Source organism: Plectropomus leopardus, chromosome 17, assembly GCF_026936395.1.
Source record: "Plectropomus leopardus strain MGB_pleo_1.0 chromosome 17, ASM2693639v1, whole genome shotgun sequence".
In the NCBI taxonomy this organism is placed as follows: Eukaryota; Metazoa; Chordata; class Actinopteri; order Perciformes; family Serranidae; genus Plectropomus; species Plectropomus leopardus.
Genome location: NC_142192.1, coordinates 21,110,891 through 21,164,486, shown reverse-complemented (window position 1 = coordinate 21,164,486; position 53,596 = coordinate 21,110,891). Strand labels below are relative to the sequence as shown.

The following is a 53,596-nucleotide window of genomic DNA, read 5'->3' as shown; positions in this document are numbered from 1 at the left end:
AATGGTGAATTTCTTCTAGGTAATCAATTGCGTAGCCAATAATAACACGTAATCATAATTTATTAGTTGATTATATTTTGTATTACCAACCTAAATCTGCAGAGTAACTTAAGTTATCAAATAAATGTCTTAATAGATGTTTCCCTTTGAAATGTGGTGTTGCACAAGAATAAAGTAGCAGAAACGGAAATACTCGAGTAAAAGATCATACTGTGAGTAGAAAACTTAAGTTTTCTGTCCCTTTAAGAGGAGGCGGAAATGTATGAAGCCCGAGGGAAGCGTTGCCTGTTAGGTGTCATCCCCCGTGAGTATAAATCTAAACTATATTTTAATAAATTCGAAATTCACCGCTATCACACATACTATTGCTTGCGTTTTGTATCGTTTTTATGTTTTCATTGCCAAAAAGTGTTTCACCTCGACTAATTTCGTGTTAAAACAGGAAGCTATGTTTATGTGACTGGAGGATATTAGAAAAGACCTGGCAACATAAGCTGTCATATTCCGGCGCGGGAAACTCGTAAACAACACACGCAGCGGAAGAAAGCCCTTTAAGGCTGTTTTCAAAAAGTTACGCACGAGCTACAAACGTGTGTTTTCGTCAGTTTTAGTAGCTATAATTGTATAACAGAAGAAGCTAAAGTAACTCGCGGTTATTAAAAAACAGGCCTTTCGCTACTAAATTCTGAAAAGTGTCAGCGATAATGTGGCGTTTATAGCGTTAGCTAGCTATCAAGTAGCTGTTAGCTGACAGGTTCTGCTCCAAATTATGTGCGAAATAGATTTAAGTTCGTGAAATTTGTCCGCTTAGGAGTGTCGACCCTGTAAATGAAACCATGGATCGATATAACGAGGTGAAACTGCAGCTGAAGAGCTGGGAGCAAGGGTTTGTCACAGAGCACAACAGGAAACCAAACAAGGTAATTTAAACGTTGGTCGAGAGTTAGCAGGCAGCGACATAATGGAAACCCCTTGCTTTGATTTATAATAGCAAGATGTTTTGTATGCATGTCGTTTGTTTATTGTTTTTTGTGCATTCATTGTGTGTCTGTTTGTCCACAGGACATTCAACTGCAAAGACAGTGTTGTTGTTGTTGTCATTTCGTTTCCCTTTCTGCTTAATTCAACAACAACACTTAAAGTGGTGTAATAATTCAACTGCTGAAATACTGATATTTCGAAATTTAATTACATTTTAATAAGTTCTCTGTTACAGGATATAAATCCTCCACACCAGACTCACAAACTAAAAAAAACAAACTATACAACAAAACAATAAAACAATATACATACAATAATTACAAAAATAATCACAAATCAGCTTTAAAAATGTAAAAAAAAATTACTTGACCAGAATTTATCCAATCTATTTTTATAAGAGTTAAAGTAGTTTAATGAATTAAATATAATTGACTGTCAATATACTCAATTATCATCACCAATACTCAACATATAATGCACATGCTGTACATATTTCTTATTCTTATTTCTAATGATGCATTTATTGTGTTGTACATTGTAGCATAATACACATTTTATATTTCTTAAGCTTTACATGTTAGTTCTATACATTGTACTGTAGCACAATGCACATATTTTAATTTTTTTCCCACATTCTACACACGAAACACATAGATATTTATATTCTTATTATCTTAAGAACTTAATTAGTGTTAAACATTTTAGAATAATGCACATACTTCATTTTTATATTTTCCTTACTTCTTATTTCCATACCATTATTTCTACTCAGTCATAATTGTCTATACTTTATATCTGTAAAGACACACAGTATCCCCCATGGATGGATAAAGTATTGCTGATCAGATTTCACAAAAGTTGACCATTATAATGATCATTCATTTCCAGGAGGACATTGATCAAGCTCCAGAGGAGACTAGGAGTGAGTATGATTCATAACTTTCCACACAGATAAACAGAAGTATCTCTTTGGCTCTTATATTGAGCCCATCTTCATCTTAATTAATCTGTTTGCAGACAGCAGCACATATACACACATATCGAATTCTGTGTCTATATTCCAGAGCTGTATAAAGAGTACCGCAATCTGAAACAAGTAAAAGAAAACAGCAGCAGTGATGCAGCCAGCGGACATGCTGATCAGTCCAAATCTACCACCGAGGTCAACACAGCCCAGAAGGTACTCAACAAAACGTGTTTGTAAGACGTAAGAGTATTTTCTATTTCTTTCTATTGTCTTGTCCATGACTGACTGCCTGTCGTTGATCTACGTAGGAGTCGGACTGTTGGGGTGCACATCTGAACCGCAGCTCACAGCCTGCTCCTCCTCCCAGACTGACAGCTGAGGAGAGAGACAGTCTGAAGGCCTCTGCTCAGTACTATGGCCTAAAGCTTAAAAACAACCTGACTACACTCAGTAAGGTGAGACAAACTACATTACGGTAAAGAGAGAACTGTAAACCTCCTCATTGTGCTAGGATAAAGCAACAAGTCGGTCACCATTACAATGATTTCTTTTGGTTGGTTATTCCAGGAGAGACCTGTCTCACTGAAGAAATCAGGTCTTCCCGGTCGGATGCCTCTGAATTCTTTGAGAGGTGGACAAAGTGGACAGACAAACAGCCCTGTTGCTGCTGCTGCTGCTGCTGCTGCAGAGATCGCTGCCACCGACCGAGAGTCCAGCTCTTTCACACCAAGGTAATTAAATGAAAGAAAGTAATGTTAGCTGTATATTATCAGTGCATTATTTAATGATATATAGACAACTGCATTTTTATTACATTTTGACATCAGTATATTTAATGATGTCCAAGTTTACGTCTTCAGATATCTTGTTTTGCCTGTTTTGATCCTAGTAGTGGAGAGCTGACATCAGATAAAGCGTTTGTATTTTTACTTCCAAAAATGCCAAAACAACATTTAATCAACTACCAAACAGTTCAAGATGTTTTGTTGATTGGTTAATCAAATAATTTTTCAAGCCCCTCTTGTAATATTAAGTACACAAAGATTTTTCTCTGTTTTAGATTTTGTAGAAACCATTTTCATAAATTTCATTTCCTAAACTGGGATACTGTCATAGTATTGTAGTATTGTTTTGCTTTTTATTGGTATTTGCACAATATGCAGTTATTCAATTTTAAACAGCCAGATCTGTGATGAAACAAATGCAACCTCTAGCAATCTGGGAAATGAAGTACTCAATATTACGCATCTTTCAATCTTTTTATAACGATTAAACTGCATTCAAAGTAACGAGCCCTGCCATGTTACCCATATTTAATTGCATTTTCTGCTTTTTATCAACACTCTCAGTTGCCTTGCTGCTGCCATCATAACTTTCTAAGCCAGGTAGCCAATTAAACACCAGTATTGACCAGTAATGGCCCACAAATGTTTTATCTGAACTTTTCCCGTAATTGTGTCCTTCTTCACAGAAGATCTAAGACTGGTCTTGGGTCTGTGGCTGCAAAGACGCTCCAACCAGTGGAGCCCGAAGAGCCGTTTGCACCATTTAAACCTGTCAGAGAGTCTTGCGAAGAACCTCCAAATGCTGCCAGTAGTTGTAGTAATGCAAGTATTATTAGTAGTAAGAGTAGTTTGAGTAATGTAATTACGTCACAAGATCAAAATCTAGCTCCCTCACCAGCCAGATCTTCTGCCTTGTTGTCATCACTGTCTTCTCCGGATAGAGAGGGAGCTTCAATAGGAGAAGTAGGAGCCACGGTAAAGTTAAATGAAAGTAAAGGAGGCAAAAAAGAGCATGTCGAAACTCTAGGGACTCCACATAAGAGTATTAATGATGATGCAGGTGTTGGGACTCCGCTGAGCTTGAGAGGAAGTCCTCAGGTTCTCGGAGGTTTCAGAGGAGGAATGGGAGGTAGAGGCGTCGGAGGAAGGCCGTCTCCTGCCAGCAGACTGAGTTTTGTTGACAGGAAGTGGCTGGAGAGGTGTCAGGTGTTTGGAGAGATGGAGGTTGAGGTGAAGCCTGGATCAGGCAACCAGGAGATAACACTGGAGAAAAGAGGAGATGGAGAGCGGGGAATAGATGCAGAAATAGATGCAAAGGGAGAGAGAAGAGACGCAGTGGACTTTGGAAGAGATGAAGCTTTTAGGAGCATTACTAAAGACAAAGAAGATGGTTCACCGAAACCTGCTCTACAACATAATGAAAAAAGCAGAGGAGGAGGAGGAGGAGGAGAGGCGAAAAGGAAGGGAGGTGAGGAGACGGAAACAGGATGGACGCCCCCTTTAAGTCCAGAGGACGAAAATGAGAGTAGTCACAAATCCAAAGGTACAAAGAAGAGAGGGAGGAAAAGGCAGAGAGAGGGAGAGAGCATGGAGGGAGAGACGACAGACGAGGGAGGAGCGAAGAAGAGGCGCAGGAACGCCACAAAGAAAGAGGAGAGCTCTGATGTAAACCTTAGACCAGCTCAAGAAGGAGGGAAGAAAAGGAGAGCCAAGAAAAAGGAGGATGGAGAGGCAGAAGAGGAGAAAGAAACCAAAGCACCAAAGAAGGTAAGTCAGTTAGTTTGGATTCAGTACCAGCCCACCCCCTCGATCATTAAAAAGTTTTTGAAGGCATTGAATTAATCAATCTCAAAATTAGGTTTTAGTTTGTCTTAAAATGTCTGAAATTATTTTTTCCTAAGTCTTAATAGTGCTAAGACATAAAAGGTACAATGTTATTTTTTTTTAATTGCATTGTTAAATCTAAAAAAAAAAAAGTGGTAAAATAAAAGGAAAAATTCACAGAATGCTACTTAGATTGCTGTTACCCAAAAGTCATGTTTTATATTAAAGTAAGTATTTGGGCAAACATTCTCTTTAACCCTAAGTAATAGGTCTTTTTTTTCAAGTTTTCCCCTCAATTTTAGCTATAGTGAACTCAGTTGTAAATTTCATTCTGAGTGGTGTTAAAAAAGTCTGAAAAAGTCCTTACTTACAGTAAGCTGTAGGAACAGGGCGTCCATTTTTGTGTGCAGTTAAGTTAAATAACGTATAATGTCTGTCAAGGTTTCTCAGGAGAACTTGTTAGGAGAAATAGAGGAGGAATACGGAGCGAGGAGAATGTACCACACGCAGCCAGCCAGAGCCAAGTAAGACCAAACACGTCCTGCTGCAAAATGACTTTTAAACACCTTCAGTTTTATTTTGTGTACAAATAATTCTTTATTTATACAGAAGTGTGAAGAGTGCAGAGGGTAACTTTGTGAAGATAAATCTGAAGAAGAAATCTCACGTCAAAGGATACGCACTCAGAGGTGCCGGGCTACGCAAGCAGGTACGTTTTGTGTATATGTGTGTTTGTGAATGTGCGTCTTCAGAGAAGTTGTCAAAGCATTAAAGGAGCTCTGGACAAATGTTCATGGTTAAGAAGCTAAATTTTAATACATTTGCTGTGTTATTCTTTGCCAGATCTCATAACTGGATAGGAAGGATAAGCAGTCATGGAAAATGAATGAATGCATTTCTTCAGTATTCTTTTAAAAGATGGATATGTTTGTGTGCTTTTGTCAAGAAAATCTAAACCGTGCATACAGTTTGACACGACTTATGATAAAACAAAATGTGTGCAGACAGGGTTCCTGCAGATCCTTAAAAAGTTTTACAAAACACTGAAATATAAATCTTAGGAATCTCAGAAATCTTAAAATAAGACCTTAATTGGTGTTGAAATGCCCTAAATCAATCTTTTGAAATTCTTAAAAATGCAAAGACACAGGAAGTAGGATTGAATTATTGTTCTTTTTGTCGATGTTAATATCTCAGAGTAGTTGGTAACATCTATTTAAAAAAAAATAAAATATACTAAATGCCTCTTTCAATAACTTAAACTTAAAATTGTCCCTAACCCAAAGATTTGATGTTGTTTCTTGTTTTTCTTTTTCTTTTTTTTTTAAATTGTATGTTTATTTGGAATGAACAAACAAGTACAGCATTACATTGTTTAGAAAAACTGAAGCAAGTGGCATTCCAGTTTTTTTGTTTTAGACCAGAATAAAAAGAGACATCCATCGTCCAGGCATCAAAGTTTTGTTTTTCTTTTTCAGTCTCTTAAATTTTGGTTATTACAAAATTGGTTTTGAATTGTAGCATCAAAAAGTCTCAAATTTGACCTTCCTGAAGCTGTAGAAAAAATTCAGAAAATACACTTGTTTGTTGCATAATTCTTTGCCAGATCTCATGAATCACTCTCGTGTATTGCTAACTGAAAATAAGACCAAACCTTCCTTCAGTACTGTTGGGAAGAATGGTGTATTTGTGCACCTTTGTTGCAGAAATCTAAACCATGCATCCACTTTCACAAGTTATTAAACTGCCAAATTATACTAGGTCTTAAAATATGTGTGCTTGACTGTCATAAATCTACTCTGTGTGTTTTTTAGATGTACATGCAGAAGTTCCTGCTGAAAGGCGAACGTTTCGGTGGAGGTGGAGGATTTTTTGGCAGAGGAAGGAGGGGTGGATTCAGGGGGGGGTTCAACCGGCAGGGTGACACCTGCTACAAGTGTGGAGGGACGGGACACTGGGCCATCGACTGCAAGGGACGAGGTAATACAAAGTGACGCATGCACACAAATGACTGTTTAATTTCCCCTTTTGATTTTCCCCAAACATGAATAAATGTCAGTGAGACAACACGTTTCTCTAAAAATATATTTGTTCATTACTGAGGATTCAACTCATCTGCGATCGGTTATTTATGTCCTCAGTTAATGTAATCTTTTAACACACAACATTAACAGAGCAGAACAAATGAAAAACTGTATAACTAACCTGAACAGTGGATGCAATAACCCAGTCTTCATGTGGGTTATCATGCACGAGACCATACGAGGTGCCAGTGTGTATTTGGCCCATGTACTGATCTCTCTGATTTACTACTATTACTGCTGAGTGCTGCTTGTTCTTGTCTGTCAGTCTGTGTTTGGTCTGGGTAGATTTGAAAATTGAATTTCCTTTTTGAGATAAATAAAGTTGTCTGAAGTCTGAATAACTGCAGGAAGATTGTGAGTAAAAAAAATTTGAGTAGATTATTTCCTGTGAATATTGAATCAGAGATGAGTTTTCCTGATATTTTTAGCAACTTTTTATACAGTTCTCTGTCCATTTTATGTAATTTTGTAATAATTATACACACTTAATAAGCTTCTTTTTTTTGACAGATTCAACCTTTTCTCCTCCCTCACTCTTGGTCCTTGTTCTGTTAGCTCTTGAGTTGTTTAAACTGCATACTTTTCTCGTGCAGGACAAGGCTGTTTAGCAGGGAGTGACGGCTCTGAATATGTAGCTTGAGGTCGTGTCTTCACTGTGCCATTATCCTATATTTTTTTACATTTATACCTCGTATAATAATATTAACATTAGAAATAACACTTTCATTTAGTTTATGTCACAGAAATGAATGAAATGCTGAGATATAGGCTCCAGTACTTATTTAAAAAAAATGTTCTTACATCATGTAAACTCAGAAAGGCCTTGCGACCTCTAGTGGGCATTAAGACTCTCAGGTTGGAAACCAGTGTACTAAGCCGTACTTTAAACGTTATCGGATCATTCAGTTTTCATAGCCGGCTGACCAGTTGTAGTATGAGCCAAATTCAGTCAGTTCAAAAGCTGCTTGCTTGAACACATCATGGGCAAACTAGTGATGCTTTATTCAGCTGTTTTCCACGAGACTGCAAATATATTAACTTTGAATTGCTGTTTTTGATAAACAACTCTGTTTTTTAGCCCCTCCCCCTCCTGTTTCTGAGGAGACGCCTGCTGAGGAGGAGCCGTTTGAGCTGCCCACCTTGGAGGAGGTTGCCAGGGCAACAGGGACTCTGCGTACTGAGCCATTGGGTAGGCCTGTTGAACTTAGAGTCTGGTGACATGCCATGTGTTTCACAACCTGGGTGCTGCTCTGTGCGAACTTTTAAGGGTACTTACGCAGGTTGTGCTAGCACAGCCGGCTTACCAGAAATCCCACGTTCGGAGCTGATCTTCTACCAGGCATCGTTTTCTGACTGTTTATTAAAATATTGTCCATGTACAATATGCAAAGCTCTGGGTAGTCTTGCACTGAAATGATTAACTTCTTCTCCATATTTATCACAAACTGATATTTATGGAAGAATGGAAAGATATCTGTCGTCCGTGATCGGTTGTTCATGCGGTGTGTGTCATCATCATTTCTTTTTTATTTTAAGCCTTGGAAAACATATTGAGGATGAACCCTCATTTGTAATGGTGCCGAGGTGCATACGATATTCAATTTAAAGCAAGTAGTAATACAAAAGAACAAAAGGGTTTTACAAACTTGAGAACAATGACAGTTACAGTCAGATCACAAATTAAACCTTGGATTTCTCCCAGTGTTATCAGAGAGGTCAGCTTAAAATTTAGCTGAAGCATATTCCAAGTGTTTGACTTAAAATTAACAGTTTAAGTGTCAAGACAATATGTCTTGTTTTTTCATGTTAAAGATAAGTTCAGAGGCCATATGGAGCACTGGAAGATTCACTTCTACAATCATAAACTATACATTTCTTTATTAAAGATATAAACAAATGCTTTGGTGACCTTAGTGTCATCTTAGTACCGTCCCCCCCCCCACCTTAAGATTCAGAGTCAATTTTGCTGCAGTCACCAGTGCAACTTAACATCAGATTCAATTTTAGAAAGAATAAAATTTAGCATATACCAGCTGGAGCATTGCAGGTTTTTTGGGGTTTGTGTATTGTGAGTGTTTGAATTTGGATGTGTTTGTGTATTCCAGTGGCATCTCCAAGCATCACAGAAGAGCAGCCGTCCCAAGAAACAGAGGTGGACAGTAACCGTAAAGACGAGGTGTTGCTGAATGTGATTCGTCCCGATTATGAGCGTCCTGCTCCGCCGCCACCAGTGGAGCCACTTTATCAGCTTAAAGATGATGGGAAAGTCCCAGGTAAACTGTCACTGCGTTCATGTTTTTAAGAACAACAAGATGAAAAATAGACATCCTGTACATTTGCTCAGTTTACATTTATTTTGTGGTGATTTTCATCTGTGTAGAAACACCTGCTGAGGTGTACGCAGCTCTCAGAGAACTCGGCTATCAGTCATTTAGACCAGGACAAGAGGAAGCCATCATGAGGATCCTGTCAGGTATAAACTATACACACATGTAAGACCAAACCACAAATACACATATAAACACATCTGCAATATATGTCTGTTTGTGTCACTTTTCCCTTCAGGTCTCTCTACCCTCGTAGTGTTGTCGACAGGGATGGGTAAATCGTTGTGCTATCAGCTCCCCGCCTACCTGTACGCTAAGCGATCAGAAAGCATCACTTTGGTCATTTCACCTCTCGTCTCACTGATGGATGACCAGGTATTAACCCTCGCTCTCACACACAAACCAAAAGACTACTCACGCAGAAATCAGTCAACAGATTTTCATCACTAAATGTAAATAGACAGAATTATGTTTGTACTACCGAATACCAGCTCATGTTAAATCAGTCACGGACAAATTAAAATATCTGAGAGGGCATCTGAGTGAGAGAATAAGTTAAGAGTAGGGGTGGACAGATTATTGGCCCGGCTGATCATTGGGGCCGATATTTGGCATTATGCTGATTATCTGTATCAGCGTTTCATTTTAATGATGGACGATAAAATCAATTAATTAAAAAGTGCAAAGAAAGTGTCAACATGGGAGGAACTTTAACTTTGTAAAGCCTCAGGGAGCTATTTTTATTTCTTCATTTTTTTCTTTACAAAAAAAATTGTTGGTAACTTACTGTATATGCTGTTGAACATTTCTGATTAAACATTTGCTAAAGGCATTTAAACAAAGTTTTGTGTTGGAGTTTGTAATATTACAAATTCTAAATATTGACAGAAAGATTTTCATTTTTATTGTACATATATGTTGGATCCAAATATTGGTTATTGGTCTCATTAAGTACTAATAAAAAAAATTCTACAACTGAAATGACCCATGTGTTAATATAGAGAAAGTAAAGTATGGAAAAAGTAGGATTGGGTACCGGTGCCAGGCGCAGCTACTGGTATCGTTTCAAACATAAATGGTGCTGAGCCGGAGCACAGAATAAACATCTTACTTTGAACAGTTATGCAGTTAATGCTTTCTGTTTTCACTGTCTTTTGTGTGTGTTTGTGTGTGTGTGCAGCTGTCTGGCCTGCCTGCTAATCTTAAGGCAGCCTGTATCCACTCCAACATGACGATGAAACAAAGAGAGGCTGCAATAGAAAAGGTAACAAACACAACATCAGACTTTAGAGTTGGAGAAAACAAAATAGTCATAGTTTCAAACCCTAACATCTTCCTGTGTGTGTATGTATGTGTATGTGTGTATGTGTAGAGTAAAACACCCCAACAAATTAACATTTTTTTCATTTTTCTGTAAACTGTTCAGAGGTATTTTTTTAAGTTCAGTAACACAGTTTAAACCAAAGACAAATCTTGAATGCGTACAGATATTTGTTCAGTAGTATTTTCAGCCAGTGTGCTCTCCTTCCTCTTTTTCCAGGTGAAGTCAGGCCAGGTGTGTGTGCTGCTCCTCTCTCCGGAGGCTCTGGTTGGTGGAGGTGGTTCAGGTTCAGGGTGTCTGCCCTCTGCTCAGGAGCTCCCTCCTGTGGCCTTCGCCTGCATCGACGAAGCTCACTGTGTCTCGGAGTGGTCGCACAACTTCAGGCCCTGCTACCTGAGACTCTGTAAGGTGGGTTTATGATAGTCTGTGTTTGAATTCCAGGACTGCAGTTTCTGTCTGTCCTAGACATTTTAAATCAACATTAGATGAGAATACACAGAGTTTTATTGTGATAAATATATAACATTATGATATTAATACTTAAATTATAGGTTATATGGTCAGCAAACGTATGGTTCAGATACTTTAAGAAGACATGAACAACACAATTTCAGCATATTCAAAACTGCCATGCTCACAGTATGTGAGTGTTTCTTAAAGTTTCAAATTGAGTGCAATGAGAGACAAGAGTAAAGGATTGCAGTTTACAAAAATCTCACCGCAAATATTGATTGGATTTCTCATTTTAGGCCTTGTTCAGACTCCTAGCCCAATATTTCTTTTTTTTTGGCATATCCAAATCGGACCTTTAAAAAAACCCCAAAGACACATGAAATGCAATTTTGCAAATTGCAACCTAGGTTTCACCTCCATTTCTTATGCGTCAGCAACGGACAATGGTGTCAGCAGCTTTGCTATGTAGTTACAAATGTCTAAGTTATCAATAGGCCTCAGTATCTACCCATGCAGATAGATCTGTGATCTGATCGCTGCCAAATAACAGTACGCACTCCAAGATCTGATTTGAGAAACAAATCTGAATTGCCTGCAGGATGAACGTATCACCAGTAGTCTCTAAGATGAGACTTAAAAGCCTGAAAACAATATTAGAGATTCAGAGAGAAATATTTTTCATAAATTAGCATAATATGCACTCCCTACTTGTGTTCTGAACAGTGTTGTTTCCCCTGATGACTGCTACAATCTTGAGTGCCAGTGCGTCTGTCAGCAGCAAGTCAAACACTCAAACATCCATGTATGCACAGTTGCTGCAACAGTCACAAAAACGATATGATGTATGTGTGTTTTTAGGTACTAAGGGAGCGTTTGGGAGTGCAGTGCTTGCTGGGACTCACTGCTACAGCCACACTATCCACTGCTATGGACATTGCACGACATCTAGACATCACTGACCAAGAGGGGATTGCAGTCCGATCTGCAGCAGTGCCCCCAAACCTGTATCTGTCCGTTTCCATGGATAGAGAGAAGGATCAGGTGTGATGAGCAGCTTGTTTCTCTGTGTGTCTGAGCAATGCAAGGCAGAGCTGACAGTATTTGTCAGTAAAGGTTTTTGTCTATAAAGTTTGAAAATTTCTCTTAATATTTCTCTCTGTCTTCACTGTCTTTATGTTTTTAGGCTTTAGTCTCCTTGTTGAAAGGCGATCGTTTTGGTTGCCTGGACTCCATCATCGTCTACTGCACCAGACGAGAGGAGACAACTCGTGTGGCGGCGCTGCTCAGGACCTGCCTTCAGGGTGTGCTGGTGAAAGAAAACAAGCAAACCAACAGCAGCAGTCAGACACTTCACAACCCTATAGGACAGAAAAAGAAAGAACTGGGTAAGAGTGGAAAAAAATCATATTTTTAATTAATTAAAAACTCTAAAAACTTCTCTCTCTTTGACTCAATGTGTCTGTCTACTGTTTCCATGCTTTCCTGTGTTTCTACATTTAGCAAGGAAGAAGATACGCAAACCGCTGAAATGGCAGGCGGAGTCGTACCACGCCGGTTTGTCAGCTTCAGAGCGCCGTCGTGTCCAGAACAACTTCATGTGCGGGGAGCTCAGAATCGTGGTGGCCACTGTGGCGTTTGGCATGGGCCTCGATAAATCTGATGTCCGCGGTATCATCCACTACAACATGCCAAAGGTGGGAAGTGGTCTGATTTATCTAAAGCAAAAAGTCCTCAAACTTCATCCCAACTCATTTTGCGACTAAGAAATGTTTGTGTAATTTTTACCGCAAGGTCCATTCTGCAACACTTTATTTTTCATGCTCTAGTAGATGTTTAGATTTCCATTTATTTATGTTGAATTTTCTTTAATGCTTATTTTCTACCCCATAAAATTTAAATATATACACGAAAGCTGCTTAGTTAAATAGATAACATCTGGTCTTAAACCCAGATATTGCACCAAAAACAACTATAACAAGAAAATGTCTGTGCTAACACTAGAGCTGAAGTCTTATTTATCTAGTTTTTTTGTTTTACTGTTTTTCCAGAGCTTCGAGAGCTACGTTCAGGAGATTGGGAGGGCAGGGAGAGACGGAGAACCAGCACACTGTCACCTCTTTCTGGACCCTGAGGTAAGATGGAAACTGTCTGTCTATTCTAGGAAAGTAAGTCGGGTATTTGTCTGTAATTTGACAGCCTAAAATACTGCATTCAGTTATTTTGCAGTTTCAATAATGTAAAGCAGGCACGGTAAAACATCATGTCAAATGGTAAAACCAAATGAATTGGATTTTTTAAAGTATTTTTTTGGCACAAGTATTTATGTTGGCTGTATTTAACATGGTTTTAATAAATCTATCTTACTTACAGTGTATCATCATTTTTCCCCTGTGGTAGAAATGTAATAAGATGTAATAATACACAGATTACAGACAGGAAGTCACATCTGTAACTGTTCACATGTTCTCGACTCCCCCGTTTCTTTCGTCCTGTTTGGCTTTCTGGTGGTCTTCTTGGTGCCGTCACCTACGTTACACAGTATATTTTCAGTATAAATCTAATTGATGTATGTGTGTGTGTGTGTGTGCCTATAGGGTGGGGACCTTCATGAGCTCCGTCGTCATATCTATGCAGACACAGTGGACTACTACACAGTAAAGAAACTGGTCCAGAAAGTTTTCCCACCATGCAAATGTAAACAGATACACCAGAAACAACATGAACTTGTAAAGGTAACTCTACCTGTGTGTTTGTGTTTGTTTGTGTGTGTGGGTGTGTGGTTTAAATGCAGTTTCAGTTAATACCTTTGAGATTATGCTACTAATACAAAAACACTAAAACTTGTAAAGGACATTGAAGATTCGGAGCTGCTGGAAATGATGGATGTGTGTGATCAGGAGAGCAGCCTGAATGCTCCCACTCAGCAGGATATCGTCCACACAGACACAACAGTAACGCCAACTGCACAGGTGATTTATATATTTTTACTCTTTCTTCTTTAGTCTTTCTCCCAACGAAAGACAAAAATCTTAAGTTTATAAACAATGTGTGGTTGTTAAGTTTATTTTAATGAAGTCATCTGTATGGCAAACCACAATTTTGGACAAAATTATGATGTGACTTTGTTTTCACTGCAAGGAATCGTCACATCCCGCTGGAGCTGAACAATTCCTCCGAGACGACAGAGCTGAAGGAAAGGAAACGGAGGAAGAGGAGGAGAAAGAGGAGCAGATGGTTGAACGTGAGGGTCTCGACGCTTCAGCGAAGCACAAAGACGTGGAAGTGAAAGCAGCTGGTGACTGGCCAAGGGACCAGGAGGAAGAGAGCTGTGATTGGCCCAGAGAGCGAGTGTGTCACACGCACGAGAGAGCGATTCCCATCCAGGAAACTGTCGAGGCGCTGGACATCACAGAGGAAGGTAGGTGGAAACACACACAAGGTGTTTATGTTTGTGCATTTAATCACAACAAAGATAGATGTGTTGATAGACAGTTATGTATGTGGGAGGACAGATGGACATGCAGAGTTTTACAGTACATTCAAAATACAGTAAAATTTGGTGGCTATGATGCTACAAATACACTATAAAAAACAGTGGTAAGAGAAACACTTGGAAAAACCCCACTCAGTTGTTGAAATGTGTCTTTCTTTCTTTGCGTGTCTGTTTCAGGTGTAGAAACGCTGCTCTGCTATCTGGAGCTGCATCCCCAGCGGTTTGTCGAACTTCTTCACCCGACGCTGTCTGTGTGTAAAGTCAGCTGCTATAACGGACCAAGACAGCTCCAGAAAATCACTAAAATGTAAGAACTTCCTGTATTCTTAGGATACACTGATGGTTATATAAAGACACAGATATGTTCTGCACATTTGATCACACTTTACTTATTTTTCTGTATTTTACTTTGTTGCACAGTTGCCCTCCAGTTGCCGTGGTGCTGGCCAGGAAGCGGATGGCGGGCGAGCGGGTGGAGACATGCGATCAGCTGGAGTTTGATGTCGTTGAGGTTGCGGACACTATGGGATGGCAGCTGCCTCTTGTGAAGAGAGGACTCAGACAGCTGCAGTGGAGCACTGGTATGTGTATGCACCAGTGACGTATTAAAAATCACACACAGCTTAAAGCAGCTTGAACTCTTCTGCAGATGTCTCTTGAAAATAAATATTTTTTTTTTGTTAAATGTGGGGTCTACAACTTTTTGTCATCCTTTTCTCCTTCTTGCCTTAACGTTTCTTCAATAGCAAATTGAAGCACTCAACAATGAATTTAAAATATTTGTGTTTCAGTTGGAGGACGTAGCGGCGTCCATGTTGAGTTTTCCTCCATATCTTTCTACTTCCGTTCCTTTGGCGACCTCAGCGATGAGGAGATGGACAGAGTTTGTCAGTTCCTCCATAATCGAGTGCAGAACCAAGAAAGAACGCAGCTTTACCAGCTGACCGCCTGCTTCAAGGCCTTCAAAAGGTAAACACACACACACGCACACACACACACGCACATACGCCGTAAAACCTTTTTTGAATTTTTCTTTTTTACCCTCAGGTAAATGTATCATGAGAACCAACAAATGTTTTTTTTTTCGACAGGCTTGAAACGTTTTTCAGACTGCTGAATAGGGCCTGCCTATAAGTCAAAAAATATGATCTTTATACTTTTCTCCATATTGATTAATGTCAATATTATCGTTATATACAGTATGTAATTTAATAATGCTACCAATTTAAAGAAAATCCTTGGAATAACTTCTTTAAAATTTTTCTTTTAATGTATCATTCTGTCTTGATCCTGCTTATTGTTATTATTAATATGAATATGCTCTGTTTACTGCCTATATTTTATTTTTTAAGCACTTTATAAATGCTGTTTTTAAAGGTACTATATAAATAAAATAATAATAATAAAATAATAATAATAATAGTAGTTATTGTTATTTTTTATAAAATTGTGTAATTCACCACCTCTGTATGCCAATGTAAAATCCTCCACATCGTCAAAACCCTAAACTTTTTTTAAAAATCCAGCACAGAAAATAGAGTCCTGTAAAATGTCAGTTTCAAGATGTCAAAAGAATGAGTTTTATAAAATTAATTAATAATAAAATTAATAATTTTGCTCATGTCTGTCTGCTCCTTGTACACCTGCGTGTGGATGTTGTCCTCGGTCTGTCTGCTTTACACTGTGTCTGTACATTATGTTGCAGTGTTGCTTTCCAGAGTGCACTCTCATGTCTCGACGACCTGGATGAGAGTCGCAGTCTGCAGCTAAAAGACCTTCTCTCTGAGTACTTCGACAAGAGGCGAGACCGAGGCCACACACTTGCACCACTAGACATCGAAGAGCTCGACAAATATAAGGTAAAATACATGGTGTGGCCATCAGGGGATATCAGTTGAATTTGTGTCTGGATTTTGGAGTTTACTTGTGTGTTTGTTTGCAGTTTTTAGACTGGGAGAATCAGATCAGAGCGGACATCAGAAGTTTTCTCTGCAACCGAAGTGATGAGAAGTTTTCTGGGAGAGCTGTTGCTAGAATTTTGCATGGGATAGGTGAGCGCTCACAAACCATAAATCTAATAACCTCCTTTAAAAAAAACAACTCACACAATCACAGATGCCACTATGAAGGTTTAACTTAGGTTACTGCTGAGTGCAGTTTATTCCCACACAGCATATAAACCATGTAGCTTTATTCTAATAAAACAGGTTCACTTGAATAATTCAGTGCCTCGAGTACAACTCACTTACCTGCTGAAAATGACTAAAGGACTCTTCACCTCTAGAGGGAGTTATAAGATCAATGGATACATTGTGAGCTTGATTGTGTTAATCTCATTATGGCTGGGCACTAATTTTAGGATATTACAAAAAAAATCCAAACCAATTTTGAAAATTGTATTTTCTCAGTTTGCATACATTTGACAACATTACAAAGTTAACTTCCAGTGTACGGACAATATATTATGTTATTTTTATTCCATCTAATTTGTGTTTTTTTTTAATATTCTTCTATCATTTTTGCAGTTTTTTCTCTTGCTTCTGACTCCTGAGCAGCTGTAATGTTTGAAATTCCCTCTTGTGGGATTAATAAAGTCTTATCTTTTAGTCATGCCAGGGAGACTTTATTCTCTCTTGCAGGCAGATTTCTCTCTAATTTGATATTACACCACCACCTCCAAAAAAAACCCCAAAACACCTGCTCTCTTTTATCCCTTCTCTATTCATAATGTTAAAATATTATCTCACAAGCTTACTCCGGATTTGTTTATTTATTGTTGTTTATAATTTTCAAAGGTCTTCTCTCTAATTACTATTTATTTGTCTCTCATTGGCTATCGCATGTGCATCTGGAGTTTTGCAAATTAAAAAGTTTGAAGCTACCCTCGTGGCCCCAGTGAGTCTGACAGAAGTTTGCGAGGGTCCTAATTTAATCTGGGTTTGAACAGAATGTCTAATGTCTAATAAATGGTACCAACTAAAGGCCCAGACCAGTTTTCCTCTTCTGGAAATGAGTCCAGAACCTCTAATATGTTGGGGTTTTTTTTCTAAATTCATAAGAATGACAGTTAACTGTGGCTCTGATAACTGTGGTTATCAGCTATGGATCAAAATGTGCTTGTTTTAAAAAGTGACACCTAATCTGTGTTTCAGGCAGTCCTTGTTATCCTGCTCAAACCTACGGCAAGGACAGGCGCTACTGGAGAAAGTACATCCAGTTTGACTTTAACCAGCTCATCAAAGTGGCCACTCAGGAGATCATTCGCTTCAAGTGAACGACCAAATGTGGACACTTTTTCTACAATGCAAAGCTTTGCATACATATACAAGGTATACATCTACGTTTTTCTGTTTAGGCTGTAATTAAAAATAAAATCTTTATATTTTTCTAGCCCGGTCTTGTATTTAAAATACCTCAGGAATATCTCCTCAGAAAAAAAATCTCTTCTGTCACATAGATGTAAAGCTCTTATCTTGCTTTAGTGGGTTTGGTGAGTACATGGAGTCAAACCTCAGGGAAAATAAAAATCCCGACCTAGAAATGAACTTATATGAGGAAGTAAAAACAGAAGAGTACTGCAATAACAAAGCTATACTCTTGTTACTGAAATGTACCATCCCACTACAGCAATGTCTATGATTATTTAAGAAACTTGAAACACTTGTATATCAGAATGCAAACTGTTTCAGCAGACATGTGAACCTTGTAAATTAGGACAACAGGGTTGTCGACTGAGGGAGTATGTATTGGTTTAGCGCAAAACAACACAGATATTAATATACAAGTAAAAACAGAAAGTCCACTGTGTTGGCTCGATGGGAAAGACTGCTTCACTTTAACTGGATCAAGAGAGAACATGTGGAAAAAAAAAAGCTGGGAAATGGGATAAGAAAACACAAAAGTCCACATGGTGTTTTAATTATTATTTTTATCAACAGTGTTTCCACCTTCCTCCCAAAACAATCAAGACTTTCAATAGATTATGCACTTAATTTTTTTAGGAACAAATTGTGTAGTCACAAAAACATTTTGAATGTATAAAAGCAAACAGATGGAGGTTTTGGAACCCGCAACTTCAATCTTCAATTAATCCCTTTTATTAAAAATGACTCAACCACAAGGAACTTTTTTTTTAAATAGTTAATAAAAAAACAAACAAATGAGCTTTTATATAAACAAGTATCTGGTGTACATTATCTCCGAATAACTAAAAACAGCAATAAAAGTATGGCTTGTTCTGAAAAAAAAAGGATTCGAAATAATCATTTTAAAAATGTAAACGAGTCAAAAATGAATGTTTTGTTTATCGCAGTGTATAATTTCTGATCTTTGGTTAAAGCTTTTCAAAAGCCTGCGTTCCGGTTGGAATTTACGACTGAACTCCGGAATTCCAGCTTCTCTTTACCAACTATCTCTAAAGCTGCTAAAAACTTGAAATTTCCAACTTCCTGGAGAAAATGGAGCGCATCATTTAACAACACTGGCATCATGTCGTATCTCTTTCATCAAGGACGAATAGTCTTATTAGCTACCAGTTGTTTTGGGAAAAAAAAAGAAGAAAAAAAGGTTGAGTTTTGAAGGTATGATGTTGGAGTTTACCTTTATTTCTTGGACTGGTACACTCAGGTGTGACACCTGGGGTGGGGCATCTCCCCAGAGCTGCTCTACCTGATATGAACAGCCAGTTTAATGGTTGACCCGTGAGAACGAGGTGACCCAGCTGCAGTGATTAACATCTGACATAACTGTTAATTGGTCCCAACAAACGCATGCTCAGCTTTGTTCTTAAAGTATTTTATAACTTTTAACCTTTAGCGATGGTCATGTGATGCCCTGTTAATGTGTGTGTGTGTGTGTGTGTAGGGTGGTTGGACTCTCACAAACTATCTCAGGTACAGATCTCACCTCCCCGCAACAGTTATCGGTGGTTAAGGGACCATGTGGAGATCTAGTGATAAATGAGTTACGAGAATAACGTTACCATTAGCAGAAGTCAGGGGTAAAAACAGAAATTTGTAGTCTATTGATGTAAAACAGCTTTTTTTTTCTTGCCTGCAATTTGAAAGTAGCCGTAATTTTAAGTGATAAAGTAAATCTAAATGGTTAGCTCCATAGTGCAAAATGATTTCATCACTCTACCACGAAAAGATTGATCCCTCAACCTGCTGAGTCTGTCTTTTCAGTCAGCCTTGAAATATGCGTGTTAACCAACTGGTGCCTTAAGCAAAGGTGACAAACAGACCTTTGACACGGGACACTTATTATTTAGTTATTCTTGTTTCATAGAATATATAAATTAATTTATTTGCTTTTATTGGTGTTGTTCTGTATTTAACACTGCTGTAATGGATGCCACCCTCAGTTTACCTATATCGTGAGTTAGTGTGTGTGTGTGTGTGCATCAGCACATCAGCAAGTGCAATGTTGTTTGTTGTAAAGCTTATTTTATCCTTTTGTTTCATTTTTGTTCTTTACGCTTAACTCATAATTTTTATAAACTTAATAATTCCTATATACTGTTGTTAAGTGAAGAACAGAGCTTTAAATCCTCCAAAAAGGCTACGATGACAATGACACTTTAGTTCACTTTGTAAGAGTTTAAACAATAAGTGTATTGTGTGGCATTGGAGTGCAGAGGGACAGGTATGTAAAAATGGGTTTGGTAAAGTGGTGATGCATATCTTTCCAATCAGCTTATCACAACAGAGATCTGGACCTGTCATAGTAAAAAAAACATAGGTGCTGTATGATTTACAATGACTCTGCTTTATTCAAATGCCAAGTCATGACACTGAACCAACACAAACATTTAACTGGAACTAGAAGGCCTGAAAACTTTGGGTTTTACTCACTTACCTTTATCAATAATTTATAAAACATGTCAACATACCTTCTTGTGTGATGCAAAAGGAAAAACTTGATTATAATTTTAAAAAAACTTTTAACTTTTACATTTTAACAAGTGGTAGAGTCCACATCCTTGCTATGCAGCTCTGTGAGCCTGAACTCATGAACAGCATTTATCTGAGCTGAATACTAAAACATTGTAATTTAGCATGTTAGTATCCTAAAGTTTACCACTCTGCAGTAAATGCAAACCATAGCTGAGGAAGAGGATGAGGAATGCCATTACTTTCTATTTGGTTGTAAAAGGGAAAACACTGAGTAAAATAAAACTTTGACTTGCTGGTGGAGTTTCAGGAAAATATCACATTATTGACAATGAGCTCAAATTCAACAAGACCTGAAGACATCTAAAACTAGAATATGACCCGTTTAACTAGTCACATGATATTGTCTTGCTCCCCTCCCTCCACACTGTTACTCCAATGGCCATTCAAACATTTGTAACTCCAAAGTCTACTAATCATCATGTCACAAAAAAATACTCACTTTGATGCAGCTTTCTGTCACTGCCACATAAAATTCTTTATGCAGTAGTAAAACTACCCACCCAGATATCAAGAGCTACAGCATATAACTCAACTGTCTCTCTTTCCATTACCTGTCTTCATTTTCTCTCTGTGTAATCTGCAGGTGTCCACCAACGCCAAAAATGTATTATGCAATACAGCATATGAGAAGCTCAAAGGTCCAGTTTTAGAGCTGATTACTGAGTGTTTTATTGAGAGTGAGTTAAATAACTCCAGATGCTTGTAAAACCTCTGACGACGTGCTGTAGGTTCAAAATTATAGATGGTTTTTGTTGACTTCAGGGAAATCCATTTTCCCTCTGTCAGCAGCTTCATGATGTAAACTTTAATTTGTTTTTTAATTACAGCACATGCTTAAAGGCTCAGTATACAACCTAAATGTTGTCATTGAATAGGTCATTTTGTCTGAGAGAAAGTTAGGCACTGGTTTAGTGGTAAAATGCAACGAAAAACATTTACTCAAGCTCAGTTTTACATTATTTACACTTACATTATCATTATATTTCAATTTAATATTACTTTATACTTCTACTCCACTTAATGGGAATATTGTAGTTTTTACCACCCCGATTTCCTATAAATTGGGATGCTGTGTAAAATGTAAATAAAACCAGAATGCACAGATTTGCAAATCCTTTTGACCTATATTCAGTTAAATACAATGCAAGACATTTAATGTTTAAACTGATAAATGTTATCGTTGTTTTTTTGTTTTTTGCCAATACTCACTCATTCTGAATGGGATGCCTGTGTCACATTTCAAAAAAAGTTGAGATAGGAGCAACAAAAGACTGGGAGGCCTATGGAAAGTTTAAAAAAACCCACCTGTTTTTAACATTGCACAGGCAAACAGGTTAATTGGTACATATGTCTACGTTATGCAATGTATTCCTCAGAGGGTTCTCTGCCTTTGCGAAAGAGCTCGTGTACTCTGTAAATCGAGATTAGACAAGAAAGATAAAGTCTTGTTTACACCTCCCAACTCATTCATACAAAACTTACAAATTTAGCAGCTATCATAAATGTGATAATGAAAGTATCTCTGATCAAACACAAACAGATAAATCCACTGCTTAAAAGTCACTCTTAGCTTCTGCTCTCTCTTAAATTTAGTGATAGATCTTATATAAATCATTACATAACGGGGTTTAAGAGTCTTTATTTCCCAAACAAGGCAGAGTACATTTGTTGTGTACAATACTGTATATTCCAACATTTCTGAACATGTTTATGACATTTACTTTCATTAAAACTGGTGTGGTGCGGGATTAATAGTTCTTGACAAATTCTATATATTTGTATATGTTTCTCATAAACATACTATTGAATACTTGTGAATACAAATTCAAGTCACTTTTAGTGTCATTTTCATGCTTATTAGTGCTGAAGAACAAGAAAATAAAAAAAATCTGAATTGCCAGAAACCATGACTTATCTCGGCAATAAAAGTGTGAAAAAATATAAATGAATAACTCCTTCCCAAACTTTTATTGATACATTCTTTTTATTTAAAAAAACACACTGGTATGTACACTGAGTTTGTAGCCAAATAGGTTCTGAGCTAAATCTGATATACAGACGCCCTGTAGTAAATCCTACCTTTTAGAAAAATAAATGATATTGACTTTTTGTTGAGAGTGTAGAAACGTGTTATTTTCAGCTCTCCTGGTGACAGTTTGGTGTGTTAGTGAATTGGAAATCTAATATTTTGCCCATCAATGTACCTAATAAGATGGTAACCTCCTGTCTTGATTAAAACATATGGGAAAGTTCTTAGGGAGGCCACTGCAATTTTTCACATAAATGTTAGTGAACAACATTCGAAATATAGTCAAATAACCACATTTGAGGTTGAGGTTTTGGAGTTTAAGGCATCTGGGCATTCAACAAATTTTAATCCCTTTTCAAGCATGTGTCACCTTTTATATGAATGTCCAATCAGTGTAGATGGTAATAAAATAAGCAATAAATTCCTCAGTGTGTGCTATATTGATCAAGAAAGCAGAGTTTGCAGTTGCAAAATCGGTTGTTCTTCCTACATCCATCACCATCATTTGAGGGGACAGTGATGCCAGTTTCCTCTCTCTGCTAAATTTGTGCTAAATTTAGGCTCTTGTGTCTGTTTGGCAAGTCTTGGTGCTTTTTGTGGTTGGCTTTGAATGGTGGCGTGTGGCTGAGCGTCATTCAGTGGTATGTGGAAATCAGTTCACCAGTCTGTAAACTCCTGTTGAAATCTAGTTAGCTAAGTGTTAGCTGGCCAGCTCGAGGTTTCAAATGTAAACATCAGTGAACATCGAGGAAAGACCTAGAAGAATGGCCACCAGCTGAACCAGCATAGAGTTAGCTATTGTATGGCTGTTTTTAAAATAAACTGGATGATCTATGTGCTACATCAGTTTCCAACAGGATATCAGGAACTGTAATATCCTTTTATTCACCGAAACTTGGCTAAATCCTGCAAAACGCCATTTAACCAGGAGGCTCTTTTTCTATTTGCCGATTCGAGTGAGATGAGGACTCTGGCAAGAGAAGGTTAGGAGACGTGTGCTTTATGGTGAATAAAGACTGGTGTGACGGTGGTAAGCTGAGGTGCTGTCCTGTTCCTGCTGTGCATCACTGCTACACGCCGTTCAGAGGCGGCTGCAGAGTAGTGCTGCTCATATTCAGAAAGAGTGACCATGTGACCGTTGTGCTGGGGTTGGGATATGTGCACAGTTAAATCATTCTACAACCCGAAACCATGGATAATGCGAACCACCCGCAAATGAGGACAATTACTTAGCAACAGCCAATAATGTAAGACGATGCAAAAAAGGACAAAATCATAATACACAAGTTAAAGGAGCTGATATAATCACTTGAATTGTACCTTGTGTGATTCCATGTGACAAATAAATGATTGATTGGTTGATTGATAAATTACCCTCTGATACCAACAGATACTGAATAATCTTGCTGCTATGCGCTGAATATCAGCATGGGCAGGTTATGTTGGATACTATCACTGATGCCAGGACAGCCCTGAGAAAGCCATGTGTGCGTAAATAGTGAAAGTGAAAACATAACAGAAAATTTTAACTTCAAGCCTTCTTACTCCAGGGGTCTCATCATGGCTGTTTATGAGTAAAGTCCATAAACACCCAGTCATGTTACTAAGAATGTTATTCAAAGATTTTGCAATCTGCATAGGCTATACCAACCAACTGGAGAGTGTCTTAAATGTCCATGTTTTAAAAGCTGATTCTCTCTTCATAAAGTGACAGCAACAACAGAATACCCCACCCACTTAGAAGGCCGGCGTTTTGCAGCAGAAACATCAGCCAGGGTCTCTTGTTGCTGATGTGGACCATAGTGGGGAGCTGGAAGGAGAGAGGAGAGATGAGAATTACTATTTGATGCCAGCTGCATCATGATCTGTCTTGTAAATGGGTCTGTGAAGACAAATACTCACCATATCTGCCAGCCCCACATACAGGAAGAGTCCTGCAGTAACAGCAGCTATCCACTGTTTAGTGGCGAGGTCAGTGGCTACAGATAGAGCGATGTACAGGCCGATGAACGAGGTCATGGCACTGCCAACGTTTAAGAGCAGCGCCTTGCGGACAGACACACCGCTGTAGAGCAAAACGGCAAAATCACCTGGAGAGAAACGAGAGCAACAGGGTAATGTTAAGAAATCTTTAGTGAAAAATGATCAAAGCACTGCCTGCCTGTGTGTATGTGTGTGTGTGTGTGTGTGTGTGTGTGTGTGTGACTCAATTGTCAGAATAACTGTTGGCATTATACTTTCCTGCAAACCACAGATGTTGCATTTGTACTTTCCATATCTAGTGGGTATGTTGAAACTTTACCTTTCTTTACGTTTCAGTTTTATTTGGAAAACACTAGTTAATGTTTGGTTAGGTTAAAGCACGGAAGCCACTTGATTATGTTAGAACAACGTCCCAGTTACTGAAATTCAACCATTGTTTTCTAATCTTCGCTCTTCTGTTTGGTAAGAGAAAATTGTTCGAGTGGTCGAGAGTACTCTTTCCAAGATAAAAAAAAACATCTTGCTTTCACAGTCCACACATTGTCCTCCAGTGCAAGGACAAATAACTTTTACCTTTGAGGAACACTTAAAGAATGCATGGATGTCATATAATGAGATTTAAATTATATTTTGAATGATCAAATATCACGGCTAAAGAAATATACTATAGTTGCGTCACTGATTGAAATTACTGTCATTTCAGTTACTGTGTGTCCCCCTGCTGACCTGTGCTGGAATGTAACGACATACATTTACTCAAAACTGTACCAAAATCTGTTGTTACTTTTATGTTACTTGAGTACACGCACACGTGTGTGTGTGTATATTTTGGCAACTATTATGCAAAAAACATTTTGTGGTTCGTTCCAGCTCCCATAATTATGTCTGAGGACTGGATGCTTTTCCTTTTAAATATCTTAATTTATTACATTTATATCTATTTATATCGATTGTACATACATGCATAGAGCAACATTTTTATTGCATAAATTTTACAGTGTGGTATTAATACTGTTACTTATGTTACGTAAAGGATGTGAATACATCTTCACCACTGCTGCTGACATGGTAAATGTTTTGTCATTGCTGGGTTTCTGGTTTTCCTGCAAACCAGCACTGACACTCTGGAGAATCGCATTTAACAAAAGGCCTATGTCAATTTCTGCTTCTGACCAAAAATCCTGGCTTTTCTTTTGGCCATGCACCTCCACCACAGCCTTGCAAACCACTGACATGATAGTTTATTTACAATATATCCTCAACAACACACACAGAACTGACCGTAAACAGGCAAGAGGTTGTTTGTCTCAAATTGCAGTAAAAACCTCAGCTGCAGAGTATATTCCAAATGTGCTGTATACATGCCCAAAGATTGTTCCTAAAACCTCAATTATATCAATATATCCCAAATGTCTAAATTGGAAAATGCTTCATTTAGCAAAGGCCTTATTTTGAATATCTACAGACTGCAAAAGATTTACCCATATTAGATTTGGAATATAATAACAAACTCAGTGAGTATTTTTAGTCATGAACTCGAGGAACTGTGGTGTTTGCCAACATATACTTTAGTGGCATACAGAAGCCTGGTTGACAGCATTTGATCATCATCACACGATAGCATGTTACCGCAACTTCCAAAGAGCAAAAACAAGCTTTCGGAGATTGTTGACATTGCTATGAAGATGACTGGCAGGTCAGAGAAATAACTATGCAATATATTTGAAAAGACTATGGAGGAGGGCCAAAATATTATTGCAGGTACATCATATCCATTACACTCAGAGTTTGAGCTGCCACTGTCTGGCCTTCAGTTAACTTATTGCTGCTACCTGCTTATGTGCACCACAGTATCTCGTATACTGTATATCTGTACATTTTTAATGGTCTGTCTGTCTGATTGTCTGTCTTGAACACTGCTGCTGTCTGCCGCTTGGCCGCCCTCTCACCTAGGTGTTACACCCTCCACCATACGTCCCTGTACAAATGTTGATTTGTATTACCTCATTCCCAACGTAATTAGCAGGTGCACATGGGATTTTTAAACACAGTTAAAACTGCTAAATGGCTGTATTCCCACTGCTGCTGAAATCCCCGCTTGAGAGCGGGTCGGCCTTTTTGCCAGCTGTTGTGTTTGTGTGTTGTTTGTTTGTCTGTGCGACGTCATAAATTAATTAGGCTTATGAAACGTACAAATGTAACATATCTGTAGATGCATGTAAAATGCCAACATTTAATTCTTGTGGCTGGGCCGGTGTGTGCGTGTTCTGTACCCAGTTCATGTGGTAGTTCATGGCAGAGCACAGCTAGCGATGTGGCCAGACCAGATTTCCAAGACAGGGAGAAAGCTGCGCCAATTGCTAATCCATCTGCAAAGTTGTGAATCCCATCACCGATAGTTATCATATAAGGCAGCAGACGCTGTTCTGTGGAAGCAAACAAAGTCATAGTTAGTGGTGGAGTAGCCGCAGTGCTTCGCAGTATTATCACATGCTTTATGCTTTTATTTGTCTTGTAAATAACTTTGCTCACCTCTGGTGCGCTCTTTCGGCTCTGAAAGAGATTTCTCATTGTCTTCATAGCCAACCTGAAATGTACATTAGGTGACAATTCCTGTTATTTACATAAAATGTGTGTTATAAACGGCTATACCATTTCAAGGTTTTGTGTAGTAATGGCTGGAATAGCTGAGGGTTTCTCACGTGCACTGAGGCAGCTTATAGCCAATTTAACACGAGATAGCACCCATTGACATGTTTTTTTGGTCTTTTTTTACTGAGATTTAGTGGATTTCCATGTGACTTCATTATTTCTCAGTGTAAAAATTAACACATTTTGGTAAACAGGTCTGACACTTTTTAATTATTTGTCCTATATGACAGGTAAACTCCCTAATGAGTGCACATCCACTCTATGAAGCAAAAGCATGTGCCTGCATTTTTATTTTTGTTCCATTTCCAAGTGTTAAAAAGAGACATAACCCACAAAGTGGTCATTTGTATATCAGTTACTCACCTCATGTTATGTTGAATTCATAACAAAATTTTGTTTTTCTTGCATACAGCAATGGTCAAAACTATATCAAAATATCAGTTTACAAACCCCCAAAGAACTTGTGCACTATGACTCAAACACATTTATTTATTCATCATTTGCTCAGTACTTCTCAAACACATGCATTTTCACTAAACTGTACTATTCAAAACACTTTGTAAACAGATATTCTGCTGTTCTTAAACAAGGTCTCATTTTAGTCCAATGCATCAATTATTTTCGGAGTGAGTAGTTGATATACAATGGTCAATTAATGGAGGAAGTATTTCTGCGATGTGTGTTTGTCTCTCACCAGGTCTGCTCCAAATACTGACTGCGACCTCTCTTTTTTTTCTCTCTCCTGTTGATACATCTCTAAAACCCTCCCGTGGTCACAGTGGTGAGGCTCTGATTCTTCCTAAAGAGAGAGAAACAAGCTTGAAGGTTGAGGTCAAAAGAGGGGTTTGAGGTAGAAAAAGAACGTGGTGGTATATCAGGCAGGTATAAAATTATGACAGTCATGTAGAGGCAGCCAGTACAAATAATTTCTAATTTCCTAATGAAGTGTGAAATATATATGTAAACCACAAAAGTGGCAACAACACACACTTTGTTACAGGAGGCAGGGATTCAAATCTCGGTCAGGGTGAAAATACCCAGTTAGGGCAAGGCCCTTAATGATACTTGTATCAGGTGTTAGGGAATCAGGGCCATCTGATGGCATTTGGGCTACTGGAACAAGACATAGGTGGAATACTGAGAAAAATGTGGAAGATATGCAGAGGAAAGTGGGATCGAAACCCATCATCCACACAAACTAAGAAACAACTGCTAGCTCTGCTTAAACATCTGCAATTGCAAGCTGCACAACTAGAGATTAAAAAGATGCAACAATGATGCTATAGCAAGGGGGAGCCAGAATGATAGGTCAGAATGGGGGCATACAGTCATCACCCTCACAATCAGAGATTGGGTTCCAAGCCCCAAAAACAGAAACACTTGAAGTGAAACGAGATAGAAGATCATATGCAAACTGGAAACATGGAACTCCTGTGGTCGGCTGAAGGACAAAAAACAAACTGATACCATTACAGAGACCAACAAGCTGATACACAGTACAGCGACAGTGAAGGACAGTTGTCATATTTATACTTGTATCAGGTTTATCAGTATTAGCATAGTATACTTTTTTCTCTTACCCCATGATGATGTTGATGATGGTGATGATTATCCTTATATGCAATCAGAGAGAAGATTGTTTCCATCAGATAAAAGTAGTAGATCCCCCCAACCATGACCAAAATCTTGTAAATGTAGTCTGGGGTTTCTTCATGCCGATGCTCATGTGAGTGCTTGTGGCTGTGGGTGTCGTCTGAGTGCACATGCAAACCTAGAAACTGCAAACATACCACAAGAAGAAGTCAAAATGAGAATGTGCTGCTAAATGAATTAAATCACTATGATTGTTAATGCCACGGGACCAGATGCAAGTACTACAACTGCATGTACATACAAAAGCGGAAATGTGTACGCAATATTTTCATGTGATTTATAAAGCATGCATACACCTGATTCTGTTTTATAATTCTTTAGCCTCATTTCCAAACCCACAGATCACCATAAATAGATGCTGGAACGCCCCTAAACATACATTGCATATTAATACTTATGCGCTCTTTACCACTTATTATAGCTGTCAATGAAAAATACGTCAAAGACCAGTTTCACTAACTGTGTTGCACTGGAGAGGTTTTCCCAGCAGTGCCAGAGCAGCTATTATTACGCAGGATTGTGGGTATTCAATTCATCACATTTCTGCAAACATCATAAAAATCTCGATCATTATTAAATGTCAGAAGGACATTCAATGATTGACTTATAACACCCATGTTGAAACAGACTTAACAAAGTGCCTCATGGGATAACAAACAATTATTAACAAGGAGATTATTGTAAATAAAAATGATAATGAAATATATCACTCAAATTATTTAAAATGAACTCTACAAATGTGCCTTTGAATAACATCTTACAGAGCGCCATGCAGTAACACAACAACTATACTTGGCAAACATCCAAAAACAATGATCTGTCTCTTAACTTGTACTTAATCATGTCCTCATCATTTAAACCTCAACTACCTCAGCTTAAACCGCATGAATGCCTGGTCTGAAGAACGTGGGTGTGCACATTTTCAAAACACAGTCTTTGTTTATAAGTACCAGTTTTTATGTGGGAAAGGGCATATGCATGTTTTTTGTGCGTACACACTGTGATGCATCTGGCCCCAAATGTCCTGAAACTTGGATAGTCTTTGAGTGTTTAAGTGTCAAGAATTACTTGATACAGATTTTAAAGTGCTAAAATCACTCACAGTGGGTATCAGGTGCAGTAAGGCATCTCCAGTCAGTGAACCTACAGCCAGACTGATGCAAAATTGGATGCTCAACTGGAACACACTGGTGCAGGAGGTACACAGCAGCACCACAATGCCAAACAGGGATGTCAGTGTTATCAAAACATTGGCAATGGTTGCGTAGATGTATCCTACAAGAGAAAGAGGGAATAGAAAAAGGGGGTGAAGGTCCTATATCAGCATGTCGAGAACACATGGACATCTGGACGACTTCTGCTTCTGAGATATGATACTGTATAACAGCCAGAAAAGTGTTTTTGCTGAACGTTAAAATGTTACAGTGAAGTTGACCTTTGATTTTTTCTTTTCATAAAAAATGCCATGGCTATTTGGTTTTATTCTATGACATTTGTGTGAAATTTTGTTGTCCATTAATTCTTGAGTAACAGCCTAAAACCTGTAGTGTGAGGCCACAGTGATCTTAACCTTAACAGTGTGGTCAAAAACACCAAACCCAACGTAAACATAAAACATACACAAAACATATCCTGTCAGACCCTTAAGGAAAAAAAATGTTGCCATTTAGACCCATTAGAAACTAATCCCCATAACAATCAGTATATGGAAACTATGATTTTGTTTCTTTTTTTATTAAAAACAAATAGTGGCATTGTGTCAAAAAAAATGTATTTAAAGGTTTAAATTCATGAATGAATATTTAGTAGTTATGAACTAAAATTGGTTTAAAGAAAGTGGAAATAATAAAAAAAAGACTCATACTAATGTTTTGATGGTAGTTTTGGTGCAGACAAGTGTTAACTTGAGGAGGTTTGGGTGAGGTAAAACTTTATTTGAGATTTGAGAAGTTTCTGTCAAGTGTTTATTATGTGTTTTTTTTTCTTTGCTGTCCTGTTAAGCATCTTGTGTGGAGCTATGTCTTAATTCTTGAGTTATGGCCACAGTGATCTTAACCTTTGACAACCAAATTCTCATTAGTTCATTGTTGAGTCCAAGTGGATGGTGGGAGTTGGATGGATAACTTGAAAACATAGCTGTGGCAGGTGCACAGGCATAGAGATTTCATGGTTGCACACTTACAACCTGAAGATACTTTTAAGTGCAGCATTGCCTGTGCTTTTTCAATAAAGTAAGAAAACTCTATTGTCCGTTATGTTACGTAATGTGTAAGTGCAACTTGGATGTTATGTGGAGGCAACAGTGAGGCGGCAATTCCAGTTTCCAGTGATCTTGCTAGCCTGGTTAACTACCTGGGTTTCTGTCTTTCAGAACATGCACACTTACTCTCAGTCATAGTGAGTCCATCTGGTGTCCGTGGTTCTGTGGTGTCTGCACACGCTCCGCTCAGGACCTGCTGGATGAGCGCAGGGCTGAGCCGAGCCAGGGCGGTCTGACCCAGGCTTGTGGAGGCAGAGCTGTTGTCTGCAAGACCATAGATGAGGACCAGTTCTTCAGCCGAGAAACACAACTGGGAGAAGGTAAAGTGAAAGATTTAAGCACAAATTGGTGCTCTGTTAAGACTGGGGTGCAGTTGTACAGTTTTTTAGTAAAGTTAAATGAAATCAAGGAGTTTGCTCATTTAACATGCAGCACAATCAATCGGAAAACACGTGTCAGCTTTTTTGTTTCTTTGACTCATCTGAATACTGGTGTTAAATATCTTTTTTTTCTGTGTATTGGTATATACAGTATACCTGATCCCAGGTGGTGTTTCCTTCATGCCCCTCATGATGTTCATGGCTATTTCTCTTTCTCTGTCTTAAACCATTGTGATCGTGATCAGCATGTTCGTCTTCATGGTGTTCGTCTTCATGGTGCTCGTGTTCATGTTTGTGGTCAGGTCCAAGGTTCAGATGCCTCATGAGAGCCTCCAAATCTACAAAACAATAACCTACATTTAAGCAAAGCAACTCCAGGAATAAACGAGTTTTCTAGTAGCAAGAGTTGATGGATGATTAACTTTTTCTTAGTTACTGGAAATAAATAACGACCAGGTGTGCTGATAAAAAGTAATTCATTAAACAACCTAACAATCAAGCCAACTTGTTAAACAAAAAAAAAACAGGGTTTACAGGGTTTGGGTTTTTATGCTTGTATCCTCATCCATGTTTTTCTGTGTTTCTGAAGGTCACTTACCCCCGACAGTGAAGTTCTCCGACCCCAGATGGTCCATGATGTTGTCCAGGAAAAAGCTCTCCTCAGGCAGGGGCCGGTGAATGAAACAGTGACCTTGCAAGGCGTGATACAGGACGCGGCCCAAAACTGCACCCACTTCCTGTCTCTGGTGTAGCGATGATGTGCTGACCTCCTCCATGATGTCATTGGCTGATACGCAGCTCTGGTTACCATGGTGATAAGGAAGAGGAAGGACAAATGGAAAAATATGGATTTCATTTTTTGGAGAACTTCACTCACTGACTCAACAAAGAGCTTTAAAGGGCTTTAAAGGTATGTTATGTAACTTTTATCTTGGACTTAACACAAACTCTCATGGCCACACAATTTTTTAAAAGTTTTTTGTGTTGATTAATCAATCATTGCAGCCCCAACTCAATTAGGTTTTTGATTGAAAGGCTTGCCAGATAATACAACTACAACTATGCATTATTTTAGAGACATCTTTTTTTGTAGAATATTTTTTACTAGGTTTGGAAAGGTGGTTTAACTAAGTGAAGTACACCTGGAAGTAAACGGTAAAATGAGTCAAACTTGAACAGATACTGTAGGTTAATGACTGAAATATATGAACAAACTTTTTAATCCCGATTCACAAAATGCACAATTGAGCCAGTTTGTGCACTGTTGTGTTGTTTTTCGAGTAATTTTGCATTGATAACTATGACTAAAGAAAGTTTTAAATTTAGATTGAAGGTTACATTATGTGTGTTACATTACCGCAGTAGGCTACCAAAGATTTCAAGAGGGCACTTTTCATCGTGATGACGGTTGCCACAGTGCTATGGACGAGTACAGGGCAAAGCCTAATAGGTGTTCTGCTGGCATCACCCAGTGTGATAAGATATGACGAGAGTAAACTGCTACATCATGGTAAAACACACCCTGGAAGGAAAAACACTACGGTTCTATGTCAGAACAACGAGATTATAACCTGGATCTCAGCATAGAGCACTGTTTCATAATCTAAATCATTTGTTGCCAAACTTTTTTGCTTGTGACATTTGACACTGTAGCCAGCCAAACAAAATCTTCAGGCCACACTTCGCCATGGATCTGTTACAAGAAATTTCCTTCCTAAAACACTTAAACCCTTATGCATCCTTAGAGACATTTTTTTTCTCCCCCAAAAAATGGCTGCGTTAACTCATAGCCTACACTTTAGAACCTCATTCCCCATTGTTTTTTTGTTGTTGTTTTTTTATTGCTAGTTATGATCAGAACTGTTTGGTTAAAAGAAAGTGGGAAATAATACAGAAAGGCTAATATTAATGTTTTGATGGTATTTTTTTTTTGGCGCAGAGACTTTTGTCCTCTAAAGGATGCATGAGTGTTAATTCGAGAAAGTTTGGGTGAATCTTCAGTATTTGAAAAGAAAAAAGAAAAGATTTGGGAAGTTTTTGTGAAGTGTTTATGTTTCTTCTATGCTGTCCTGTTAAGCATCTAGTGTGGAGCCATAGATCGTCCATAGATGAACAAATACTAAATATAATTTGCTGTAGTCTTACCTCTCTGTCTGAGGGCTCGTAGTGATCTTGAAACTCATGAAGCAGCACCTTTAACTCATGAACTTCTATGTACTCGTGGTCATGTTCATGGTCCTGGTGCAGCCCCTGATGTGTGATTTGATGTAGGAAATGTTCGGCCTCCTCTCTCCATGTCCCCTGCCTCACTGCGGTGCAGACCAGGCCTGGAGATGAGATGTACAGGACGCATCCGGCAGCGAGAGCAGTGAACTGAGACACACTGATGTTTACATTTTTTCTGCCTTCTTCAGTTTCATCCTCTGCATGACCGGAGGGATTGCTGATCAGTTGGTGAACGGCCTCTGTTAGATCACACTGCGTGCATAGAAAAATACATGATATCACTTTATTGTTAGATGCAATCAAACGTTAGATTCATTTAGAAAAAAAATATGCACATTGCATGAGCATCACTTGAGGAGTTTTAATCCACGCCACTAGATGCCTTTAAATTGCCCTAAATCCTCCCCAGTTTCTTTAAATGCCCTGTTGAATTTCCTTGTCGGCCTGTTTTATGTTCAATCTGTCTATTTTCATGTGAAGCACTCAGTCCATTTAATTCCCTAAGTTTATTACTGTCAGTATTAGTTACAGGGGATATTTTGATAGTTAAAGAACTTTCACTTAATTTTACTGATCATACCTTTATACTTTTACTGAAGGAACATTGTCAATGCGGGACTTTTAATGTAACAGAGTATTAGCGGTATTAGTACTTTTACTGCAGTAAAGGATCTTAAAACTTACTTATTAGATTTTATACTTTAAACAATGAAGTTGTGCTGTTAGCTTGACACAGCTGTGAAAGGAAATTGATTATTTATAACTTTTGTTACACACACACACACACACATTTTATAATACAGAAGAGTAGAATTTAGTTTGTGATGTAAAAAAAATGAAACAGAGGCATACAAGAATCGAGAACCTAAAACAGAACATGTGCATATAGACCCAAAACTATCTGTGTATCTGGCTAAATACCAGTTTTAGAGGTGTGTGGAAAAAAACACCAACACTTCTAACAATTTATATTACAAACATATTTTTATCTACTTCATTTGATACCAGTTCTCTTCCGCCAAAAAGTAGCCTCAGTGTGCTCTAATTTAATCTATTGTATTTTTGTCCATTTTGTTCGGTTGTCTGACACCACAGACTTATCAGCCATGCACTGCATTCATGCAGATTTCAGCTGACATGTAGGAAGTTCAGGGACTTCACTCTCAGTCACACTGATAAAGCGGTTCTGTCCAAGTTGCCTGAGAACACCGCCCTTCATAAAATCAGAGGTTGAACTGGTCGAGCTAAAACAGTTACTCTGGTGGAGTAATCGTTTTTGTTAGTCGTGTAAAAATAGCAAACACCTCTAGTCATTTTAAGACATACTGCAATAGGACTGGCTGTCTTTTAATGTTAAAAAAAAAATCTTATGAACTCCATTTAAGTACTAAAACACAGTAGTGCCCTTTTCAATGTCTTTATACGTTTCTATATTTAGGGTCCCAAAAAATTTACCCTGATGATCGACTGACTTTATAATCATATGGTAAAGCATGTTTTATTGGCAAAAAATTTATTTAAATTTATTTATTCAATTTATTCAAAAAACACTAACGGGTTAAGTCCACATATAGGTACAATGGTCAGACTAACTTTACAATAAAACCAACATGAATTAACAAACAAACTTAATAATAATAATAATAATAATAAGAAGAAGAATAATAAGAATAATAATATCGCATCTCTTGCCCAATGTCAATAAGGATAAAATTACCAGATTATACAATGACAAAATCCGCTAAACATTTAAGGAAAATCCTTCACTGAGAAACGTCATAATGCCGGTGCGCAACAGCAGGTGCGCTCTGCTCCCAGAAAATCAGAAACAGTTAATTACCTATGACAAACACAACAACTGCAAAAACTACAAAATACATGTATGATATAATAAATAAATTGTGACAAACGCTAGATTTAAAGAATTTGATCGGAGCCCACAAAAATTCACCTGAACAGTGTGACCGGGCGCCAGCAGGTACAGGTGATAACATTTGGACCTCGACCTCTATCTGCCGCACCTGCAGTCATCCATCTGACTCTCTAAGCGGCTGCAAAGCCTAATAAAACTTACCGTTTCACACGACACTTCATCGCACTGCACACGGTTCTCCAGTGTATTAAAGACGGAGCTGAGAGCCTCCCCGGTTAGATGCTGCTGTCCAGGAGACACTGCCCTGACCACCGCCCGGTACGCTTGCTCCACACCGGGAGACCCCGCAACAGAACCGAACAAACCCCAACTGGCAAGAATCAGCAGGGCGGAGAAAAACATCTTAAAACTATTAAAAAACTTACTATTATAAGGAAAAAAAATGTTTAAAATGTTAAAATAGGCAGACCGAGGCTGATACAGTGACACCGTATTTCTACAGAGACATTGAGCTGTAGAGCTCAGCTGTCAGGTGTTATCAGTGTAAGACTCACTGTACTTCACTGAACCTGCATTGTGATTGGCTGACACGTGGCTCGTGCTGTCATACATACCTGTCTATTAAACTCTTAGTCACGGGGAAGGCCTCAGTAACACCCCTTCATGTAGGCTAAAAGATCAGATTTAAAAATGTTCATATTCTGGCCAAAAAACAAATGAATGGCGTAAATATGCGAATAAAAACACAGAGAAGTGAGCAGGTCCTATATGCAGTGGTGGGATGTAATTATGTGCTGTTGTCCAAGTATTGTATCCTAATACTCCACTACTTCTCAAAGGTAAATATTGTACAGCTTTAGTTACTTTTAAAATGACCGTTTTTCATCCCCTTCCTGTCAGGTGAAACGCATGTATCTCCAGATGTGTTGATGTTGAATGTTTGTGGTAAACGTAAGGATTAAGTGTTCCTTCGTGTGCTGAGAAAATCCTCATACTCTTTAAAAACCCTCTTGGATCAGCTGGAAAATGCATCATCACAAAGCTGAAAATAGAGATTTATATAAAAGCATATTAAAGAGAGTGACCACAAAGCTCTAACACTCTTAAAACAGAGGAGATCATCTTTGGACCCACAAAAGACACCTTTACAATCAACACATGAAGCAAACATCATCATTCAAATCCCAGGGGGTTACATGTAGACAATGCATTGTCCTGCACTGCACCACATAGATTTCAACTGCAATGAGATTCAACAGAGGATTTAGATTTTTAAGGAGACGCTGGTCATTTGGAGCCAGTAAGGAAATCCTCAGTCTGTTCATCTGCTCCACCATACAAAGTGTCCTGCAGTATGAAGGCCCAGTCTGGTTCAGTGGCCTCTCAGCTCTCAGTTCAACTGAAAAACAGGATAATACGGCTTCTGGGGACCCAGTTGTTTCACAGTTATCTTGGGTGTGACATCATTTCCAGCTCTGATCTGCAATGTGCTAGGTCACTTCATTATGTGCTGGGTAATTGCCATGGACAAATTACAAGTTTATAGAGTTCATAGATGAAGAGTGATAGTAAACCACAAAAAACACTGACACACAGTCTATGAATGTGGTCTAACAACTTTATTGCAGTGTCAGGAACAGAATTTTTTTTCCTTTTCTTTGAGGTCAACTTTTAATTGAATTCTACAATTCTACAATTTCATTTAGCAGACGCTTTTATCCAAAGCGACGTACAACACAAGCAAGAATTTAGACTTAAGGAAAAAACCCTTAGTAAGTGCAAAAAGTGCTTCAGGTGTGATTGGTCACAGGTATTGCCCCCCCCCACTTTTTTTTTTTTTTTTTGGAAACCAAAGTAATAACCAGTAGTGATCTCAGCATCTGAGATTCAGCAATCTCAGTATCACTACTTACGATGACAATCAACATACAACATCACACAACTTTGTCAGTGCTAGATAATCATTAAGTGCTGGGTTTTGGACCATCTGACTTAATCTACCCCAAAGGGCAAAGAGGAGAAGAGTCAGGTTAAGTGCCTAGGTGTTCTCGGAACAACTGAGTTTTCAATTGTCTCTTAAAAGTAGAAAGGGACTCAGCAGAACGCACAGAGTTTGGAAGTTTGTTCCACCATTTGGGAACAACAGAAGAGAAGAGTCTGGCTAGAGATTTAGAGCCGTGCTGGGCTGGAAGCACCAGGCGTCTTTCGCATGCAGAGCGTAGTGGGCGAGAAGGAGAGTAGACCTGGATCAGGGATTCCAGGTAGGCTGGAGCAGTTTAAGCCAAGAGAAGTGCTTTGAATTTGATTCTGGCTGCCACTGGAAGCCAGTGAAGAGAAATTAGCAGCGGGGTGACATGTGCTCTTGTGGGCTGGTTGAAGACCAGACGTGCTGCTGCATTCTGGATCATCTGAAGAGGTTTGAATGAGCATGCAGGGAGGCCTGCCAGAAGAGAGTTGCAGTAGTCAATGTGTGAGATCACAAGAGCCTGAACCAGAAGCTGTGTGGCCTGTTGGGTCAGGAAGGGTCTGATCTTCCTGATGTTGTAGAGGGCATAACAACAAGACTGAGAAACTGAGGCCACATGAACCTTAAAGGTCAGCTGGTCATCAATCATGACACCCAGGTTTCTGGCTGAGTTTGTGGGCACAAGTAGGCTCGAGTCTAGTTGGACACTGATCCGAGGCTGAACAGATGGACAAGCTGTAAAGACCATGAGTTCGGTTTTAGACAGATTTAGCTGAAGGTGGCGTTCCTTCATCCATGTGGAGATATCAGCCAGACACGCTGATATCCGAGCTGAGACCGTTCTGTCATCAGGTGGAAAGGAGAGGAAGAGCTGAGTGTCATCAGCATAGCAGTGGTAGGAGAAACCATGGGAGCGGATCACTGCACCAAGTGAGGTGGTGTACAGAGAGAAGAGTAGGGGACCAAGCACCGACCCCTGAGGAACCCCTGTCAATAGGCCATGTGACCTAGACACCTCTCCTCGCCATGACACTCTGAAGGATCTGCCTGTGAGGTAGGACTTGAACCACAATAGGACAGAACCTGAGATGCCGAGCTCAGAGAGTGTGGAGAGGAGGATTTGATGGTTCACCGTGTCAAAGGCAGCAGACAGGTCCAGCAGCAGTAGGACAGAGGATTGACCAGCAGCTCGAGCCAGTCTCAGTGACTCAGTGACTGACAGGAGTGCAGTCTCAGTGGAATGGTCACACCTGAAGCCAGACTGAAAGGAGTCAAGTAGGTTGTTGTTCCGCAAGTGTTCAGAGACCTGGTTAAATACTGCGCGCTCCAGTATTTTCGACAGAAATGGTAGAAGTGAGACTGGCCTGTAGTTTTCAACCTGGGCGGGGTTGAGATTAGGCTTTTTGAGCAGTGGGGTGACACGGTCTTGCTTAAAAGTAGCTGGAAAATTGCCAGTTTTTAGGGAGGAATTGACAATGTGTGTGACTGTAGGTTTGATAGTGGGCAGGATGGTCTGCAGGATGCGGGTGGGTATTGGATTGAGAGGACATATTGTAGGTTTTGAGCTCAGAAGAAGTCTGGAGACCTCATCCTCGGTCAGAGGAGCAAAAGAGCAGAGTGAAGCGGCAGTAGTGGGTTTGAGCTGACTGGGCTGGTCAGGCTCAGAGAACTGGTTGCTGATTGCAGCCACCTTTTCAGTGAAAAAGGAGGCAGGCAAACATGTCTGGAGTCAGTGTAGAGTAAGGCTGAGCAGCTGGAGGAGAAAGCAAGGAGTTAAACTCCATAAACAGTTTTCTGGAATCAGTAGGAGCACAGATCTTGTTCTGATAGAAGGCTTTCTTAGTGGACTGCAAGGAAGAGGTAAAGGAAGCAAGTTTCTGTTTGTATGAGGACAAAGCAGTGGGTTCTTGGGATTTACGCCACTTTCTTTCTGCTGCCCTGAGTCCAGTTCTTTGTTCTCTCAGAACTTCAGAGAGCCATGGACTTGGTTGTTTTTTCTTGGCTGGTTTGGACACCAGGGGGCAGAGTTTGTCCAGAGAGGATGCCAGAGAGGAACAGAGTGTTTCTGTAGCCTCATTAACAGAAAGTGAGGAGAAGTGTGAGTGGTCAGGCATGGCAGAGCTCACCTCATCAGACAGCTGTGCTGCTGTGAGGGACTTATGGTTTCTGCGGAGGGAAATTGTCTGAGTGGGTGTCTGCAATTGTGGAAAGGCAGCTGCAAATTTTACCAAGAAATGGTCTGACAGGTGTAGAGGGGTAACTGTCACATCTGCTATGGAGCAGTTACGAGTCAGCACCAAGTCAAGGACTTTACCAGCGTTGTGGGTGGTAATTTGTCACATGAAAATTGTTACACACAATGTACCACAGATATGTATTCTTGCACATGTACAGTACATTATAAATGTGTGCAAGAAAATGTGGGTTTGAAGGAGAACTAATGAGTTATGATCAGAACTAAAATTGGTTAAAAGAAAGTGGGAAATAATACAAAAAGGCTAATATTAATGATTTGATGGTAGTTTTTTTGGCGCAGACACTTTTGTCCTCTAAAGGATGCACGAGTGTTAACTTGAGTAAGTTTGGGTGAATCTTCAGTATTTGAAAAGAAAAAAGAGAAGATTTGAGAAGTATTTGTGAAGTGTTTATGTTTCTTCTATGCTGTCCTGTTAAGCATCTAGTGTGGAGCCATAGATCGTCCATAGATGAACAAATACTAAATATAGTAATTCTTTCCTGGTCTACTAACCAATACTTTGCTGTAGTCTTACCTCTCTGTCTGAGGGCTCGTAGTGATCTTGAAACTCATGAAGCAGCACCTTTAACTCATGAACTTCTATGTACTCGTGGTCATGTTCATGGTCCTGGTGCAGCCCCTGATGTGTGATTTGATGTAGGAAATGTTCGGCCTCCTCTCTCCATGTCCCCTGCCTCACTGCGGTGCAGACCAGGCCTGGAGATGAGATGTACAGGACGCATCCGGCAGCGAGAGCAGTAAACTGAGACACACTGATGTTTACATTTTTTCTGCCTTCTTCAGTTTCATCCTCTGCATGACCGGAGGGATTGCTGATCAGTTGATGAACCGCCTCTGTTAGATCACACTGCGTGCATAGAAAAACAGATGATATCACTTTATTGTTAGATGCAACCAAACGTTAGATTAATTTAGAAAAAAAATATGCACGTTGCATGAACATCACTTGAGGAGTTTTAATCCACGCCACTGGATGCCTTTAAATTGCCCTAAATCCTACACAGTTTCTTTAAATGTCCTGTTGAATTGCCTTGTCGGCCTGTTTTATGTTCAATCTGTCTATTTTCATGTGAAGCACTCAGTCCATGTAATTCCCTTTTTAATTTCCCAAGTTTATTACTGTCAATATTAGTCACAGGGGACATTTTGATAGTTTAAGTACTTTTACTTTATTTCGCTGATCATACCTTTATACTTTTACTGAAGGAACATTGTCAATGCCATACAAAGTGTCCTGCAGTATGGAGGCCCAGTCTGGTTCAGCGGCCTTTCAGCTCTCAGTTCAACTGAAAAACAGGATAATGTGGCTCCTGGGGACCCCGTTGTTTTACTGGAACACAGTTAACTTGGGTGTGACTTCATTTCCATCTCTGATCTGCAATGTGCTAGGTAACTTCATAATGTGCTGGGTACGTGCCATGGAAAAATGACAAGTTAATGGACTTCATAGATGAAGAGTGATAGCAAACCACAAAAAACACTGACACACAGTCTATGAATGTGGTCTAACAACTTTATTGCAGTGTCCGGAACAGAATGTTTGTTCCTTATTTTTTTAGGATCTAAGATGAGATAAGGTGTACGGGATGCACCCGGCAGCGGGAGCAGTGAACTGAGACACACTGATGTTAGCATGTTAATACACAAGCTCACCTGGTGTAATGACTGATTGGGCAGAGGTATTGTTGAAAAAACAATGTGGACTATTGAGGAGTTGGGAAGTCGAGGATTATTTTGTCACAGGGTATTGGGGTTTGTGTATGTATGTGTGGTCTTGTCCTGGTGGTGGCGCTGTCCGTTTGTGGGGATTTTCCTGTGTTTTCGTAGGGTTTGTAATTTGACATAAGATAATCTTTAAATAAACACTTTCATGCCAAAAGTATGTTGATAGCTTTGTCCAAATGAACCAAGCTACCATCATCCTCTTAAGTGTGAGTCTAAAGACGGATAAAGAGATGAGTCATGATAACTTGACATTTCACACCAAGGTGGATATGGTGGATATGGCAGTTACTCTGCGTATTTAGATGTAAGATGATGACTTCCTGGAGGATCTGTCGCAAACAGTTCTCGGTAACAGCTTTTCCTTATTTCACTTGAAACAATTTCTGGGAAATAAAGAATGATGTAGTTAAAAAATGTCAAGGTGTGGTATATCATCAAAAATGTAAAAATATACTAAAACATAAAAAAATGCCAGTAATGTAATAGTATAGCATGCTATAAAATGTCATGGTATAGTACACAATAGAAAAAAGACAGAGTATAGTATGCCTTAAAAATGTAATTTTATAGTATGTCATAAAAATGAAATGGTTTAGTATACCATAAAAAATGTCATGTTGGAAACAATGCCACGGTATAATATCCCATAGAAAATAGTGTTGTTTAGTATGTTGTAAAAGATGTCATGGTAAATTACACCATGAAAAATGTTGTAGTAAAGTACACCATAATAAATGCCATAAATGTAATTGTACTGTGTTATAAAAGTCAAAGAATGGTATATCAGGAAATGTCATAGTATTGTATGTTACAAAAAAGTCCCATATTTTAATATATCATGAAAAATGCCATATAGTATCCCCAAAAAAAAGTCCTAGATGTAATTGAATGCCATGACATGTATTTGTATAATATGTCATTGGATGTCATAGTATGGTATGTCATAATATATTTCATAATATAGTATGTTATAAAAAATGCCATGATACAATACATTAAAAACATTAGTTTTTAGAATCAATTTATTGCTGAATTTCAATATTTAGTCAGGACTAAATGCATTTTTTTAATCACATGTTTACAATTTCATAATTATTTTGAGGTGTTACTCTTGAACATCTTAGCTTTGCCGTTTTATGTCTTATTATTCTCTGGAATGTACCTTCCTCCTTGACATCAGTCTGATTACCTGCACTTGTAGGTTTGCTTAGCTTGCAGGTGGTAGCAAATTTAAACTGCAAAAAAACCAAAAAAAAAACAGCATGATTTATGCCTAAAACTGCATGCTACTGGCATAATGTGGGCATGTATGTAAAGGAGAGACTCGTGAGTACCACAAAACTCACTTTCATTTAGATATCTTGAAGTAAGAGATCAAAGGAATGGCCATGCCATTTTTCCTTGCCAAAATATAGCTTAACTTTGGAGTATGTGAAGTTATCTGCAGTGATGGCCTCCATTCTCATTAACATAACAGAAAATAAGTTAATTCATGTTGGAGTTAATTTGCTAAAAATACATACTGACAGTGTGAACACAGCTAACTACTTACTTGTTTATATTTACAGAATTATTATTTACAAATTTACGAATTCAGATATTTACATTTGCATGTTTACAATCAGCTGAATCTGCCTCCCTGAATCTCTTGCGTTTACCTGTTCAGGTCCTGCTAGCTCCTGATTGGTTAGTTCAGTAACATGTGACTTTGTTAGAGGAAGTAAAGTTGTTATGAAATTGGCGCGCTCGGAGGACAGTAAAGCACTGCTAATAAAATCAATAAGTTATCCGTCTCCGACCTGCTGTCTCGTCTTTTAAAGAGTTGTCCAGCTATCGACGACGAACCCTCGCGTTACATTTGTGTTACTTCGGAGATTTTGCACATTTGGTGAGTTTTATTCCCTCGTCACGTGGACATCGTTACTTTGGTGCTGCATGGACTTTTTCACGCTCTGTGAGCTGCAGATGGACTCAATGTTAGCGTTTTGCAGGACTTTTGCAGGTTTTTTTTTTGACCATTTCTCATGCTTTGTCTCCGTTTTTGAACCGGTCATCTTCTGACAGTGAAAGTGTGACTCAGTGTGGCCGACAGCTTTTTCCAAAACAACAACGGAGGTCAGCGGATGTTACAACTGCCACACTTTTTACTTCTGATACTGTCTCCACTGGCCGTAAAATCGACCTTCCACCTTTTAACGGAGATGGGACTGAATCTTTCACCTATCTTCACCTTGCCGATTTATCTGCAGTGATGGCCTCCATTCTCCAGGTGATGCTGCGTTTTTGTATTGGGTAAGCTTGCCTCCTTTAACCCTATTAGAGACTGATTTGGTGAAAGAGATAGTTTTTGGTCCTAAATGCTCCCTGCCTCTCTTTCAGATGAATGTCGCCCTTGTAAACCAGGTGAAAGTTTGGATGTCTACAGTGCTGGCACCACATGTCTTGTGCTTGAAGCTTTCCCTAACTATGTCATCAAAACACTGGAAGGTGAGAAATTTTGTGGCCGGCTTGCATCCAGCCTGCAAATGACCACACCAGGTTTCCCTCACACTCAACCTACAGAACAGGTAGCTATGATCCGCACTAAACCACCTGATGACGAACTTCTGCATGCAGTTGAGCAGCTTACTGTTACTGTATCAAGCCTGAAACATGAAATACAGCAGTTAAGAGAGAACCAACATCACTATGCTTTTAGACCCCGGACCTAGCAGAACCCCTTCCCGTGATGGTCGCTACAGTGGATGCAGTGTCTTTCCTTCCATCTACTTTAACAGACAACACCCCAGAGACTATTACTCACCTGAGCAGCATCATGGGCATGATCCAGACTCACCCACTACAAACATTGTGCTCCTCTCCCTGCTCATCGGAGACACCCTGAGTGGGATGATAAAGACAGACATGTCAGGTACCACTCTCTGTTACTTCCATCAGAATTCCAGGTATGGTTGCCATGACAACGAAACTAACAGACACAGTTGCAGTCCAGCTCCGCGGAGAAACTGTAATCCAAGTCCACACAATAAGAACAGTGTTTACTTCTAGTCTCCCGAGAGATATGCGCACTTTACCTTCAGCCACCAGGGAAACATTCAGTAGCTGCTGTTGAGGGGCAAACATCAGCTGCTGCATCACAGCACCAGGACAATACCCCAGTGCCTGATACTGTAATGCCTGATAACAGTGACTCACAAACAGATGAACTTAGTTTTTGCGAACATATTTGCTGTTGTGAAAGGCATTCAAGTGTGTGCTCTAATTGAAAATTAATGTCATACAATAGTATGTAGTCCAAAATAGCATAAAAAGTCATACCATAGTACGTCGTCCAACATAGCATAAAGTCATACTAGTATGTCATCCAAAATATTATAAAAAAGGTCCTGCTATACTATGTCATCCAAAATAGCAAAAAAAGTCATACTATAGTATGTGGTCCAAAATAGCATAAAAAAGTCATTCTACAGTATGACTTGTAAAACAGCACAAAAAAGTCTGTCATGTGATGACATAACATTAAAAAATATTCAAAATTCATAAATTGGCACCATAAAAAACCTACTGAGATTGTATGTGTGTGACTGCATGGAGATGTTTCTTTCTAATCTAACTGCTTGCATGGTGTGTTTTGCATGAAAGAGAACCACATTTATTATCTTGATAACTATTTAGATAACTATTTAGCTATTAATGCATCTGTATATATATATATATATATATATATATATATATATATATATATATATATATATATTTTTTTTATTTTTTTTTTACAATTTTAGAGATCTCTCAGTCCAAAAATCCAGGACCATGGAAAGAGACAACTGATTTGTAAATAGAGGTTATAGTATACAGTGTGTATAATTTCTATTTAACAGTACTGTAAACCATAACAAAACAACTTCTAACTCCTTTTTAACATTTTAGGGTTTTCCAAGACATCTGTACGAACTGACTGGCATCTTCATGCTGATGGTATGAAACAGTATTAGTCTGATTTAATTCTCTGTGTGCTTAAAAGACATTAACATTATTAATAATTAATGTTTTATTCATAGTATGCCCTTCACACCATGCTGGATGCCCCCTATGACTTCACTATTGTAAGCTGACATGCTCAAAGTCATAATATAACGACTTCAGTCTAACAAACAGTGCAAACTTTTGTTTTTTCAGATGGACATGCCAGCTTTGTGAAAATGGTGGTGTGTCATGTTAATGGAGAATTTTGACCTTGGAAGGTAAGACGACCAAATTTTGATTTTTCATTGACTTGGAAGTGGTTACACAGCAGTGCCTGCTATACCTGTAGTACATTTACTTTGTTTTTGTTTAACTTTTTTTATTCAAGCCATGGCAAAAAGTTTACCCACTGGACAGAGACATCAAAAGACCAACAGCGAGATGAGGTGCCACCAGTGTTCAGACTGAAGAAGCAGAAGCTGGATGAAATCACTGAGGTCAAGTTGTTTTTAAATGTTATCCATTTTGCTTGAGTTGTATTTGTGTTTTTCCTTTCAGACTGTTGTAACACACATATTTCAATTTCCCTATTTGTTCCATCATTCGGTCTTAACAATTAGGTTTAATTTGGCAATATTTTCTGAACGAATCCCTCCTGAGCAGTATCAGTATTTTGAACAATCCCGAAGGCTAGTACCATTGTAACTCTAAAGTCCTCAGTTTACTTTTTAGGCTTATTAAAACAGGGTCATCATACCTAAAAATATGCTTAAAATATCATACTTTAGTAGAATTAGGGTGGCTACTACAAGTAGCGATGGGTCATTTTTTCCGAGTAAACTCCTATTGTGCTGTCACTGTAAAGAATGTAGCAATAACAGTCATTTATAATTTAAAGTCATGTCTTATGTTATATTTAACTGTAAAAACTGTGCCTAGATAGTGCAGGATTAATAAATTAACACTCCACAGTCTACAGACCTAAATTTGTAAAAAAAAAATAGAAATTTTTGAGCCAGCTAACATCATGTTAATGTGGATTAATTTAAGAAGTAACCCTGATGGGATCGTTGGTTGTATTTGAATATTAAATAGACAACAGTGGGAGCTGTAGGCCTATGTCCCACTTCTGTGCAGCTTTCCCAAGAGGGATGTCCTTTCTATGGGGTGTTTTGACAAAAAGCTTCTCGTAAAGTATGCCATTTTGCTACATTCTGTGCTCAGTAATAAATAAATACATTTTGCAATAGGAAGACAACATTTTTTCTCTCTTTTTTCCATAGGAAGGAGTGAAGCTGAAGATTTTACACGACAGCAAAAAGGCAGCAGAATGGGTTTAAGCCAACCAGCAGGTGTTCAAAGCTAAAGTGGAGTTTCCAGATGTGCTGCGTGTGGGGGAAGAGGAACAGGCAGAGGCTGCGCAGCAGTACGGACAGATTTGGGCTGAAGGAACAAACCAGAGTCTGGATGAACATGACGGGATTCTCTCATGGAGCCGTTCAAGTTTGTTTTTTTACCACAATGAAAACGTGGAAGTTCTGTGAGGAAATTATAGACACACACAAGGAAATGGGGCATATTTTTAATGCTGAAGAGGCGATGACAAATAAAAATCAATGGAACAGGATTAGACAACTGCGAATAAAGGGCAACAGAACATTTGATTTAGTCAGTTTTTGTGTTTTAATGAAGAACTTGATAATTTACTAAGTAGTAAATTGTAATCAGTAAAGTGAAGGAAATTAGTATATTTGGAAAGTTATTTAGGAAAAACAGAAATATTTAAAAATATATCACTGTCATAAAGATATATTTTAAATATTTTCCAAAAATCGCTATTATTTATCAGGCAAGTTTTTAGGTCATTTAGTTATTTTTGTTTATTTATTTACTTTTTTTTTTCTATTTTTGTACTTAAAATTGATTTGATTTTTTTCTAAACATCAGAAAAACGCAATAAGCAAATTGCAAACTGAAACAAAACTAATAAAAAGTAAAAGGTGACAACAAAATTATCTGAAAATTAGCAGGGCAGGATTTTCAGATATTGCAAATGTACTGTGATATATATTACAGTACATTTCCCTATATGTTGATTCACTGGCATGAAAACCCATGTTACTTTCTATGCAAACAGAATTGGCAAAATCAGGGTATAAAATCAATATCTACACTTGAGGAATAATGGTTTTCATGTTACATTGTTTGATAAATAAGTAAAGTTTGATCAAAGAATATATTGCCTCCATCTGAAGTGTTTATACAATTTTGTTTAGATTTTTTTCTTGCTTTTATTTGGTATCTTTTGTGTTATTGTAGTGGAGATGATTTGAGAGCGGCGCCTGCACTGAAGTGTCTTCACAGCCTGCCTGCAGGCTGATCCTCTTGGTTAAAACACTCACTCATAAACCATGAGATGAGCAAGTTCAAGATCAGCTTCAATGAAATGTCGAACACATGTGAAATGCCAAGAGGTTTGGCTCAGTGGGTAAGTCAGGTGGCTAGTGTCCTAGAGGTTGGTGGTTCAAGTCCTGTGTCGGACATATTTTGAAGACTGCTTTAGGGACAGAACTAAAGGGGATGTCAAATACATGAAGTTAGGTAGAAAGACAGGAAGCATAGAAAGTCTTGGAGAAGTACGAGTTAGGTTAAAAGAAAGGAAAGTCAGTCAAGTTACATGCAGTTGGGTTGTGAGACAGGAAGGTTAGTAAAGTTACAAGAAGTTAGGCTGAGAGACAGGAAGTTGAGTTGAGAGACAGGAAGTTGAGTAAAGGTAGAGGATGAGGGTATAAAAGGGTAAAAATAGGAATAAGAACAGGTGAAGAAAAAGGGTCAGACAGTACGTATGTACAGATGTACCTTGCAATGAACACTTACAACAGTTAAAAAACAGACAATTGTCTCCTGAATTTTCATACACTGAATACTGAATTTCCCCTGCTTATTTGAACTTATTTGATTTTCGGCCTGACTCATATCAGTCAAGTTTCGACAGACGTCACTGCCGAAACTGAATTCTGCGCTTCAACACCATATGACCCTTATATCAGCAGAGTAGACATATATCAGCTGATATTTTATTTATGCCATAAAATTTCATAAATATCATTTTGCTGTAGAGTCATACAGTTTAGACACTGATTGTGATATTGCAGAACAAATTAAGACAGTAAAGTTGAGTGATATATCATTTTAGCTGAAAAATCAGGTGAAGTTCTCCCAAAACAGGTAAAACCAGTATCGGCAGTGACGTCTGTCGAAATCAAGAAATATCGGCCTGACTCATATATCAGTCGACTTTTCGACAGACGTCACTGCGGATGCTGAATTCAGCACTTCAACACCATGACCCTTATATCACCAGAACAGACAGATATAGCTATCAGCCAATATATTATTTTATTTGTCATAAAATATAATTTGGCTGTAGATTCATACAGTTTAGACACTGATTGTGATATTGCAGAACAAATAAAGACAGTAAAATTAAGCTATATATCATTTTAGACGAAAAATCAGGTGAAGTTCTCCCAAAACAGGTAAAACCAGTATCGGCAGTGACGTCTGTCGATATCAAGGAATATCGGCCTGATTCATATATCAGTTGTATTTTATTTATGCCATAAAATATAATTTGGCTGTAGATTCATACAGTTTAGACACTGACTTTGATATTGCAGAACAAATTAAGGCATGTAAAGTAAATAAATAATAAATACAGTAAATCAGGTGAAGTGTTGGGTCTGTCAAAATCAAGGAATGTCGGTAAAGAAATGTCAATGTAAAATCTAAGGTAGGCCTAATAAAATACACAGATGTAGACTAGTAACATACATTTTACACCAGCCATGAAATTTGCAGTTTAAGATTTCATTTTAGTGCGGGGCTCAAACCACCAACCTCCCACTCTCTAACCGGCCGCCTATTCCTTTAAGCCAAACAGAACAAGTTATATTCAACTCTCTATCCAAGCACTGTTTGCAGCAGAGCTCTGAGACGGTTGGTTTCAGCTTCTTCTTCCTCCGTACCCGCCATCAGACCTTCGAGACGCAGCCTTACATGTTAAGATTCTGAATCCGGTCTGGATGATGAAAGATGACAGCGCGATCCTCCGCAGCAGCACAGACTAGTACAGACCGTCTTTGCATGGTGAGTAAACAGTTATCAGTGTTACAGCTGAACCATACGGTGGATTTTTTCTGTTACTTGCGCTCCGCTTTTCTAATACACTCCCTTGTTACAAGGTGCACATGTGGAAAATGCGCTAAGATGCCCAGTGAAGTGGAAGAAAAAATGCCAAAGGTGACGTTGCTAATAAAATGTTTCCTCTGCTGTTAACAACTATAAAGTGTGTTTCTGTGCCGCCGCTGATTATCATGCAGGAGTGCACTGAACGCCTGCTGAAGTAGACTGATTTGTAACAGTGCGTAAGCTGCATTTACAGAGAAAAATGTCATTTTACAGAATCCTGGTTTGGAATATTTCTCGCTTGAGCACAATAACTCTTTTATATAAACTGCAGCAGATAACTTTTTACTTGGGAACTGTTTATTGACAGTATTATCCTTCCCACAGTCTTTGTGGAAATTACCAGTTATCAAAGTTGGAAATATTATTTTTGGGGAATCAATGAGAGCTGATATCTATAACAGAAAATATGAAATTCTTTTTGAACACTGTAAAACTCTTACAAATAATATTAATTTAATATAATAAAAATATTCACAAAATAGTGTGCACATGAAATGATCTATGTTAATTCTTGAGTACATCTGTTTGTTTTCAAAATTGTTTTTCTTTTTTCCACACAAGGTTGTAAGAAAAATGAATCAAGTCCTGCATCATGCATGACTAACAATCCAGGCCTCAAACCAAACTGAATGTCCACAGACATCCACAGCACACACAGAGCAGACTGTGGATGTGTGAGGAAAACAGAGGAAGAGTACGTTTGCTTCTTGTCATAAAAGTTGTGTGTTACTACATTGAATCATTTTCTTTTACCTCCGTCTGTACAAACACATGATCCCCAATGTCAATACAAGAAAATCACATAAATCAGGAAAAATAAAGAATTGTATAGATAATGTAATGTGCACTGTTCCATAAGAACATTGAAAATTAAAAAAAAAACTAGAGCAAATGTGGTTAATAGTTGTGTTCCTTTGAACTTTCACAAGCAATGTTGAGCAAGTAACTTCCAAAATATAATGTGGTAAAATATTATGTCCTGTGCAGAGAAATGCATAACATTACTTTTGCATTACTTTCACCCAAAAAACTGCAGAAGTCCAACATGTCAGAGGGTCAAAAAACGCTGAGAAAATGTCAACAGTTTCTATCAGGTGGTAACATGTTACTGCACATAGTAACTGCAGATATATTACTACAAATCTGTTATACAGTTAAATTACTCAATTACTACTTATTGTACTACTCTTAACACGTTACTTTTATTACACGCCCCCAACACGGTTCACAGGTCATACTTGTCTTCATCTGTGAATTACCACACTGGAATCAGCAAAATCTGTAGAGCAGAAAAAAGGAAGACACTAATTATTTGTGTAATGATGATGCCTTCTCTCTCTTTCAGATGTTGCAGATAAAGATATCTGTATACTGCATACTGCAGCTTTGTTAGCTGGTGTTGGGGATACCTGGGAAGACGTGTGAGGACCATCATCCCGTCTTGTGCTGACAGGTACACAGGTACGATGTGTTTTCTTGTAATGACCTCTTCTTTTGACGGATTCGGGAACTGGGCACAGGGGTTTTCTGGGATGGTGATTCGTTCGAGCTCATCTGTGTATCTGCAGGGCAACATCTCCTCAAACAGGCCTCACCGGGTCACTGACATACTCTGAAAAACATGTTTTACACTGTTGATTTACTGTTATTGATTGGAACGAGACTACAATGTTGTATGACAGAAGCGCAGTTCTTTATTTTTTATAAAGTTACCCTTGTTTTTTTACTTGAATATTTACAATAAAAGTTTTATTAATTACTTACTGAATGTTGGCTTCTTTTCCACGGGATTCACAGTGCATTGTCTCTTCTCAGAAGCTTAGCAGCTGAAGGCATATGATGTGATGTACTGTAATTGGAAAAAGACAATTATAACAATCATTTTAGTTACAAACATAATAGTGTGTATACTTAACACTTTGGTCCACATGACAATGTTTATACTGGTAAAGAGCTAAACCACGTTATTTCAGAATCAGAATCAGAATCAGAAAAAGATTTATTGCCAGGTATAGTTAACACAATACGAGGAATTTGTTCTGGTGGGTTGGTGCAACATAAATATAGAAAAAGAAAACAGATAAAATAGAAGATACAAATACAAAATATAAAATATAAAAAGTACGAGTCTTACTGTGCAAAACAAAACAAGTAACACAAGTAACAGTGTAACAGTGCAAGAAACAGAACCATGGAATTAAAGTTATATACAAGAATGTTTGGAGTGCAAGATATATATTGATATTTACATTGAAATTCACATTTATACAGCTTTGAGTGCAACTTTATGGTGTGGATGTGCCGCATGACCAGCAGCAGTGTCGGTGATGTGCATTAATGAACACATTAATGTAACGTACAGTCTATGAGGAGAGTGCGTCAGTGATTTTATCCTTTATTACCTGCAATATATTTTAGCAGGACTTTTCAGAAAAGTAAAAGCTATTCTTATTTTAAATAATTTAATTCCTATGTGAGATATCAATGACAACACTGGAATATTAGTAATATAAGTAATATAAGTATTACTCTTTACCTTTCTCTCCTCACTGTGCGGTATGTTTTCTGTTTGAAAGTTAGCATCGTTTTAGCACAGATTACACTGAAAAACGTGTAATATGTATGCAGTCAGGTAAATTTGAGGAATGATCACATAAGCTCAGCAGCTGAGAAAACAATGCCACGTTTTTAAAGGGGACACTGGTGAAAAAAACAGCTCATTACATATCTTAGTGCACATTGCATGTCTGTATTATAATGTGGAAATTAACCCACACCTGCATTATCTGGTAACTATGGTTAATTAGTTTATAAAAATGTTATGACTGAACTGTTATGTGCTAATCGACATTATCTCTATAGAAAACTTTACCAACGTGTATATGTACACTGCTTGTACCGGCACTGTATTCACGTCCCGTTTTCACCGACTGTCGACAAAAACAGCCCCAGACAAAACAGTGATCTAATGTTACTTACAGCTTGTGCTCGAGTCCTCCACGTGGCTTTGTTTTGATGAAACAACACGGTCCATTAGCATTAGCTTAGCCGCATAGCCCGCTTCGTACTTCGGTCCTCTGTGTTGTGGCGTGAACAAACTACACGGTCGTTTTCGGATTTTGCTGGCTGCGATACAAAGTCCATCCATTTCTGTGTGGTGCTTGCTTCTTTGGGGACGCTGAACAAAATTAACTCTCTAGAAACTACAGTTAGCAACAAAGTTAGCGTCCCGGAAACTCCTCTCAGCTGACAGACAGGGTAGAGAGATCAGATGGCAAATTTGACACCCAAGATCGGACTGTTTCAAAAACATTTCGTCACTTCCGGCCTCGGCACGTAGCTCTAGACGGCTGAAACGTCACGTGATCGGTACCAAACATACCAGTTTTAAAAGGCCGCGCCATGGCAGAGACTATTGCAAAAACGGCCAAAAACACAATGAATTGGAATGTGGAAAAAACAAGCCAATATGCAAGGCATGTGCCAAAAACAGCTGAAAACAGCTGAAAAGTGAATAAAATAGCTAGGCAAGACACGCAATGGTATGGAATGTTGAAAAATTGACAAAAATCCTATAATATGGCATGTGGAAAAAAAACAGCCAAAAAGGAAAGGCTACAGTATGGCAAAATGGCAAAAAAATGCCATGTCCCCAAAACAGCTTAAAACAACAGAAAACTGCATAAAATAACTTCCCAAAACACACCACAGCATACAATGGTCAAAAACACTAAAATATGGTAGGTGTAAAAAAATGGCCCAAAAGGCAAGGCTATAGTATGGCAAAAATGTCAGACATGACATGTCCCAAAAACAGCTTTAAACAACTAAAAAGTGACTGAAATAGCCTCCCGAAACACGCCACGGTATAAAGAGTTGAAAATATTGCCAAAAACACAACAAAAAAGGACACGAAAAAAACGATCCAAAAGGCAAGGCTATAGTATGGCAAAAATGTCAAAAAATGAAGTGTCCCAAAAATAGCTTAAAATAACTTAAAAGTAAATAAAATAGTGTCGCTAAACACGCCACAGCACAAAAAGTTGAAAATATTGCCCAAAAACACAACAAAACAGGACACGGAAAACACGACCCAAAAGGCAAGGCTATAGTATGGCAAAAATGTCAAAAAATGGCATGTCCCAAAAACAGCTTAAAATAACTTAAAAGTGAATAAAATAACCTC

At 38.5% G+C, this 53,596-nt stretch overlaps 2 protein-coding genes, 1 long non-coding RNA gene and 1 pseudogene across 4 annotated transcripts; 2 read left to right on the top strand and 2 right to left on the bottom strand.

Annotated features, from left to right (window-relative positions):
* The first annotated feature begins 491 nt into the window (after window positions 1-491).
* Window positions 492-18,469, top strand: recql4 (RecQ helicase-like 4). The gene is made up of 28 exons (XM_042506722.2): window positions 492-920; window positions 1,870-1,903; window positions 2,046-2,161; window positions 2,257-2,403; window positions 2,516-2,679; window positions 3,420-4,500; window positions 4,999-5,081; window positions 5,167-5,266; window positions 6,372-6,537; window positions 7,720-7,830; window positions 8,747-8,914; window positions 9,022-9,114; window positions 9,207-9,343; window positions 10,149-10,232; window positions 10,509-10,697; window positions 11,601-11,783; window positions 11,926-12,127; window positions 12,243-12,436; window positions 12,791-12,874; window positions 13,337-13,474; window positions 13,592-13,711; window positions 13,881-14,160; window positions 14,413-14,542; window positions 14,656-14,816; window positions 15,027-15,204; window positions 15,941-16,094; window positions 16,178-16,286; window positions 17,388-18,469. The coding sequence occupies exons 1-28, from the start codon at window positions 837-839 to the stop codon at window positions 17,507-17,509; spliced, it is 4,812 nt and encodes a 1,603-aa protein (XP_042362656.2). The 5' UTR covers window positions 492-836; the 3' UTR covers window positions 17,510-18,469.
* A 3,339-nt stretch (window positions 18,470-21,808) lies between these two features.
* On the bottom strand, window positions 21,809-35,762 carry slc39a4 (solute carrier family 39 member 4). The gene is made up of 12 exons (XM_042507173.2): window positions 35,447-35,762; window positions 33,292-33,624; window positions 31,745-31,946; window positions 31,303-31,484; window positions 30,893-31,076; window positions 29,609-29,781; window positions 28,434-28,631; window positions 27,548-27,652; window positions 26,734-26,788; window positions 26,475-26,627; window positions 24,121-24,308; window positions 21,809-24,028 (listed from the first exon to the last, which is right to left on the bottom strand). Exons 1-12 carry the CDS (start codon window positions 35,645-35,647, stop codon window positions 23,900-23,902), a joined length of 2,103 nt encoding a protein of 700 aa, XP_042363107.2. The 5' UTR covers window positions 35,648-35,762; the 3' UTR covers window positions 21,809-23,899.
* Window positions 35,763-42,906: 7,144 nt separating this feature from the next.
* On the top strand, window positions 42,907-47,396 carry LOC121939110 (uncharacterized; annotated as a pseudogene). The gene is made up of 6 exons (XR_006105406.2): window positions 42,907-43,462; window positions 43,573-44,104; window positions 45,124-45,171; window positions 45,373-45,437; window positions 45,548-45,656; window positions 46,443-47,396. The product of XR_006105406.2 is annotated as an uncharacterized LOC121939110 (transcript).
* A 1,139-nt stretch (window positions 47,397-48,535) lies between these two features.
* Window positions 48,536-52,700, bottom strand: LOC121939108 (uncharacterized). The gene is made up of 4 exons (XR_006105404.2): window positions 52,390-52,700; window positions 51,175-51,259; window positions 50,820-51,022; window positions 48,536-50,689 (listed from the first exon to the last, which is right to left on the bottom strand). It is a non-coding gene; the product is annotated as an uncharacterized LOC121939108 (long non-coding RNA).
* Between the last annotated feature and the right edge of the window lie 896 nt (window positions 52,701-53,596).

Bases quoted from the DNA above. Each gene is read 5' to 3' on its own strand.
- recql4 (XM_042506722.2), top strand. From the start codon at position 837: ATGGATCGATATAACGAGGTGAAACTGCAGCTGAAGAGCTGGGAGCAA. The intron at 13,712-13,880 runs GTGATTTATATA...TTTCACTGCAAG, and splicing joins CAGTAACGCCAACTGCACAG to GAATCGTCACATCCCGCTGG. The intron at 14,817-15,026 runs GTATGTGTATGC...TTTGTGTTTCAG, and splicing joins ACAGCTGCAGTGGAGCACTG to TTGGAGGACGTAGCGGCGTC.
- slc39a4 (XM_042507173.2), bottom strand. From the start codon at position 35,647: ATGTTTTTCTCCGCCCTGCTGATTCTTGCCAGTTGGGGTTTGTTCGGT. The intron at 26,789-27,547 runs GTGAGAGACAAA...TGTACATTTCAG, and splicing joins CAGTATTTGGAGCAGACCTG to GTTGGCTATGAAGACAATGA. The intron at 24,309-26,474 runs GTACAGAACACG...GTTTCTCTCCAG, and splicing joins TGAACTACCACATGAACTGG to GTGATTTTGCCGTTTTGCTC.